The 72089-nt window shown below is 34.7% G+C and overlaps 3 protein-coding genes and 1 pseudogene across 4 annotated transcripts; 2 read left to right on the forward strand and 2 right to left on the reverse strand.

Moving 5' to 3' along the window:
* Nucleotides 1-14991: 14991 nt before the first annotated feature.
* LOC114313448 (uncharacterized) lies at nt 14992-22513 on the reverse strand (annotated as a pseudogene).
* A 15956-nt stretch (nt 22514-38469) lies between these two features.
* On the forward strand, nt 38470-45524 carry LOC114271978 (mitochondrial fission 1 protein A). The gene is made up of 5 exons (XM_028213653.2): nt 38470-38730; nt 42750-42888; nt 43814-43935; nt 44526-44589; nt 44675-45524. The coding sequence occupies exons 1-5, from the start codon at nt 38629-38631 to the stop codon at nt 44758-44760; spliced, it is 513 nt and encodes a 170-aa protein (XP_028069454.2). The 5' UTR covers nt 38470-38628; the 3' UTR covers nt 44761-45524.
* A 1167-nt stretch (nt 45525-46691) lies between these two features.
* Nucleotides 46692-48795, forward strand: LOC145789145 (mitochondrial fission 1 protein A-like). Its single transcript, XM_082890901.1, has 4 exons — nt 46692-47039; nt 47774-47892; nt 48318-48381; nt 48467-48795. The coding sequence occupies exons 1-4, from the start codon at nt 46967-46969 to the stop codon at nt 48550-48552; spliced, it is 342 nt and encodes a 113-aa protein (XP_082747027.1). The 5' UTR covers nt 46692-46966; the 3' UTR covers nt 48553-48795.
* A 792-nt stretch (nt 48796-49587) lies between these two features.
* Nucleotides 49588-54542, reverse strand: LOC114271958 (DNA-directed RNA polymerase V subunit 5A-like). 2 transcript variants are annotated; one of them, XM_082890902.1, is made up of 4 exons: nt 54076-54542; nt 51621-51797; nt 50783-50896; nt 49588-49911 (listed from the first exon to the last, which is right to left on the reverse strand). In XM_082890902.1, exons 1-4 carry the CDS (start codon nt 54340-54342, stop codon nt 49786-49788), a joined length of 684 nt encoding a protein of 227 aa, XP_082747028.1. In that variant the 5' UTR covers nt 54343-54542; the 3' UTR covers nt 49588-49785. The 2 variants fall into 2 exon arrangements, with proteins under 2 accessions (XP_082747028.1, XP_082747029.1); XM_082890903.1 differs by lacking the exon at nt 50783-50896 and having other exon boundaries at nt 54076-54530.
* Between the last annotated feature and the right edge of the window lie 17547 nt (nt 54543-72089).

Consider the following 72089-nt stretch of genomic DNA (forward strand, 5'->3'; position numbering starts at 1 on the left):
CGACTAAAACTTTAGTCGCTAAATGTATAATTTCGCATATGGAATTGACTATTGGCGACTAAAACTTTAGTCGCTGAAGACCTGTATATTGCTGACTAACTAATCTTTAGTCGCCAAAGGTATTGCCGACCGTGTATTGGCGATCACAGCGGCGACTAAAATATTTAGTCGGAAAAAGTGAAAATTCTACATTTGACGATTAAAAGAGGACTTTTGACGACTAAAAATTTAGTCGCTAAAAATATTTTTTCTTGTAGTGTGTATTCCATGGATTTACTTATAGAAAGATTTTTATGGGCTTTCATGTGTTTTGATATTGTGAAAATGACAATTCCTTTTGACGTTGATGTTGATACAACAATGATTCATCCCAGTAAAAACATCACCACTAATAGCACTAATGCATTAAAAAAGTAAAAAAAAAATATATATAACTCCAAGACCAAAACATCACATCATTAATGGCGAGACCCACTGCCACCTAATTAGTGGGAGCACTAATTAGTACTCCCAAACATTTTTCATGTTGATATTGCGAAAATGGGATTTCATGTTTTTTTTTCAACCAAATGCTTTAAGCCGTACAATTGCCTTTTAATTTGTGGCCCAATGTACGTCTTTTCTTTTCTTTAAACAATTCCAATGGTCATTCGTACTGTTTGGTAGGATTTATTTTAACTTTTAATTTAATTTAAATTATTTTAATATATTTGATTCAACTTAATAATACCGTTTATAATTTTTTTTAAGTCAAAAATTAACTTATTCTTTGAGTAGGAGAAGAGAAGCTTAATTTATAAATCAAAAATCAACTTATGTTCACAGTTATAAATTATAAGCTGTTAGACTATAAATTATAATTATTTTTTCACAGTTCTATCAAACGGGGCCATTATCTAGGTGGTTTTAATCTGGGGAAAATGACACCGCTGCTGAACAGTAAAAAATATTATACGCTAATGATAAAATTTATATATTTTAATAATTAAAATATTATATTTTTTATGATTTTATTTTATTTTTTAAACTATTAGCACGGTACAGTTATTTTTCCTTAGGTAAATTACACTGACACCCCTGATGTTTATGTTTATTACAGTTCTCCTCACATTTGAGAAATTACACTGACCCCCCTTGCCAGTGTAGTTATTTGACGGTGATAACTTTTAAGTTAAAATGACATATTTACCCTTAACCTTTATATACTTTAAAGGGTAAATTACATTGACACCCCTTGAGGTTTCAATTTAATACAGATGTTCCCTGACATTAACAAAAATAAATAAATAAATAATTTAATAAAAATAAATATGAAGAAAAATATTTAATTTGTAAAAAATTATTTCTAATCACTCGAAAGATAAAAGTTATATAAAAATGATAATTATTTTTTATTTTTTACTTCTTAACCATATTCATTTTTAATTTTGAAAAAAAAAATTCTAAAAATCAAATCATACATAGCCTAAGAATCTTTTGATAGGTCATTTCTTACGTTGGTAACTTATTTAATTATTTTTTAATTTTACGACATTTTTACCATCTAAGGCCTGTTTGGTAACCATTTCATTTTCAGTTTTCAATTTATATTTACAAAAAATTTTAAAACTGTCATAAAAACTTGTTTAATAATTTTTTTGGTTTATAAATGGTTGTCTTAGTTTATAAATTTGAAAAAAAAATATAAATTCAAAAAATGAATTTACATTGGTTTTTAAATAGAAATTTAAAAATTTGACTAACAATTTTTTTTCCAATTAATTTTTTTTTCAACTAATACTAACCGAATGGGCAATTGGTAATGCTACTTTAAACCTTGGGGAGAGGATTGTAATTTCTAAAATGTGAGGGGTGTCAATGTAATTTACCTAGTGAAGGCAAAATTGGTATTTAAAAAAATTAAATTACTAACATCAGCAAAATCTGTTAGTTGATGTTAGGGGGTCCAAGGTTAGAGATGGGATTAGAGAGGCAAAACCATGCTAATGGTCCACTAATGGTGGAAATAACTTGAGAATGAACAGCAGCAACTATCTGGGAATTGGAGAGTGTGTAGCTGGGTGAGGGTAAAGCAAGTGGCTTAAGAAGAAGTGTATGACAGTGCCAAATTGGGCAGCATCTCCCCCAAATCCTCAAATTCCTCCTCTTGAACCTTGGGAAATGAGTCCTATTTTTAGGCTTTTCTTTGGTGCCAAGAGGACACCAAGTAGCTAAATAGAAAGAAGACATGCATCCCAGAGGATCACATGAAATATTTTGTCTTAAGCCACCAAGCTGAAGGTGCCACGTGTCCTTCTGCATGTACTGTGTACTATCTGTTTGCCTCAGCAATTACCTTTTGAGTCTCAGCAAGTGTAGTTGCGACGGAAGTGTGTTTGGAGCTGCAACTCCCTTTTGAGCCTCAACAAGTGCAGTTACAGCGGGAGTGCTTGCATCTGCACTTGCCTTCTCAGTTTGAACCTCAGCAAATGCACTTGCAGCGGTAAACCTTGCCGCTGCACCTGCCTTCCCAGTTCTGTTTGACCAGTACATGTATTCTTAGGACTCCGTTAGTCTGCTATCGACTACATTCGCGTCCACCTCAGCGAAGCCTCCACCCTTAGCCACCTAACCACAAACTCTCCAGCTTTCCGGGGCGAAGGCCACAGCCAAGCCTGCTATCAGCCATATTGTGCCTTAATACCAAGCCCAATGGGGTTTCCTTAGCCCTGCCTGTGCGACTAAGATAGGTCCATGACCTGAGTAATGGAAAGGGAGTCCCTTATGTTCGGGCTACCCTACTCCCATTTTCGCGGGGTTGCTGCGGTAAATTGGTATTTCTGAGCTTGCTATCAGCTCTGACCAGTAAGTATTAAGGCCTGCCATCAGCGCCAAGTTAAATGAACTGTGAGGCCTGCTATCAGCCTCTGCTTACAGAGAGAAGCCTCTCTCAAAGACTGCTATCACCTTGGCAGGATATTCATTCTGCAACTTAGTTGCTGCGGTAGTAGTTGTTGTGGTAGTCGTTTCCCGCAACAAGTTCAGACAGCATGACCGAAGATATTGAAGATAACGGCGCCGACAAAATGTCTCTGCAGCTTTGGGCGCTGCAAGTATTGCCTCGGCAACTAAGTTGCCTCGGTCTTACCTTTCCTTTGGCAACTCCAGGTGGTCGTGACACCGACATTACTTGGAACAGCGGCGGCCCCGAAAATACTTAGAATGACGGCGCTGAGACAAAGTGCCTCAGCAACTCTACCGCTGCACATGTCCCATCGGCAACTTTTAATGGCGCGCGGAGCCGAAGTTAATAGGAATGGCGGCGCTGAAACAAAGTGTCTCAGCAACTCTGCCGCTGCACATGTTCCCTCGGCAGCTTCACCGCTGCAGATGTGGCCTCTGCAACTTGACTTGGGCATTTTTCCTCGCTGAGTCCATCTGGAGCCTTGGTGGGTCAGACCTGCCTCGGTCCACTTGTTAGCCCACTTCCCTTGGGCTTTAGCCCACGCTCCTCTCTTATCCCTGGTTGCCTTCTCAGAGCAATCTTAGTACTTGAGCCTATACTTAGTTTGGGGTTCAATTTCTGACCCTCTACAGTTGACTTAACAGTCAACTAACTGAGGGAGGAATCTGTAATGAAACTTTAAACTTCAGATAGAGGGATGTAATTTTCAAAAAGTGAAAGAAAAAGCTATAATAAAAATAAACACCAAAGATGTCAATGTAATTTATCCTTTTTCATTTAATCTAAGTGGTTGAATGACAGCAAAGTGTGTAGACTTTGCTATAAAAAAGAGTCTATCACACACGAAAGGTCGTGTTGAAAATAAAATAAAAAAATTGACCATAAATCTCTTATAATCGTGACTCTAAACAAAAAAATTTCAAAATTCTTTTCGAACTTTATAATTAAACACCCGATTCAAAATTCTTTTTAAAATTCTTTTCAAAACTCAAAATCAAATTTTTTCAAAATTCTATTTTAAAAAGAAATTCAAAAAAAAATATTTATTTTGTTTTTTAAAATCATGATTTGAGGGTGGAGTCGTGTTTTGAGTTATGAGTTTTCAGTTATGTTTTGAAAGAAAAAAAAAATTTTGTTTGGTTATAAGTTTTGAAAAAAAATTTGAGTTGTATTTTGTATTTTGAGTTGTATTTTGAAATTTTTGAAATTTATTTTTTTAAAATATTTAAAAATTTTCTTAGGGTAAATATTTTATATTTTAACTATTTATTTATTTATTTTAATGTGCACTGTATTTCATACATTTGTGTGTTGTATTTATTTTAAATATATTTTGTAAATATTTAAAAGTTTACATAAAAAATTTCTTTCAAATATATAATTTTTATTTTAAATCATTTATTTTATTTTATAAATATATTTTAAAATATTTTAATATTTTAAATTTTTTTAATTTTTTTAAATATTTAATTTTTTTAATTTAAAAAAAATTAGATCGCCATATATATCTAAATTATAATAAATTATTTGGCCAATACTTAAAAACAATTGTTCGAAAATAAAAATATATAAAATAAAAATAATTTTAAAGGACAAAATTAAAAATATTTTTTTGAAATTTTTTGATTGTAAGTTTTGAGTTATATATTTGATTATGAGTTTTGAAAAATACTTTTTGAATTGGTTTTGAGTTATGTGTTTGGTTATGAGTTTTAAAAATAGTTTTTGAATTTAGTTTTGAATTATGTATTTAATTACGATTTAAGTGTGGAGTTGTGTTTTGAGTTTAAAATATTTACAAAAGAAAGGATAAATTACAAATACACCCCTGACATTTGCTTAAAATACAGATTATTCCTGTGGTTTGAAAATTTACAAATATCCCCTTGTTAGAATTTTTTATTTAACAGAATTAACGAAAAAAATGAAATTTATAATTGTTCTCCTATACAATAATAAAATTACCTAAATTATTAATTAAATCATATTTTTAACATCATTAAAAATTGTTAATTGACTTGGTAATTTGTTAATAAAATTGATGATTTGTTATGAAATTAAAAACTTCATGGATGGAAAATTACATAGGGCGATTCGTATTTTAATTAAATCTCAAGGGGTGTATTTGTAATTTATCTCAAAATAAAATAAAGTATTTAAAATTAAAAATTGAAAAAATATTTAAATAGCAATTAATATTTAACAATAAAATAAAATTTTCTTAAACATTTTTAAATATTTTAAAAAAATAAATTCAAAAAATTTCATAATACAATTTAAAATTTAAAAACTCAAAACTCAAAATATAATTCAAAACTCTTTTCAAAATTTAAAATTTAAAAACTCTTCTCAAAACTCTTTTCAAAATTTATAGCCAAACAAATTTTCTCTTTTCAAAACTCAATTACTAATAATTTCACACTTAAACCACAACTTTATACTTAAATTATAATTCAAAAAGTAAACCAAATGGAGCTTAAGTTTTTAAATTTTTGATGCAATAATCCCCTTGATGTTTTTTGCCCAGGGCTAGTGCGTGATGAGAACGATGAAGTGCACCAGACGCCGGCGGCGAAAAGCCGATGGGCCAAGGACTTTGACGAAGAACGAGAAGGTCCTGAATATTGCAGACATAAAATTTTACGGGAAAGTTGTAATTAATGATATTTTTATAAAATATTTATAAATTTATAAAAAATAATTATAATTATAATTATTAAAATGATAATTATTTTTATTAATTTTATAATTTTTTTAATTGAAATTTGCCATTGTATATTTTTTAGATAAAATAGGAATCTCTTGGGAAGTTAAAAAAAAGGTCAGTTTTTAGTTTTTTATTCATTTTAAGTCACATCACATCTCAAATTTTTTGCTTACAAAAAAATAAAATAAATTAAAAAAGTCAAAAAATTAAATTTTTATCAATTTCTCAAAACACCACACAATAATAGATGGCCCCCCTCAATGGCGCCATATTTTGTGTGGAATGGATTCTTCCATGTTAGTTAAAACAAAAATGCCTTAGACCCCAGCTGGGGTTGCTGGGGGTTGGCTCCTGTTGGTCCAAAAAAAATTGTTTTTATTTATTTATTTTTTTCGACCAATCCCAATGCGTCACGTCACCGGGGTCTGAAGCATAACCCTACTTAAAATTGATGTAGAAGAGTTATGTTAAGGACATCAAATAAATTATAGGTGTGTTATGTGAAAAATTTGAATAAAAATTTTATAATTTATTTAAAATTTATGACATTTTCAGATATAGAGTAGCAGTCACATATAATACTTTTTCTGATTAAATCACCAAAAGACTGACCTGAAATACTGAATTGACAGCCAGCTAAGCAAGCATAACCCACCATTAAATGGGTTTGTTTGGGGCTTTTTTTCATATTAAGCTAAATTTCTATCTTAATTTTTAAATTAGGCTTAATTTGGACGGATTTTTTAAACTAGGTTAAAACGCTATTATAAATCGCGCTTTTACCGTTTGAAGTAGAAAATTTGATGAATAGTGAAAACGCTATTACAGAAAGCACTTTTAATTAAGAAAACGCTATTACAAAAAGCGTTTTCACTGTGCATATGAAAAAAACGCTATTACGAAAAGCACTTTCACTGTGCATATCTTCCCCCTTCAGAAAGCGTTTAAAATATATTAAAATATAATCAAAATTAATTTTGAGTTCTTTGCAGTTCAAATGGTAGTGCATTGATTTTGCCACACCTCTGCACAGGTTCAAACCACATGCACACCAATTCTAAACAATTGCTATCTAAAATGAAATTCAACTTTTTTTTTTTTCCTACCACTCACTCTATATTTTATATATTTATTATGTAATTTTTTTATCAAAAAAAAAATGTTTGTTTGGTTAAATATTTTAAAAAATTAAAAATAAACAATTTATTTATTTTTAAAAAATTATATAAAGTAGTATACTATTTATACTATCATCACATCACACGTATAAATAGTATACTACTTTATATAATTTTTTAAAAATAAATAAATTGTTTATTTAATTTTTTAAATAAATAAATTTTTTATTTTTAATTTTTTAAAATATTAAACCAAACAAACATTTTTTTTTTGATAAAAAAATTACATAATAAATATATAAAATATAGAGTGAGTGGAAAGAAAAAAAAAATTTGAATTTCATTTTAGACAGCAATTGTTTGGAGTTAGTGTGCATGTGGTTTGAACCTGTGTAGAGATGTGGCAAAACCAATTCACTACCATTTGAGCTGCAAAGAACTCAAGATTAATTTTGATTACATTTTAATATATTTTAAACGTTTTTTGAAGTAGTGAAAGTGCTTTTTGTAATAGCGTTTTTTTCATATGCACAATGAAAATACTTTTTGTAATAACATTTTTTTAATTAAAAACGCTTTTTATAATAGTGCTTTCACTATTTATCAAATTTTCTGCTTCAAACAGTGAAAGCGCGATTTGTAATAACGTTTTAGCCTAATTTAAAAAAAATCGTCCAAAGTAAGCCTAATTTGAGAATTAAGGTAGAAATTTGACTTCCTATGGCAAAAGCCCCGGGTTTGTTTCCTCCCACGTCATCCAACGATATGACTGACTTAAAATACTGAATTGACAGCCGGCTAAGCAGGCATGGCCCACCATTAAATGGGGTTGTTCCCTCCCACGTGATCAAACGAAATGATAGTGGTCCTAAAAAATTCGGCGGTCCTTTAATTGATATATTAATTCAATAAGAAAAATGCGTGCTCCCACTAATTAGTGCTCCCACTAATTAGGTGGTAGTGGGTCCCGTCATTAATGCTGTGATGTTTTAGTTTTGGAATTGTGTTTTTTTTTTTTTTTTTTTACTTTTTTAATGCATTAGTGCTATTAGTGGTGATATTTTTAATGGGATGAATCATTGTTGATTCAATAAATATCCGGACCCCTTTTTTTTTTTTTTCACCTCCTCTAAGGGGTTTTCTGTTTTTTTTTTTTTTCTCCAATCATCGGTCGCTGCGTGTGTAGGAGTAGGATGATGATTGGAAAAGATTGATATCAATGCTGATATTAATTAATATATTAATATAAATTATGATATTATTAGTTTAAAATTATAATTATATTTAAGATAAATTATAAATATATTTTTTTAAATTTAATTAAAATATAAATTATTTTTTGTAATTTTGAAAATTATATTTCACTCCATAAGATTTCTAATTCCATTACAAATCGCCCTTGTTATTAATAAATTATCAAGTCAATTAATAATTTTTAATGGTATTATAAATATGTTTCAATTAATGATTTATGTGATTTTATTATTGTATAGAAAAATAATTATGAATTTTATTTTTTTAGTTAATTCTATTAAATAAAAAATACTAACAATAATGTATTTGTAATTTTCTAAACCATATGGGATAATTTATATTTTAAGCAAATCTCGGAAGTTTATTTGTAATTTACTCTTATATCTATTATAGAAATTATAAATATTCAAAAATTTTAAAATTATGTTACATAATCTATTAATACATTAATCAATATTTCAATAAGTATATGTGTATGTCAATTTTCGATCACACTACCAACTTAGTACTCAACTGGAGAACACCGGCAGAATAGGTTAAGCCCGAACGACCTGCAATAGAAAGAAGAGTTTCCGGCGGTGGCTCGTCTACCCGGGGGCGGTTTGGGATGTCCTAAAAAAGTGCACTTTTTGACTTATTGGTGGGTTTGTGTTGGGTTTGATGTGATGTGTTAGAGAGGTGATGAGAACACCGACAGAATAGGTTAAGCCCGAACGACCTGCAATAGAAAGAAGAGTTTCCGGCGGTGGCTCGTCTACCCGGGGGCGGTTTGGGATGTCCTAAAAAAGTGCACTTTTTGACTTATTGGTGGGTTTGGGTTGGGTTTGATGTGATGTGTTAGAGAGGTGATGTGATTTAAATAAGATGATGTGAGTTAAATAAGATAGTGACTTTTTGACTTTTTGGCTTATTTAGTACATGCCAAACTAGCCCTTAATATCTCTCAAAGATAACCAATAGTGCTTAACTCACTAGACAGAATATCAAAAGCATAAAAGACATACCTTAAACCCATGAGGGTGCCTCTCTTTTTTAGCCAACAAAATCATAATCCCAATAGAAGCCTAGCTTCAATGGACTTAGGATTACTGCTAATCTTAGACTCCCAATAGGATTGGGATAAACTCTCTGAGAGTCTCATCTTTACCCAAACTGAAATCTTCTCTCATTCTAAGACTCTTGTCCCTTATCCGCTTATCTCTGATTCCGGTATCTTCGGAGATAACCTCGGCCTCGCCGAGATAACCTCGGCGTCATGACCAGGACATGTGGCACCTCGGTTGACACGTCGACGTCACCTTAGCCACGTGTTGGTACTCAGAAAATATATCCCCACAGTATATATAGCATTATTTTAAAAAAAATTGGCCGAGAGATTACTGTTGAATTCTCATTTGGCATGCAAAAAATTATGCTATTATTCTCAAGAGTGTTTTGAAAAGATAGTTAAAAGTTAATTTTTTGACTTTTTTTAATTCTTTAATTTTTTTTGTAAGAGATAAAATGAGTTAAAAGTTAAAAACTCACTTTAAAAATAAAAATAATAAAAATAAAAATTGAACGAGAGATTACTATCGAATTCTCATTTGGCATGCAAAAATTATGCTACGAATCAAAAAAATCACGTGGTTATATGTTTATTTAATAAAATTAAGTTATTTTTTAATTTATTTTTAACTTCGTGAAATTCTTACTTTTCTGTTATTAAGGGCTAGTTTGGGGTAGGGGTGAGTAACGGATATATCAATCTGTCAAAATCGATCGAATCGAACTGATCCGCCGCATTTTGGACGGATGCGTAATGACGAGCAAACGGGTGCGGATTGATTTTTTCCAATCTGCCAATCTGGTGGATGGATGACAGATTTGAGATTTCTTTGACCGCAACCGAACCGCCAAACGGCGAGCATCCTTAGTAATTTATAAGATTTTGTGTTTTCAGTTTGTTCAAATATTCTGTTTGTGTTTTCAATTAAAAAAGAATTTAAATATTCTATTGAAAAAAAGTTTTTAACTTGAATATCTTTTTTGAATTAAAAAAAATAAACGTATTATTTATCTATATTTTTTGATTTTTTATCTATCTCTAAAAATAATAAATAGAAAATATGATATATGCTGACTGATTTTGTTTTCAGAAACAGATATAGATGTAACAATACAAAGACATACAATCTCTACTACTAGTCTGTTCATGATTTTAGTGATTTGAATTGTTTTTATATTTTAAGAATTACAAATTGTAATACTTTTTGTGGATGAGGCATACTGTGATTGTAGTATGTGGATGAGACATACAGTGATTGTGACATTCTAAAGTTTCAAACTTTCTTGCTTTGGATGAGGCATGCAATGATTGTAACATTTTTTTAAGTCATTGACTGTAATACTTTCTTCTTCTTCTTTTTTTGAAGAAGTGCACAAGTTGAATTATGTTGAAAATTTTTAAAATTTTAAACCACAAAATCGATTCGCATTCATCCACCAAACCGCCAATCCACTCAATCCACATCCGCCGGATTGGTGGACGGATGTGGATTGATTTTCTCCAATCCGCCAATCTGGCGGACGGATGGTGGATTGGAGGTTCTGTGGCCGCAACCGACCCACGCCTACCCCTAGTTTGGGGTGTATAAAAAAAGTTAAAAAGTCATCACTATTCACAAATTAAAAATATTAAAAAATTAATATACATAATATTTTAATCAAATAAAATTTACACAATTTTCGAAGCTGAATTGACCCTGTACTACCGTGAGAGGGAAAAAAAAAAGAATTACATATATAAAATTACTAAGTTTGACGAAAATGTTGGGCCCGTGGGGGCCCACCACCAGTCCCGTGTTGATAATCCGAACCGTTCAATATGTAAAACTCGTCCAGAACTATATACCTGTAAAAAATCACGTTAATCAGAAATCGGTAATTACATGATCAAATCAGATTTGTATAAAAAATGTATGGTGTTATAATTAACAGTTGAGAAGAAAAATTAACACGATTAGATAGCTATTGATATTCAATTAACATGATTTTTTACAAGCATATAGTATTCGACGAGTTCTACACATTGAACGGTTCCGATTAGTAAAACGGGACCCGTGGTGGGCCCCCATGGGCTGAACAGCACCGTCCAATTTATGCCCAAAAATGAGAGAATCAATCTCCTACACTATACCCTCTATCGCGCTGCCCCTTACGCTTCCGACCGTACAGGCTATTCCATCTATAACTTCCTCTATACACTTATTTATATAATTTTTTAATACATATATTTTTCATAAAAAGTCAAAAAGTTAACCTAAACATTTATATTTTTTCCCTTAACTTTTTAGTCAAAAAAGACAAAAAAATACACTTATTTAGGACATCCCAAACAACCCCTAATTAAATGGTGTTTTAGAAAGTTGGTAAAAAATTAATTTTTTGACTTTCTTTAGTCTATTTTGTCTTTTTATAGGTAAAAAATGTGAGAAGTAATGTAACGCAAAATGAGTAAAAAACTAAAAGGAATTTTTTTTTTTTCTTTTCTTTCCAAAACATTCCTAAACACAAGCTAAAGTAAATTTTTCAAAAAGAAAAATGCTATAAGTCCCAAATTTTCTACTGAATGAATGATCAAATGTTTCACATGAGTGTGGAGTTCACAAAAAAAGTGGACTCCACACCTATATGAGACATTTGATTATTTATTTGGTAGAAAATTTTATAGCCTTATTTGGTTTGATTTTGGGAAAAAAAAATTTGGAAATATATTCTACAAATATTTTTTTAAGAGTAATCAAACCAAACGGATTTTCTCAAAAAAACTCTCAGAAATGTGTTTGGTTATCTAATTTTCAGGATTACTTTTGAAACATGTTTGTAAAAAAAGCAAACTAAATAAGTTTTTGTATTTTTTTTCTCAAAAATTACTCTACAAAAAGGCAAACCAAACAAATTTTTATACTTTTTATCTCAAAAAGTACTCTACAAAAAAAACCAAAGTTATTTTGGTGAGAATATTTGAAAAAGACAAACCAAACAAGTTTTTATATTTTTTATCTCAAAAACTACTCTAAAAAAATACCAAAGTTATTTTGAAAAGAATATTTAGAAAAAAAAAAGTAAGCTAAACAAATTTTTGTATTTTTTTATCTCAAAAATTACTCTACCAACACAAACCAAACAAGACGTATATATCTCTAGCGTTATTATTCAAAAAAATGACGTCTTCACGGTAGGACCCACACTATTTTAAATTCACGTGCTGTCTATGTTGCCGTTTGGCAGTTGGTTTGAACTAGGTTGGGATTGAAATATTTATAAAAATATAATGGCTTGGTTTGAAAAGTTGATTATTTTAGTAGATTATTTTAGTTTTTGACTATTTTAATAGATTATAATTTTTGGATGTGTTTGGTTTGTGTTTATAAAGTAATTTTTGAGATAAAAAGTACGAAAACTTGTTTGATTTGTCTTTTTTCAGAAATGATTTTGGAAAATTGTTTTGGAGAGAGAGTTTTAAAAAAAAATGATTGATTTGATGTGTATGAGTAAAAGATTGATTTTAGAAAGTAGGTAATCAAATAAAATTTTGAGATTTTTTTTGAAAAAATTTGTTTGGTTTGATTACTTTTGAAAATTTGTTTGTAGAGAATTTTTCCTAAAATTTTTTATGAAAAACAAACCAAACAATTTGAGAAAATGATTGAATTTTTTTATAGTTGAATGTTATATTTGTAAGAAAAAAATGAAATGATTATGAATTTTATGTGATATATTATCTTATTAACTATTTTAATCTATTTTATCTTTTTGTGAATTTTAGCCTAGAAAATTATATTTTAGCTTTTGCCAAACAAGGCCAAAATAATAATTTTTTATTTTTTTTTTAGTTTTCAAACTAAAAGTTATCACATCAATCTATAATCATTTCATTTTTGGATAATGTGAGGAATATCAAATGAATGATTAAATGTCTCACATGGGTGTGAGAATCGTATACCCATGTGAGACATTTAGTCATTCATTTTCCTTCATTTTTTCTCTCATAAAAGTAAAAAAAAAAAACTAAAAAATCTATTTCAAATGAGACTATTTTAAGCTAAAATAGTTAAAAAGTTAAACCGTCAAAAAACCAATTTACATCTCAAACAAAACCTATATTTAACTGCAAAAATTTATATTATATTCTTTATTTATTTTAATAACAAATTAAATTTGGAGAGCCATTTTAGATAAGTTAGGATTAATTATACTTTTAACTTTTAAAATATAAATTTTATGTCAATTTAGTCCTTAATATATAAAATATTTTAATTTAATCTCTAATATTTAAATTATATTAATTTAATCCCCGATATATAAAAAATATATTTCAATTTAGTCTTGTAATGTATAAAAAGTATTCTAATTGCGTCGATTAATTGAGTAATATTTGAAAAGTGTATAAAAATATTTGGATAAATTACACTCACATTTCTTTAGATTCAAAAAAATATATAATTAGTTTTATACTTTTAACATAATTACACTAATCTCACTTCTAATAAAACTAAAGTGAGCGGAACTAATGTAGATAATAGAAAAAAATTGAATAAACAAAAATAAAAATATATTTTATAAAAAAAGATATAACGACGTCAAACAACTAATAAATTATTAATGAAAATGGTCTCACTATTATGTGACTTAAAACCTTAAGAAAGGCCAATGTAATTATGTTAAGAATTGTGGAGCTAATTATATTTTTTCAAACTTTAAAGAAGGTGAGTGTAATTTGGCCAAAGTATTTCAAGTTTATTAACAGAGTAAGATTTGAGGGACGGACTGAATTAAAATATTTTTTTATATATATTATAGACTAAATTACCACAATTTAAACATTGAGAACAAAAATAACACAAGATTTATACTTTGAGAACCAAAAGTATAATTAATTGAATAAGTTATAAGGGTTAGGTTCTTTTATATTGGTCATCTCAATTTGAGAAGCGTTTCGATTTGGTAGGTTCATTTTGGGAACGACTTCGGTGATCCGACGCTTTTACTTTTTAGGACACTTTGAGTAGACTATTTGTGTAAAAAATTAAGATAGTTGGATATAAGTAGTTATAAGTTTGAATCAAATTTGTATTACAAAAAATGGATGGTTATTCTTAAAATTATATGGGGCATTTACATACAAGTCCTATTTTGTGAACTTACAATCCATTAGGTCCTAGATAAAATTATTTACTCCTTCAAGTCCCATTAATTTTTAATAGACCAATTTACCCTTCCAAACCTGAATTTGGGAATCAGATGGTCTTCTTCCATGATTTCAGATCCTCGTGCAAAAACAAATTGAAATTCAAAAAAAAAAATCCAAAGCAATTAAGGCACGGAAACCGAAGATTCATTCCAGAGAATAATAATGATTCATGAATCAACTTGAATTCTAATTCTGTGACTTCTCGAATACCTCCAAATCTACAATTTTCAAGCTCTCCTTCGCGAACTTGCATGATGCATTACTCGAGCAACAAGAAGCTAGAACACGATCGGAGACAGGGCTCGAGCAACAGCCATTTGAAACCGTCCGTCGTTCAGAACCTTCCATATCCGTCATCAGCGGCGGTCTGAGAAGCCATTACCTGACCGAGACGCTGGGGCGACGGCCTTGGCGGCGAAGTTCTGATTCCTTTTGATGGTGGAGAGGCCGGTGCCCGGAGAAGATGACCCCGTGCTGCTCCCACTCCACTGCCCAGTGTACACCAGACTCGCCGCTCGCCTGCGATCCATACAAGCAGGGGCGGCCCTGAGATTTGTGGGGCCTAAGGCGCACTATGAAAATGGGGCCCCTCTAATATATTTTTTTTTAATAAAAAATTTATGCATAAAATGATAAGTATTCACAAATTTTTTATTTAAGTATACTTGAATATATAATCATTAAAATTATAAACTAAACTTTACTTTCATATATAATAAGATAGGAAGAAATCAGTACAATGACTCAAAAATATTAAAAACTGGTTTTGTTGCTTTATAGTTTAGCAATATCCAGCTTACAATTAACCCAACGATCACTTAAATACTACTCTTCTTGCATTTTTAGCTGCAAAATCACTAATTAAGTTTGTATAATCTAATTTATCTACCAAATCCTTTTCAATAGACAATATAGTTAATCCATTCAATCTTTCTTGTGACATTGTTGATCGAAGGTAGGATTTGATCAATTTTAACTTTGAAAAACTTCTTTCTCCAGAGGCAACGGTAACTGGAATAGTCAATAATATTCTATACGCAATCCAGGCATTTGGAAAACAACCATCCATCAATTTCAAATAATTCATCACCTCAATTGGCCTATTGATTTCTTTTGGCAAAATTTCTTTGAAGACTTTCAACTCAAAAAATAAATCTCTCCCATCAACATCCATAAGCCCCTCATGTTTCAAAAAGTCTTCAAGATTAGCACAATAAGTCTTCAAGCACTCATCATTGGTAGAATTTAACTTCTTCAAATCAAACAAAAATCCAAAAGTTACATCATATATTTGAAATTGTTCAAATCTACTCTTAAGTGAAGAAAGAGCTTGATCTATTATATATATGAAATAATTAACTCTAAAGGATTCTTCAGCTGATTGCATAACCTCTTCACTAACATTCTCATCAAAATGTTTCTTTCTACGAATGACACGCCTTTCACGAAATGTAGGCTCAATCTCCATTTCAATTGCAACTTCTTTAGCTTCAATCATGGCCTCCAAAAATCTAGTTTCTCTATACTTTTCAAGAAATGTAATGAGTCCTTTTAATTGATGTATAGCAACATCAATATGCATGTCTTCAGCTTGAAATGTCTTGCTAACAGAATTAACAGCAAACAATAGATTGTGCCAAATAATCATGCCAAGCAAAAACTCAAAGTTCTCAATTTCAAATGTAACTAAGGATTCAGTTTCACACTTTGTATTGGGATCATCAGCTTCTTTTTCCAACTGAATTAAAGCATCTCTAATTTGTGGAGCTTGGTACCGTATAGCTTTAACACTTTCAATGCGACTTTCCCAACGAGTTTGTGATAATGGCTTAAGTGTGAGACCTTCCACATTGTCTTTGAAAAATTTCCACCTCTTTGTAGAAGATGAAAACAACACATATATGCGTTGTACCACTCTAAAGAAATAGATAGCTTTGGAACAAGAGGTAGCCATATCACAAAGGGCAAGATTAAGACTATGACACCCACATGGCGTGTAGAATGCTCTTGGATTTATTTCAAGTACTCTTTTTTGTACACCTTTGTGTCTCCCTTTCATATTAGAGCCATTATCATATCCTTGCCCTCTTATATCACCAATATCAAGCTGGAGTGTGTGCAATGCCTCTCTAAGTACATTAAAATGTCCCAACCCCGATGTATCATCCACTTTCAAAAATTCTAAAAAGAATTCTTTTACCTTTATCGGACTAGTTGAAACGTCTACACATCTTATCACAAGAGACATTTGTTCTTCATGACTAACATCTGGAGTACAATCAAGAATAATTGAAAAATATTTCGCTTCTTTGATTCTTGCCACAATCGTACTCTTGATCTCACTCGCTAACATCTGTATCAATTCATTTTGGATTTTGTGGCCAAGATAATGGTAATGAATTTCACTCCTTTGAATATGTTGAATGTGCTCTTGCATTACTAGATCAAATTTAGCAAGCATTTCAATTAAGCTTAAAAAGATTCCATTTCTTTCTTGATAAATCTTCTCATTGTCTCCACGAAAAGCTAAATTATTTTTAGCAAGAGTGATCACAATAGCAATTATCCTTAGTAACACTTGTCTCCAGTGTTCCCTCTCTTTGTTGATTCGTTCTTGAACACTTCTATCAATTGTTTCATTCTTCTTCAATCTACTTTCCAATTCAATCTATTTGCTCATGCAAATAAAGTGCTCATTACTAGTTTCATGACTTCTAAGCCTGTTGCCCATATTCTTCCAATCTTTCAATCCATCAGTAGCCAAATGAATATTGTTCCCATCTTGCTTAAACAACTTGCAACAAAAGCAAAACACTTTGTCTGAAGCATCTGAATATACTAGCCACTTCCTATCCTGCTTCTCTCCATTTTGTAACTGTCACATGCAAAATGTAGAAAAAAAATGCCTATCTTTGTCATCTAGGGGAAAATTCACACCATTACCTCTTATAGGACCTTTTTCAACTAGTAAATCCCTTAAATTTTGATCAATCTTGTCCCAATTACTAGGGTCATAAATGTTTAGAGGTCCACATTCAACATTGACATCTTCACTTTCACTAGATTCTACATTCCCCAAATCTTCATTCTCATTCTCATTCTCATTCATATGTTCACTAGGTTGTTCAATCACCAAATCATCATTCTCATTATTACTCACACAATGAGTAGGCTCTTTAATTACCAAATCTTCATCATCATTGTCATTTGAACCCAAAATATCTACTTGTTTCTTGGTACCAAAATATTTATCAAGTGCTCCCGATTAAGATTGAATTAATTGTTCTACTTTCATCCTCTTCTTTCTCTTTTCATTTCCAGAACTATACTTCCTAGGAAACATGGCTATAATCACAAACACTTCAAATCAATCCACAAATCACAAACACTTCAATCCACAAATCACAATCCACTGAAATCCATTATCAATAGCAAATAAATTATAAAAAAATAATTTAATGAAACAAAATTAGGGCAAACAAATTATTCAATTAAAACTGATAAATACCTAGGAAAAAAAATTAGGGCTAAATTATTTATTCCACTAAAATCTAATGGATAAGAAGGTAATAAAAAAATTAGGGCAAATTTATTATTCCACTAATTGATAGAGAAAGAATATAAAAAAAAAAATTATGGCAACTTTATTTAATAAAATCTGATACTGAGAAAGAGGACTTACATGAGAGAGTGTGTGTGTGAGAGATAGTGAAAGAGGGAGAGTGAGTCTATGCTATGCTATGCTCTTCCTTCGTCTGCTTGCCTTCAATTCAAGTATTTCATTTCATTTCATCACTTCACTTCGTTTCGTCAAAGAGATTGAAAACAGAAGCACTCACTCACTACACTAGTGCACTAGACATGTATGTATTGTATATTGTAATTTGTATTTGTATGTATGGTTTGGGTTGGGCCCAAACACATTTTGGGGCCCTTTAAATACATTTTCAGTTTTGGGGCTCTTTAAAGCCTCCAAAGTTGTTTTCAGTCTCACACCAGATAAACTTTCGGTTGGGCCCAAACACTTTTTAGTTTTTGTTTTTTTTTTTTATTTATATATTTTCATTTTAAAAAATATGGGCCAAACATATTTATAAATAAATATGGGCTAAATTATACATGGGCCCAATAAACATTTGGGGCCCTTTAAATTGATCTTAAAAACCAAAAAAAAAAAAAAGAAAAGATTGGGCCTATAACAATTTTTCAAATTTGGCGGCCCTATTTTTGGGCTAAAATTTGGTGCCTAAGCCACAAGCCTAACCTGCCTTATGGCAGGGCCGGCCCTGCATACAAGTGTATATATATATATATATGTATAGATATAGTTTGTGTTCTCGTAAAATGCTGAATTTTCAGAGATGCCGAGTCTCTTTTTTAAAATTGAGAATATTCTCAGTTTATAATATTTTCAATTTTAATCATGAAAAAAAATTCAATTCAGCAATCTAATGTGTCAGGTTCGCAGAATTATCTTTTTTTTCAATCCCATACTTTTCTCAGAAGCCAAACATAAATTTTTTAATTTTGATAATTATAGACTGAAATCATTCTCTGTTTGAAAATTAAGAATATTCTCAATTTTGAAATTGAGAACATTCTCAGTTTGGGGATTAAAGGGCAAAACGTCTTTTTACCTATAAATGGGACTTATTGGTTCAAAAACTTTTTGACGGGACCTAAGCTACCACCAAATATGTAAACATGACTTTTTGGTAATTAACTCAAATTATATTTATCGACTATTTTTTTTAAACAAATATAATTGAAACACATAGTTACCAATATCAAATTATCTTTATTTTTTACATGAATATTGTATTCAACGAGTCCTAAAAAGTGAACAATTCGAATTATTGAAATTAGTTTCAAAATGAGTCTACTAAATCCAAACACTTTTATAAGTTGAAATGATTAGTTGAGAGAAGCAATCCCCAAATTGTAATATTAAATTTTAATCCAACACTATTAGTAACTTTTTCCTTCTTTTTTTTTTTTTTTTTTAATTTAAGAAACATACAAAACTAGTAAATTTATAAGTGTTACCGAATATCAAAAAAGTTAAGAGACGAAAAATAATTTCAAAATGATACAGATATAAGTAATTTATGTATTAAATTATGTAATTAAATTTTGTACTTCCATCATTTAAAAATTAATTTTTTTGCTTTCACTTTTTGAAATTCTTCCAATATTTTATTTTATATAATTGTATTATTATAAATAAATAAAAATCAACAAATAAGGAATGACACTTTACAATTTTGTGTTTAGAGACTGTAAAAATAGAAAAAATTGTCCGTAGCTCGAATATATCGGGCTTGAATGGCTCGAAAAGTTTCTCTCTCTAGTTCTCTCTCACTCCCGCCTCATCCCTCTCACCTCTCTTGCCTCATCCCTCTCGTTCACTCTCGCATCTCTCTCCTCTCTATCTTTTCGCTTAGCAGTTCAATCTGTTTTTTTTTTTTTTTCCTCTTTTATCTGTGAAACGAAACAGAGTGAGGAAGAGAGAAAGAGAGAGAAGAGAGAAGAGAGAAAGAGAGAAGAAAAAGAGAGGAAAAGAGAAAGGGAGCCGATCTTCCTCTTCTACTCCGTCGCCACCGTGTGTGTGTGTGTGTTTCATCGATTTGGCTTCCAGATCTGTTTTTGATTTTCCAGATCTGCGTGCGTGTGTGTGTGTGTGTGGGTTTGATGATGATTTGTTGGTTATTGATGATGATGACGCTGTGTTGATGTCTTCTTATTTCTTTTTCTTCTTCTTCTTCTTCTTCTTCTTTCTTCTTTCTTCTCTTCTGTCTTTTTCTCTTCTGTGAGTCGGAAAGGATGAAGAAAAGAAAAGAAAAAAAAAGCCAAAACGACATCATTTTAGGATTTCGGGGCACTCGAGCCACGAAAAATTCGAGCTACCAAACGAGATTGGTAAAAATATATGCAGAATTATGGTTTCACGTGATGCTTAAAATTGATTGAGTAGTTTTTAAGTGGTTGGCTGGCATAGCATACGGCCAATTTTAAAAATCTCGTTAAAAGTTAATTTTTTAAATTTATATTATTTTTTTATATATTTTTTTAAAAAGTCAAAAATTAATTTTTAATTTACTTTCTAAAAAATGTGTACATGGGCGTTCAATAGTATTCTTGGTAAGGGTGTAAATTTATAGGAAAATGTTTGGTAACTCAAAATTTTGTAGCTCAAATGGCTTAAATTTGTCAAAACGACGTCGTTTTACACTCAAAATCTGTTAAAACGACATCGTTTTGAGTGATTTGAGCCATTTGAGCCACAAAATTTGAGCTACCTAGCATTGTTGAAATTTATAACACACAACATAATAATACAATTCGAATCGTACCTGAAGTTAACAAGTTAATATTGATTATTTCTTGATACGAACACAAACACATATATGATACGACTCGATAACGAATATTAAACAGGTTGGGTTGGTGTCAAATCTATATAACACGAAATTAATACGAATAACCCGTATAATGAAAACTTAATTACACATTTTAATATTATTTCTACTAAAAAATATCAGCACATTTTTTTTATCTCTTACATAATCACATCCAATTTATTAAAAAGTATGTAAAATACGATTTTAAATTTAATATAGATTTTTTTTTTTTTGCTTTTAATTGAACTTAATGTATTTTTTATTTATTATTTGAATCAATCTAGTAAAAAATATAATAATAAAATATAATTTTTGTAAATTAAGAAAATTAAATTAAATTGAAATCAAATATTTTATAATTAATTTTATTTAATACAGATTAGTTTCATTAAATTTAACTTGTGAAGAAAATTTCAAATTTTTTTCATACATTTGATATTTTTAATTAATAGTAAAATTTTTTGACATAATACGTTAATACGACACGAACCGAATACGGACTGAAAATGACATGACACGATAATACGAAATAATAAATGGGTCGGGTTAGTGTTGAGATAAATCTAACACAAACCTGAGATGACACGACATAAACACAACACGACGCCCACCCTTAATTCTCGGTCATTTACTACGATCTGTAGCAAATCTGTTAAATTACCAACAGAATAAAAAATTATTTGGTGCTCTTGTGTGGTGGTACTTTTGATCAATTACATCACATCTCTTAAGCCATGTTTGTTTTCCAGCTTCAGAGGTCAGATTGGATTAGGTTGGTTGTGGGTCCTATTCACAACGTGTTTGGTAGTGATAGGAGAGGCATGATTGATGCTCCATGCAATTTAGTAATCCCCTTCAGTAGGCGAATTAGCTTGGCTGGGTAGGGGATGGGATTGAAAAAATAGTCCAGGATTAGAGTGTATCCGATTGTCTGCCTGAACTTTGGGCCGGTCATCCAGCCAGTTGATCGGAACAATGGGTTTTTTTTTTTTTAAAAAAAAAAACTAAAAAAAAAAACTATCTGTGGCCTGTTATTTCTGAATTTTTTTAATATTTATTTAGATTTTTTTTACATAAAAATATATATATTTTTATTTTATATAAAAATAATTTAACAATCCTCTCACTAAAACTATCATCAAAACAAACACACGTTTACTTAATCTTCTCATTAACAATCCCTACATTGACCATTCCCTCCCTAACAATCACATCCAACCTAATCCGCTAAACAAAAATGATCTTGCTGTTTTCTAATTATTCAATACAAAATTATGAACTTCACATCTTTCATCGAGGGTATGGCTTCCACTACAAGAAAAGTGGGCTTAAAAGACGGAATTTTTTGCGACGACACATTTGCCGTTGCAAAAAGTGACTTTTTGAGATGGCACGACTTGCCGTCTCAAAAAGTCACATTTTTCGCGATGGCACGACTTGCCGTTGTGAAAAATGTAAGTTTTTGTGACAGTACAACTTGCTATCGCGAAAAATAGAGTATTTGCGTCGGCAAAAAATGCTGTCACGAAAAATGAGATTATTTGCAACGGCAGAAATTGCTGTCATAAAAAAAAAAGAGTATTTGCGATGGCAGAGATTGCTGTCGTAAAAAAATAGAGTTTTTGCGATGGCACCAGCGCAGTCGCAAAAAAAAAAAAAAAAAAAAAAGAAGTTTTTTGCGATTGTAATAGGTACCATTGCAAAAAAAAAAAAAAAGTTAAAAAAAAATATTGTGGCTTTGAGACAGCTTCATATATAAATAGTCACAAAATGGTTTAAATAAATGCAACGGTATTTTTCTATCACAAAAAAAAAAAAAAAAAACGACGTCGTTTTACTCTTTTAATATAACATTTCTCCTTTTACCCATTTTTTCATCTTCCTATCTCTCTGTCTCTCTTCTCTTTCTCTCTCTCACTCATCACTCTTCTCTATCTGTCTGTCTGTCTTTCTCTTTCTCTCTGTCTTTATCTCTGTCTCTCTTCTCTTTCTCTCTCTCACTCATCACTCTTCTCTATCTGTCTATTTGTCTGTCTGTCTTTCTCTTTCTCTTTGTGTCTCTCGATCATCTCTCTTCTCTGTATCTCTTTCATCTCCCTGTCTCTCTGTCTCTCTCTGTCTGTCTCGCTCATCTCTTTTCTCTTTATCTCTCTCGCTCATCTCTCTTTGTCTCTCTCTCGTTTATCTCTTTTCACTCTTTCTCTCTCTCTCTCTCTTTGTCTATCTCTCGCTCATCTTTTGTTTCTCTCTTTCTCTCTCTCTATCTCTTTCTATCTTTGTCTCTCTCATTCATCACCCTTTTATCTCTCTTTCTCTCTCTGTCTACTTCTCTGTCTGTCTGTCTGTCTGTCCATTTGTTTCTCTTCCCCACTATGTTCTCTTTGCTCACTTTCTCACCCCTCTTCTTTATTTACCGAGTTCTCTTTCGATTTATCGTTCCACTACAAGAAAATGCACTTTTAGCGACCACTTTGTCTCTCTCTCGCTCATCACTTTGTCTCTCTATCTCTCTTTTCTATTTGTCTCTCACTCATCTCTCTCTCTCACCACCCATCTTCTCTACCACATTTACTACTACTACAAATGTCATTCCACTACCACCACTGCTACCACTGTTGTCACTCCACATCTATAACTCACATTACTACCACCACCGCCACTACTCTACTACCACCACCATTACTACTGTCACTACTACTACCATTACCTCTTCTCCACCACCGCCACTCCATCTCCTCTATCATCACCACAACTTCACCACTAATCTCCTTCGCCATCACTACCACCACCACCACCACCATCAATATCAACTAATAAAAATTAAATTTGGTAACACAACAAATAAAATAAAATCAACTAGAGTAAAGTCCCAATTTCACTCATTTTTTTATCTTCCTGTCTCTCTTTCTCTCGCTAATCTCTCTTCTCTTTCTTTTTTTCTCTCTCTCTCACTCATCACTCTTTGTTTTTCTGTCTGTGTTTATCTTTCTCTCTCTCTCCCACACTGTGCTCGCGTTGCTCACTCTCTCCCTCTTCTCTTCTCGATTTAACGATCTCCCTCTCGATTTATCAATCTCTTTTTTTTTTCTCTCTCTCTGTTTCTTTCTCTTTCACATTTCAATCGCTTATCTCTCATTTCTCTTAATCACTTGACGAAAGAGAAAAAAGTCAAAAAAATGAAATGGGCCTCTCTCTATCTGTTTCTCGCTCATTTCTCTTCTCTCTCCCTCTTTATCTCTCGTCTTTCTCTCTCTCTCTCTCTCTCACTCATCACTCTTCTCTCTGGCTCTCTTATCTCTCTCCGCTCTCTATCTCTTGCTCATCTTTCTTCTCTCTCTCTCTATGTCTCTCTATCTCTTGTTCATCTCTTTTTGTTGTCTCTCTCTCTGTGTGTCTATCTCTCCCTCATCTTGTTTCTCTTTTTTTTCCCTCTTTCTCTCTCTCTGTCTCTCTCTGTCTCTGTCTCTCTCACTCATCACTCTTCTCTCTGGTTCTCTCATTTCTCTTGCTTATCTTTATTCTCCCTATCATTCTCTCTATATCTCTTGTTCATCTCTTTTTGCTGTCTCTCTCTCTATCTTTCTTTCGCTCATCTTGTTTCTCTCTCTCTCTCTCTTTTCTTTCTCTCTGTCTCTCTCTCTCTCACTCATCTCTCTTCTCTCTCAATCGTTTATTTCTCTCAATCACACTCATCTCTTTCTCTGAGCCCATTATTGTTAAAAGAGGAAAAAGTCAAAAAATAAAATGGGTCTCTCTCTTTCTCTGTCTCTCGCTCATCTCTTTTCTCTCTCTCTTTCACTCATCTCTCTTCTCTATCTCTCTCACTCATCTCTCTTCTCTATCTCTCTCATCTCTTTTCAAGTATTTTTTTTCAATTTTTTTTTCAATTATAATGTGTATGATCCCATCGTCATAAATAATAAAAAAATAAATATAAATATTTTAAGCCTAGACAAACATGTTTTTTAGTTTATTTTTTTAAATTTTTTTAAACATTTTGTTCAAACCAAACGCGTTTGTAATTTATGTTTTTCTAAAAATAAACAAAAACCAATTTATAAAATTTTTGTAAACATAAACCAAAAACGTAAACATTACTAAACGCTACCTTAAACTTTCATTTGTGATGGTTATACTTGATGTCGTAAAAAAAAAAAAAAAACTCAAAATTTGATTGGCGCTTATTTTTCCCCACTCAACCAAAAATCCCCAAATCTCAAATCCCTAATCTTTTGAAGCACAAAAATCCCTATCTCTCTCTCTCTTGCGACTGTGAGCAAGGTAGACGACGGCGTCGAGCGATATCATCGATCAATCCTTCTTGTATCTCTCTTTCTTTTTCTCTCTCTCTCTTTCTCTCTCTTCTTCCCTGTATCTCTCTCGACGATATCATCGATCAATCCTTTGCGGTAAGCGCTCATCATCGCTTCACCTCTGTTTGATTCATTTTATTATATTTCTAGATCTTTCATAGTAAGAGTTCATTGATCGATTCACCCTACGGATGTCAATCTCCACATGCAGGCCATTAATCCTAACCCTAAGAATGTTCATCCTTCAAATCCACTCCATCGACACGTGTCGCCCCTTTTCCTCCTCCGCCACCAGCAGCAGCTCCGCCGCAAAGCCTAGCAACCACCTCTTCAGCAGCCAATCCCCCTCCTCCACCACATCTCTCACGAGCCCTAGTGTAACAACCCTCATTTTGACTTAGTCATACTTGCATACAGTTATGGATGATCTTGTTTTAATATGTGCATTTGCAAATCTTGTCTTGTTTTGCTGGAATGATTGCTTGCACGCTTTGTTCTTGTCTGGTGTGTTGCCGAGGTCATCTTAAGCCTAGACACCTTTGAAACCTTTGTCACTTAGAACTATCTTAGAACCCCGTTGGTTGACATCCATCTTCACCCTGGCGTATTGGCCGAGATGTCACCATCTAGGCCGAGGTGCGCATCGCCTAGGCCGAGATGTGCATCATCTAGGCCGAGATGTTAATATCTAGGCGTTCTAGATCCTTGATCCTTGCATGAGTGATTTTGTTCCTAGCATGGTATGACCTAGACCGAGGTGTGGCACATCTAGGCCAAGGTGCGGCACAACTTAGTCAAGTGTTGTCCTTCCAAGTCGATGTCATTGTTACCCTGCTTGCCGAAGCTTTGCCTTAGCTGAGATCATCACTTATCGGAGTGTTGTTGTTAGCCGATGTTGTTACTTGCCGGTGTGTTCTTGCCGCCTAGCTTGTCGAGTACACTTTGTCTTGGTCTTGTCTTGTCATGTCAGTCACCTTTTTGGATAGTGCCAATCAGCCGATGCCACGTGTCCCGACATAGGGATTAAGTCAGTGATTGTCGTGAGAAACATATCATTTTGTATCAAGTCTTGCCTGTTAGAGAGAGAAACTCAAGGAAGAAGAAGGAGAAGTTTAAGCTAGAGAGAGTGAACTTCCAAACTTGATCGTTGGAGCTTGAACCGTTAGATTCGAGTTTTGAGGTTAGAATCGTAACCTATTCTTGTTGTTCTCATTGATCATCTAGCTGCATTGCACGATCAAACCTGTTCCGTACGCCATTCATCGATTTAAAGTTGGTTTTAGAAAGAGAAAACGATTTTCATGTGTCTTTGAAAAAAAGCCTCGTTTGATCCGAAAGTTTGCATTAAAGCTCATGTTTTTGTGTTTGTTTTGATAAGATCCTTGAGTGTGGGTACCCAGGTCCATGTTTTTGAATTCATAGCATGAAGTCTCAGCTGTTGTAATAGCAAGTTTTGATCTTTGCATTCGTCTTCCTCATGTTCATGTTCTTCAAGTTCTTCATGTTCATGTTCTTCATGTTTATCAAGAGGGAAACCCAGATTTTTCCCGACTTCACTTTTGAATGTGGCCATCGAGGCTACACCTCGGCAAGGAGGTGTGGGACCTCGGCCTAGACCTGGTAGTTGCCCAACGTGTTTTTCCAAGGATAAGAAACTGTGTTTCAATTTGATTGACTTAGTTTTTGAAGAATGCCGAGGTCATTTGCATGTAAGCTAGACTTGTTTTGAGTAGTGCATTCAATAGACTTTGCCATGTGTTGCAGGACTTGGACTTGCCTTGACCCCGACGTTTGAATAACTAGGTGAGTGGTATTTTTGATAAAACTATGTTATCAATGTTTTGATGAGCTTTGCTTTGCTTTGTTTTTGAAAGATATTTGTTAAGCATGAATGATTGTCCTTAGTTTTGTATCTCGTATTATACTTGCTTGAATGACCTTCTCGGAAAGTCCCTTGTGCTGGAGGACTCTAAACTTTCGCAGCACATCTTGGTTGAAAAGTCCCTTGTGCTGGAGGACTCTAAACTTTCGTAGCACATCTCGTTCGAAAGTCCCTTGTGCTGGAGGACTCTAAACTTTCGCAGCACCTCTCGTTTTGGAAGTCCCTTGTACTGGAGGACTCTAAACTTTCGCAGCACATCTTGTCTTGAAAGTCCCTTGTGCTGGAGGACTCTAAACTTTCGCAGCACTCTCGTGTTAAAAGGCTACGAGCCTTTGTAACATAGGTCGCTTGTGCTAGAGGACTCTAAACTTTTGTAGCACCCTTGTTTGAGATGCCCTCTTGCTTTGTCTTGTTTTGCCACGGACGGTTTACCGCGTGGATACGTTTGCCGGAATGTTATTATTCGTAATATGTGATGCTAGTAAGTATCCCTTGAAGCTTTGAAGATCTGTTAGATGGACGAGGTCCATTCCTTGTTATATATAAAGTTTTGTTTTGTATTGTTTTGAAAGGACTTCGGCTATTATTCATGCAAACCCCTTTATTATTTATACCATTCACTGAGTATCCAAGCTCACCCTCTCTATATATATGTAGGTGATGAACAAGAGGGCGGTGACGCCTAGATGTGATTCTGGAGCTTATTTTGGGTTTTTGATTATGTCGACTTAACCTGTAATTACGTCGGCAGTCTTGAAAATTATGCTTCTCGATTTGTAATACTTGTATGTTGCATACGTCGGCTTGAGAAGCCTTCTGATCAAGATGTGTGTTTTGTATACATGTTATGTCGACAGTGAGGGTGTCGGCAATCCTGAAGATTTTGCTTCTAGCAGTATTTCATGTATTTTGTTCATGTCGGCTTGTGAAGCCCTTTTGTTAATATGAAGGATGTAATTTGTACTTTGCTGCGTTTGTAATTGAGTTGTAACCCATATGATGATGATTGCTATTTCATTTAACTTATGCATCGCTCCTATGGACTAATTTGTTTGTATAAATCGCTTCCGTACTTGTTAGCCCCATATAATTATACTCTGATGGTGTGTGAATTTTGGAAGTTGGCCTTGGTAATCTCGGATTACTGGCCATCACGGCACTAAACTACTAGGGGCGGTTTGGGGTCGTGACACCTAGTCATCTCTCTCTCTCTCTCTCTCTATGTATATATATGTATATACTAGTAATGGTAGCAGTTATTTTTTAAAGCAGTTAACAATATTGAGCATTTTTTGGGAGAAAAAATAAGTTGCAAACCTTCAAACCCTTATGAGTTGTACGTATTATATAGTAGTATATATATTAGTTAGATTAAAAAGGTTTAATGCTATCTTTTACTAGTATTTTTAATTTGAGATTTTTATGCTTGATTTGTTTGGCTGAGGTTTGTCATATATATTTTGCTCACTCATTGGAGAGCTATGAGTTGGCAGAAGAAGCCTGTTCACCTCTGACTGGATTCGTTGAATTGCCTACTTGCCATGTTTGTCTTGGTTAGTATATATAAATTTATAATTGCTAGTTTGTTTAGTAGTGATTTGTGCATTCTTGATGGTGCATTTGGGGTTTACTTTGATTTTGGGGGTTAAAAAACTGGTGAGTTGTAGTTTTTGATGTGTCCCCGGAGTGAGGATTACTTGTATTCAGTATGTCCTTAAAATTTTCAATGGCATTCTATTCTAGCATTTGGACACTTTCCATTAATTTTGTTAAAATCTGGTAGGTTCTTAAATTTTTCAATGACATTCTTTAGTGACATTTGGCCACTGCCCACAAATTTTGGTCTATTTTTCAAGGTATTCCAGAAGCAGCAGAAGTTGCAGTGCCAGTGGCTCGTTTACTTGCGAATCAGGCAACTTCGGAGGGGGTTGAAACACGTGCAGCAGCAGCTGCACCCATCTTTGGAGCGCCTAATTCATCTCCATTGAATTTGTTTCCTCAGGTCCAGCATTCTTATAATTGAGTTTAACCTGCATTTCTTTTCCTTCTATATCTTTCTTATATTGTTTAAACTGAAATATCAAGAAACAATTTCTGGTGGTGATGGTAGTGGTGGACTTGGTCCCCTTGATTTCCTTAGAAATAGCCAACAGGTTCGGTTCGGTTCCTATTTTATTATTTGATGCCATTCCTAGAGTTAAGAATCTTGTAATGATAGGAGTCTGGTCTTAAATTTTTGTTTTGTGAATAGTTAAGTAGTTTTGTAGTGAATTACTATGAGATGAGATGAAACTAGATCATATAGATTTGTATTATTGCTATTATTGGTATGAGCCTGTTGAAGGTTCTGAAGAGTGAGTATTTGTGGGCATCGTTGTACTAAATTATTATTTTTTCTTTTCATATTTCTCAGTCATTTTCTCTTCATTCCATAAATACCTCTCTAAATTCAAAAGCTTAACAGATCATTAGTGAATTGCACTTGCTACTTGGAATCCAATTATTTTCAAATATTTCATAGTAGCGTCTCTTGAAGAACATTAGGTCATGTGAATTTTAAATTGAATTTGCTTAGTTCAAGTGGTTGTACTCTTAGGTTTTTATGGAGAAATTTGGAGGTTGAGTACTAACTTGTTAACATTCTACCAGAAGACAAACAAAAAAAAGAAGAAAACATTAGATTCTTGCAGTGTTTTCATACAATCAAGTACTTTGGTTTCTAATAATTTTTCCACCTAGGTGAGGGTTCAAAGCATGAGAATCAAATCAAGAGAGTTTGGGGGTCAGAACAACAGTGGAGTGGAATGGATTGAATCAATTCTAAAACATGACAAAAGGTTGACATATATGCTCACATTAGAATTATCAAAAAGTTAGGTGGATGCTCTCTGGTGAAAACCAACCATGAATAAATTGCTCTGCAAGTTTGAAATCATTTTAGGTTTATTGAAAACAACAAAATATGGAAATGGTTGTGAAGTGTTGATGACACTGGAAATAAATAATAATAATAATAATAATAATAATAATAATAATAAAAGACATCTTTAAGGTTTTGCTGGGAAGTGGGAACCATTCAATTGACTCTAATAGAGCCTCATGGAAAGTGGATGGAAGCATCACTTTTAGTGGGTGTTTTGCTACTTTTTTTGTTTGTTTTGAGCATCAATGTTTTATTACTTTTGGTAGGCAACAGGTCCCTCTTGTGCATTAGTTTATTATTTTTCTATTTGAGGTTTGCTATATGGAGAATATTCTTGTCAAGGTTACATGCGCGCGCGCACACATATATATATATATATATATAATATTAATATAGGATTTGGTTAAGAAATGTTATGGTGGTATGGATAAAATTGGGTATTGAAGTGTTTGTTAATTGACAAAAAATCATAAAAGTATGATTTAATTTCGTTTCTAAAAATATTTGTTGATTTAGAAAGTTATTGGATGTTCAAATGATGTAGTTAAAATGTGTGTTAAGTATGAAAATAAGATCCAATTATGTCTATTCCTTTCCTTCTCTCTCTTGTCAAGGGCTTTGCTGCAATTGCCTATTTAGGAGTGTTTCAAACTGCACAATTCCGCTGTAATAGCTAACACTAGTGCACTCTTAGCTTTTATTGAAGGTGCTCTTAAGATGTAAGAAGAAAGAAGAAAAAAAAAAATTAGAAATGAATTTTGCTAGTAATAAATGCTCTTAGTGAATAAGTAAAAGATAAAAAAAAATTAAAAATCACAAAACATTTTTATTAAAAATAATATTTTTAAAAATATTTTTAAATATTTTAAAGACATTTTTATATAATTTTTAATGTTAAACAATATATAAGAATCACTTCTAGCATTTGCTATAAAGTTTTATTATTATGGTGTTGGGAAATGTGTACAAGTTCTTTGAAGTTAATCATGATGGCCCATTTAGGTGCTTAAAGTATGCCATGATATCATTGTGATAATGTTAGAAAGTTACATATTTAATTTATAAATTTATTTATAATAATGTGTTAAGTAAATTGAGTCCCCCTATAACAAATCAAAAGTTCTATTTAGATATTTGTTGATAACCAATTGGTAACTTAGAATTCGAGGCGTTGAAGCCTCAAAATTACCAAACGGCGTCGGAGTAGCATGAAACTTGGCACACACGACCGCCTAGGCATGAGAGACTTGTGGGAGAAGACAAGACTCGAATCAGATTCCCGATTTGGGAGTTAGAGCCGGATTTCATTCTACACAAATTAGTTTATTAAGAAACTTAGAATTCGAGGTGTTGATGTCCCATAATCACCAAACGACATCAGAGTAGCACGAAACTTGGCACACACAACCGCCTAGGCATGAGAGACTTGTGGGAGAAGACGAGACTTGAATCGGGTTCTCGGTTTGAGAATTAGAGTCGGATTTCACGCTAGGCAAACTAGTTCTTTAAGAAATTTAGAATTCAAGGTGTTGATGTCCCAAAATCACCAAACGGCGTCAGAGTAGCACAAAACTTGGCACACACTACCGCCTAAGCATGAGAGACTTGTGGGAGAAAATAAGACTCGAATCGGGTTCTTGGTTTGGGAGTTAGAGCCCGATTTCACTATAAACAAACTAGTTGAAACCTAGAATTTGAGGTGTTGACGTCCAAAAATCACCAAACGGCGTCGGAGTAGCATGAAACTTGGCACACACGACTGCCTAGGCACGAGAGACTTGTGGGAGAAGATAAGACTTGAATCGGGTTCCCGGTTTGGGAGTTAGAGCCGGATTTCACTTTAGACAAACTAATTTTTTGAGAAGCTTCGAATTCGAGGTGTTAACGCTCCAAAATCACCAAACGGCGTCAGAGCAGCACGAAATTTGGCACACATGACCGCCTAGGCACGAGAGACTTATGGGAGAAGACAGGACTCGAATCGGATTCCCGATTTGGGAGTTAGAGCCGGATTTTACTCTAGACAAACTAGTTTCTTAAAAAAACTTAGAATTCGAGGTGTTGACACCCAAAAATCACCAAACGGCGTCGGAATAGCACGAAAATTGGCACACACGACGCCCTAGGCACGAGAGAGTTGTGGGAGAAGACGGAAATCGAATCGGGTTCCCGGTTTGGGAGTTAGAGCTCGATTTCACTCTAGACAAACTAGTTTCTTAAGAAATTTAGAATTCGAGGTGTTAACGCCCCCAAAATCACCAAACGACGTTGGAGTAGAACGAAACTTGGCACACATAACCGCCTAGGCACAAGAGACTTGTGAGAGAAGACGGGACTTGAATCAGATTCCCAATTTAGAAGTTAGAGCCGGGTTTCACTATAGGCAAACCAGTTCTTTAAAAAACTTAGAATTCGAGGTGTTAGCGCCTCAAAATCACCAAATGGCGTTAGATTAGCACGAAACTTTGCACACACGACCGCCTTGGCATGAGAGACTTATGGGAGAAGATGGGACTCGAATCGAGTTCTCGGTTTGAGAGTTAGAGCCGGATTTCACTATAAGCAAACTAGTTCTTTAAAAAACTTAGAATTCGAGATGTTAACGCCCCAAAATCACCAAACGGCGTCGAATTAGCACAAAACTTGGCACACACGACCGCCTTGGCACGAGAGACTTGTGGGAGAAGACGGGACTCGAATCGGGTTCCCGGTTTGGGAGTTAGAGGCGGATTTCATTCTAGGCAAACTAGTTCTTTAAAAAACTTAAAATTTGAGGTGTTGACACCCCAAAATCACCAAACGGTGTCGAATTAGCACGAACCTTGGCACACACGACCGCTTTGGCACGTGAGACTTGTGTGAGAATACAGGACTCGAATCGGGTTCCCAGTTTGTGTGTTAGAGCCGGATTTCACTATAGGCAAACTAGTTCTTTAAAAAACTTAGAATTCGAGGTGTTAATGCCCCAAAATCACCAAACGGCATCAGATTAACACGAAACATGGCACACACGACCGCCTTGGCACGAGAGACTTGTAGGAGAAGACGGGACTCGAATCAGGTTCTTGGTTTGGGAGTTAGAGCCGGATTTCACTCTTAAGAAACAAACTAGTTTCTTAAGAAATTTAGAATTTGAGGTGTTAATGCCACAAAATCACCAAATGCAATCGGATTAGCACGAAACTTGGCATACACGACCGCCTTGGCACGAGAGACTTATGGGAGAAGACGGGACTCGAATCGAGTTCCCGGTTTGGGAGTCAGAGCAGGATTTCACTTTAGGTAAACTAGTTCTTTAAAAAACTTAGAATTCGAGGTGTTAACGCCCCAAAATCACCAAATGGCATCGGATTAGCATGAAACTTGGCACACACGACCGCCTTGGCACGAGAGACTTGTAGGAGAAGACGGGACTCGAATTAGGTTCTTGGTTTGGGAGTTAGAGCCGGATTTCACTCTTAAGAAACAAACTAGTTTCTTAAGAAATTTAGAATTTGAGGTGTTAATGCCACAAAATCACCAAATGGCATCGGATTAGCACGAAACTTGGCATACACGACCGCCTTGGCACAAGAGACTTGTGGGAGAAGACGGGACTCAAATCGAGTTCTCGGTTTGGGAGTTAGAGTTAGATTTCACTATAGACAAACTAGTTCTTTAAAAAACTTAGAATTCAAGGTGTTGACGCCCCAAAATCACCAAATGGCGCCGGATTAGCACGAAACTTGGCACACACGACCGCCTTGACATGAGAGACTTGTGGGAGAAGACATGACTTGAATCGGGTTCCCGATTTGGGAGTTAGAACCAGATTTCACTATAGGCAAACTAGTTTTTTAAAAAACTTAGAATTTGAGGTGTTGACACTCCAAAATCACCAAACAGCGTCGGATTAGCACGAAACTTGGCACACACGACCGCTTTGGTGCGTGAGACTTGTGGGAGAATACGAGACTCGAATCGGGTTCCCGGTTTGGGAGTTAGAGCCGGATTTCACTTTAGGCAAACTAGTTCTTTAAAAAACTTAGAATTCAAGGTGTTAACGCTCCAAAATCACCGAACGGCGTCGGATTAGTACAAAACTTGGCACACACGACCGCCTTGGCACGAGAGACTTGTGGGAGAAGACGAGACTCAAATCGGGTTCCCGGTTTGGGAGTTAGAGTCAGATTTCAGTCTTGGCACAATTATTTACTTAATTATCCTTCTAATTGTTTAGTAGTTAAATGTTTATGTTTTTTTTTTTTTTTTTTTGTAATTAATATATTAACACATAATTATATTGTCATTAATTATTTTTATTTTTTTTCCAGATATTTCTGGAGTAGGAGTTTGCTTCTTGTGGATTTCATGCCTGTGAAGAATGTTACTAATTTTTGTTTTTGTACCACGAAGGATGTTGAGAAAAACTTTTAATTTTGATTTTTGTTATTTTGAATTATGAATAACATTATGTATTTAAATATTATATATGTATTATGGAACATTATGTACTGGGTTAATTTTGCTAATGTATAGTTATGAATGCAAGAATATGTTTATTATGGAGAAATTATTATTTCTCTACAGGAATTTTTATATTATTATGCAATTATTGATTTTTTTTAAAAAAATTGTTTTTCATTCAATACAGGTAATTTTAATATTTTTAATTAATTTACAGCAGTTTTTTTTTTTTTTTTTTTTTTTTTTTGTGATGGCACCAAACCGTCTAAAAAAATAGGTATTTTATATTTTTTAATAAATATTGCATTTTTTGCGACGGCACCACACCGTCGCAAAAAATCAGAAACCTTTTTTGCGGCAAAATCAATGTCGTCGCAAAAAGAAATATGCCGTCTCAAAAAAAGAACAATTTGCAACGGCAATTTCTACCGTCTCAAATAATACTTTTGGCGATTGTAAAACAGTGTTGTCGCAAAAATGTCTCTATTTTTACACATTATTGGCGATAGTAAAATACCGTCGCAAATAGTAACATATGCCGTCGCAAAAAAAAAGGCGACAACATGATTGTCGTCGCTAAAATGTTTTTGCAACGCCCTCTATTGTGACCCCCCGTTTGTCGTCGCTAAAAGTCATTTGTTGTCGTTAAAAGTTTTTTGAGACGACATAATGAGCATTTGCGATGGCATTTTGCCGTCGCAAAAAGTCGAAATTTTTGTAGTGTTCCCTCAATTTCTTCATCGAACTGAAGGCTATTATTGGGCCCGTGGGGGCCCATAACGAGTCTCATTTCGATTATCCGAACAGTATATGTGTAGAACTCGTTGAGTACTATATGTTATACAAAATCACATTGATCGGATATTGATAGCTATGTAATCAAATCAGTTTTGTATAATAAAAAAGGACGATGAAAAATAAACGGCTAACAAAAATTTGATTTGATCACATATAGCTATCGATATCCAATCAACGTGATTTTTAATAGGCATATAGTACTCGACGAGTTCTACACATGGTTCAAATTATTGAAGCAAGACCCGTGATAGGCCTGTACGGGCCCAACAGTACCCTCCAGTTCGCTGAAGGACTGGAGGGAAGCCATTTCCTTTCATCAATCATGACACTCTTGGAGCAATGGTGCAGGACCAACTAATAACTTCTCGAAAGAATGACTTAAGGTAGGGCTGTAAACGAGCTGAGTTTTGTTGAGGTTGAGCTTAGCTTGTTTACTTATCGAGCTCGTTTACTTATCGAGCTCGTTTATTGAGCTCAAGCTTGGCTGAATAAATAACTTGGCTCGAGTTCGGCTCGGCTCGGCTCGGCTCGTTAATATTAATGAAACTCGAGTTTGGCTCGGCTTGATAAGATTTTTTTTAATATTATTTATATTATTTAAATAAAAAATATTATTTTTTATAATTTAAATAAAAATAAACGAGTCGAGTTTATTCGAACTCGAGTTCGGTTCATTTACTAAATGAGTCTATTATTCAAGTTCGAGCTCGGCTCGCTTACTAAACAAGTCGAACTAAGTTTGTTCGTGAACAGTTCGACTCATTTGCAATCCTAATTTTAGAAAATCAATTTTAGACTTTTTTTTGACCAAAATTTACAGAAAAAAATAAAATAGGCTAAAATAATTAATAAAACAAAATGTCACATTAAACAGATAATCATTTCATTTTTTCTATTACAAATATTGCATCTAACTATAAAAAAAATTGAATCCACTTTTCAAATATAAATATTTCAACCTATTAAAATAATCCAAAATTAAAATAAAACTTCCCCTAACGAGGCCACAGAATTGACAGCGAATGGGGCTGTTCTCTCCCACCTGATCCAACCATATAATTATAAGGCCTCGTTTGGGATCAAGCTAACTTAGTAACTTTTTGGCTATTTGGCTAAAATATGAGTTAAAAAAAACTAATATATTTAGGATGACTTTTTGGCTTTTTACGAAAAAATGTACAAAAAGTAGAGAGAAAAGAGAATCTTTGACTTTTTGGTATGGGTTGTTGGCTTTTTGATTTTTTTAGTGACTTTTTGACTTTTTGACTAAAAAAGTCACTTGCCAAACGAGGCCTAAGTGTTTGGGAAGAGCCTTTTTAGGATTTTTAAATTCTCATTTTGGGAAGCTAGTAAAAAGTCAATTTTTAGTTTTTTTAATAAAAAAAGTTAGTTTTTTTACACAAGTCACTATCCAAAAAGCTCGTTTTTTTTTGACTAAAAAAGTCAAAAGTTAACTTTTTACCAACTTCACAAAACACTAAAAGATAAAATATATTAAAATAATTAATAAAATAAAATATTAATCAAATTTATAATTAGTTTTTTTTTTTTTTAACAAACATCACATTCAAATATAAAAAAATTTAACTAACTTTTCAAACATAACTATTTTTAACCTATTAAAATAGTCAAAAATTAAAATAACTTACTAAAATACTCAACTTCCCAAACACCCCCATCTATCTAGGAATTTATTTCAGTGATGTTTTAAAAATTTAAATACAAAATTAAAAAATATATATCTAATTTTATATATTGATGTTTAAAAAGAATATCACTGATTTGAAAATATTTTTTTAGCTATGCACTGAGAAGTAATTTCCTCATCTAAGTAATACCACTAAACATCCAACAGCTACTTCGAGCCTGAAATCAATGTTCTTGTGCTCTACATTAATAATTATTCGTCTAAATTATAAAAATTAATTATTTTTATTTTAAAATGTTGAAAGATATTATAAAATAAACAAATGTTAACAAGTATCCCTTACGCATTGTTTAATATTCAGTTTAGTGTAAAAAATATTTTGAAACTGATAAAAAAAAAAAAAGTTCAAAATGTATTTTAAAATGATTTAAAAGTGTTATAAAATTAATGAAAAGTGTATTGAGTTATATACTTATTTTGTCTTTTTCTTGTGACCCTAAGACACTTATTAGTAAGATACGGTCGTATTACATGTATTAATTAGTATATTAATTAGTGTACCAATATATGTTATGACATTATTTCTGACCCCACTCATTATACAAATTACAAATATTCAAAGCCTATAAAATTATGCCACATTATTTGTTAATATACTAATTGATTTACCAATTGGTGCATATAGCATTATTTTATAAAATATGTTAATTAATAAATAGTATTACTTCAAAAGTATAAAATAATTTTACCATTTTGAGACAATTTAATCTTGTATCAACCTGAGTGAAACTTGTTCTATGTGAATGCCATTTTTTTTTTAAAGTTACAAATTAGCAAAATTTTTTTTTTCTAAATATAATATTTCATAAATTTTAATTAAATTATTTATATGTTTAACTATGAGTATATTTACAATTATATTTTTATAAAAAAATATTGTGATACATATAACACAAAAAGATATTCTAGTACGTTATACTATAAAAATGGAACTTAAATATTTTTGTATGGTTCTTTGTAATTTTATTTTAAAAAAGTATGTTGCAATGTATAAAATGTTGAAAAATAATACTCACACAATTATGCTGAAAATGTAATTTAGATAAATATATGTGATAATTTTATTTATATAATTTAAACATTAATGGTCATTAATTGATAAATTTTTAACCATTTACTATGTTATAATATACTATGATATTTCAATATTTAAAAAAAAAAAAATCTAATGTCATATAAATTTAGCATATATTATTTAAATTATACTTTTATAACACATACTTTTATTTCAAACTATACATATATCCAATATAATTTCTATTCGACTTCTTAAAGTAATATTGTATTTATATACATATAGGCATACATATAAATAATTAATTAAAATTTATAAACTATCTCCAAAAAAAATTAAAATTAAAATTTATGAATTTATTCTCGATTGAGAATTGATTATCTATCTATCTATCTATACTATTATAAAGTGAACACATAATATGGTGTCCTGAAGCTTGCTTTACTCTCCTCATGCCATGTGGCAGTGTTTTTTATTTTTTTAAAAAAAAGTTAAACAAAGAGATGGACAAGGCTTGAACCCATGACCATGGGTTTAAGTATGAAGACTCATACCACTTAAGCTAAGTACACATTATAATATTAATTTCATTATTATTTTCTTTTATTCCTATTTATTTAATTTGCACACACATCGTGTGTGCCCAACCGCTAGTTTTAATAAATTTTTATAAAAAAATATGTAGAAACCTAGAGAGGAAATTGTGACCATTTATAATCACTTTCTAAATTTTGACTAAAATATGTAGAGCATAAACCACATTCCACGCTACGATAACATCATCCAAGTAATCATCTCCAATTCTCCAAAAACCTATCTTCCGATCCATTCCCTTGTGATTTTCTTGGAAATAATTGAACTCTGTTTTGGTTTTCCTCAAGAAAATGTGGGTAGTGAAAAGGAGTATCAGAAACTTGTGCGACTCAGTCACAGGTTTCTTTAGCAGCGGAGACCACATGCCTTGGTGCGATCCCAACACCATTGCCGTAAGCATCTATCTATCTATCTCCCTATTCATTTTAATTGCCTCCTGTTTGGTCCCTGAGAAAAATGCGGCATGTAAGAAAGTGTATATTATTACAACAATGATTCATCCTCCCTTTTCCCCCCACCCCAATGACCCCCTCTCTCTCTCTCATTGGTTACATTTTCTTTTTCTTTTTCTTTTTTTTCCTGCTCCTCCAATCACCACCCGTCACGTGGCAAAGGGGTGAGGGGTCACCCAAAAGGGGGTCCCAAGCATTATTCATATTATTATATACTGCTTTGAGGTTTTTGGGTTTCTTGACTTTTTAATTTTTCTTCAAATCAGGAACTGTTTTGTGACTAGTTTTGATGGACACGATTCATGTGCATATGTTATTACTAGTGGTGAGTGCAAACGCATGTGTTTGCAATTTTAAATATACTAGGAGGGTAAGCCCCACTCATTGGGTGTGCTATTAAATTTGTAAAAATAATTTTCATTTTCATTTAGAAATATATGTAGTATTTATTGATCAAGTAGTAAGGGTGTCGTTTTTCAAACCCTTAATATAAAGTTTAACTCTTATGCACTTCACTTTATAATTTCTTTTCCTTTTTTGATATAAAAAAATCCACTTGGCAAAAGGAGAGAATATGGTGCCAGACTAAAGTGAGTTGTTCACATATATAATTGTATATATAATTTTGGATGGTTAGATGATTGGGGGGCAATTTGATGAATGAGAAAATTGTTCGGAAATTATTACATATGCAAATTAAAGGGTATTCTTGGAAAAGAACAAAAAACGTGACAGCATTTACAACAAATGCAATAAAATAACTTACTTTTGTACAGTTTAATGGGAATGGTATCAACTGGCAAGTGCTGCTTATTATTTATGGATGAATTGTTTCTATTTCCCTGTGCTTTGTAACTTTGTGGGGTCACTATTGGAGAAAAATTATTTAAATTTTGGGTATGTGTAGATCTGTTAACTTGTTTGTAGTTGTTGGGTTACATTTGCCACTTGATGAATAGGGCCAGAAGATTTTTTTAGAATCAAAAAGAAAAATGGAAAGTGTTCGATTGGAATATGAAAACATGACTAGATTGGCGCTAGTTAATCTTCGGGGCAGAGGGAAAGAAAGGAGATTCTTTTAATTTTTTGAATTTTTGTATTTTAAGAATTATAAGTTGTTTTGTGCCTGTTGAATATGATATATTAAGTAATATGATCTTGGGGTGGATGATGGTAAATTTAAATTTGTTATCTTCTGTAAAATTCACTGGGGTTGTGATTGGAATTTCTGTCCCAAAATTATGAAGTTTTTTCTTTATTTTCTTTTATTTCTCTTCTCAATGCAAACTTAGTGGCAATCAAGCAATGAAAATGTGTTATGTCTACGATATTTGGTTTTCCATCTTTTGAGCAACATTCCCTGCAGTCCTTGGTTGAATTGTTCTGCCTATGTCAAGCCTTGTCATGATTTTCTATTTGTAGCTATTATGTTATTTCATTTGGAGGCTAACCACTATACAGGGGAATATACGCTCAATAAGTTTTCTTGTTGATTGAAGTGCAACAGCATATTACTGGAAGATATTGTTGATCTCATCCGTGCTTGGAGATATTTTGTTATCCTTATTGCTGATACAAACAAACAAACAAACAAACAAACAAACAAAAAAAGATGATTGGAATAAGCACTGAAAATGAGTCTAAGTCAATATGAATGTTTTTCCAAGTAGTTTTTTAAATCTTTAGAACCATATCAGATTCTATTGCTAGCATTAACTCTTGTTTGTGATTGAACTATGTTTTTTCCTGCTTCAGAAAAGATGTGTGGATATACCAAAAATAAAACTAGGTAGAAATCCACAACACTTTACTATTATTAATATTTTATTTCATGATAATAAAGACATAACCCCCAAGGCATCAAATGCTGCTGTGGCAGTGGCACTAGCCATGTTGTTAATTTCAATGTACAGTGAAAGAGAGAGAAAATATATTGCGTATATATCTTGATGTATTGAATGTATTATTGATGTATTGAATGTATATTTACAATGTTCAGAGAAGACTCTCCTTTATAGGGGAGAGTGTGTACAGAAGGGCCAAAAGTGGCCGAAAGAAGCAATGCACTAAGGAACAAACATTATGAAAGCTGGTTGGTAGACAACTCATATACAGCTAGCTAATATACTACTAATATATTCTAACATCCCCCCTTAAACTCAAGGAGGATAGGTACAAACCAACTTGAGTTTGGAAAGAGTAACAAAACGGGAAAATAAAATAAAATAGGATAGGAGACATTATATGGTCGTGTCAGACCGTTGTAGAAGACACTGTATGGTGTGTCAGACCGGTGTTGAAGATACTGTATAGTTGGGGCAGACCGTTGTAGAAGATACTATATGGTCATATCGGACCGTTGTAGAAGACACTGTATGGTCGTGTCAGACCGTTGTAGAAAACACTGTGTGGTCGTATAGGACCGTTATAGCAGACACTATGTGGTCATGACCGTTGTAGAAGACACTGTGTGGTCGTGTCAAACCGCTGCAGAGGACACTGTGTGGTTATGTCGGACCGCTAAAGAAGACACTCTGTGGTCGTGTTAGACTGGTGTAGAAGACACTGTGTGGTCGTGTCAGATCGTTGTAGAAGACACTATGTGGTCGTGTCGAATCGCTGTAGAAGACACTGTGAGGTTGTGTCGGACCATTGTAGAATACACGGTATGGTCGTGTATATAGGCTGCTCAAAGATATATATATATATATATATGTCTCGCCTTTGTAGAAAGTCACGCCCAAGCCTTCAAAAGTTGCGCCGGATATTGTGGCGTCGAGCGTCGTGTCTGGCGTGGTTTACGTGACCGACAGAGCGTTGTGTCTGCCTTGGGTCTCGCGCCCTCTCTGTCTTCTTCATCTCTTCGTTCTTTTTAAATCGAGGCTGAGGCTGGATAGAGAGGCTGAGCAAAACAAAACGACGAACCAATCTGAAATCACTCTGCAATCCCTTTCTTCCACGTTGTTACCCCTTACTTGTGCATCCTCTAATATGGCCTCGTCTTCCCGTGGTTCGCTCGCCCTCTTTCTAGACCTGAATGAACCGATATGCGCCCCTGGACAGAGTGCCCCTGTCCCTGCTTTTACTCTTCTAAACTTTCCTATGCTGTTAGTTGAGCAAATAATGGCAGCTCAATTTGACATTGAGGCCAATCATTATACGCTGAAGTCATGTGTGGAGACCATGACTGCCGTCACTAACTTGTCTCACCGGCTACAGAATAGGACAAGTGAGGTACAACAGTTGAATGCCCAACTCTCTCTACTGCAGTGCATGTACAAGGATGCGCGAGCAGATATTTGCGCGCTGAAGGTGGAGAACAAAGAGCTGAAACGGAAGGCCACCGTCATGGTGCGATTCGGAGTGCCGCCGTACTCTGCGCTTGAGGAGCATCGGGGAGGCATCGTGCTCAGCGGGCTTGGAAGCACGGAAGTAGGGCTCTCAAGGGTCGCCCAAGATGAAGGCAAAAGGAAGAGATCGGCGGCAGAGTAGAAGAAAGAAAAAAAATCCCGTCTGTGGGTGTGGTTGTTTGTGTTTTTTTTTTTTTTGGTTGTAAAACTGTGCTCGGGATTGCTCCCCGATATGAATAAAAATGAGTTTGTTGTGCAAATCCGTATGGCATGTATGGCACAAGACTGAGCAGAAAATCAGTTGGTGGGTAAAGCGTCGCTGCCGGGTTGGTGTTGGAGGAAAATTGAAAAATGCTGTGTGGTGGTTGTGGGTTGTGGGTGGTGTTGTTGGCTTTTTTTTTTTTTTTTTTTTTTTTTGGGGGGGGGAATATAAATTATATGTATTGAATGTTCTTTGAATCAATTACATGGCGTCCTTTATATAGGAGATTTGCATACACACTAATCTATATATATATATATATTAAAATTATATTCTAACACATGTATATGAAATTTTCTCTGGTTCTTCCACACTTTTGTCTATGCTCTGAAGTCTTTCGTGTGTAGGGCTGTGAGAGAGAAGTTGCAGAGGCTGCAAATGGTGTCTCAGATGAACTAAAGAGTGAGAGAATTATGCGGTTTTCATGGGCTCTTGTTCATTCCAAACAACCAGAAGACGTGCAGCGTGGGATTGCTATGCTTGAAGGTCAGAACCAATAAATTCAATACTAAATAATTTTTCTTTACAGCAAGGAGTTTATAGTTCTCATACGATTGTGATTTCAATCTTGTTTAATTTTTCCACTCATTCTGTTTAACATCCTCCTGTTGTTTACACTGTTATTTTACTCTCTTTGCCACCAATCGTCACTGTAACTATCACCTCACCCTGATCTTGTGCGTGCATGCATGTGCATGTTTGTGTCTCTTTTTGTGTTTTTTAACTTGATTTGTTTCTTTTCTTTACAGCAAGGAGTTTATAGTTCTCATACGATTGTGATTTCAATCTTGTTTAATTTTTCCACTCATTCTGTTTAACATCCTCCTGTTGTTTACACTGTTATTTTACTCTCTTTGCCACCAATCGTCACTGTAACTATCACCTCACCCTGATCTTGTGCGTGCATGCATGTGCATGTTTGTGTCTCTTTTTGTGTTTTTTAACTTGATTTGTTTCTTTATTCATGGAAAAATGGAGAAAAAAAGCAACTTAACAGCCAGTACACTTACTAAAAGTTGCATGTTGTATACACATTTTTGGATGATTAGTTTAGGGGCCATCAAAAGTTTACTGCATTTTGTGCTCCATACTTGTTTATGCTTGAGAAATTCAAATTATTAGCTCTACGTAGCAAACCTCAAAGTCGTGGACTTGGTGCTGACCCCTTCTGTAAAGAGTTTGTAAACGATAACTTTTGTATCTGAATTAGCTTTGTTTATGCTATTGCCGCTTTTCTATTATTTTTCACTGCACCTTTGTGTTTTAAGTTTCTATTGATGTCGGAAGCTGCACAGAACAGATGCAGTTGACTTGCCGTATTTGTATTGTTTTGAAATTCTGAGTGTTTACTTGTGTTTTTGTATATGAAATTTCAGCCCTTGTCAGAAACTGAACAACTCTTCCTTGGCAGACTCATTAGCCAATAGTGGCAGCCCATTGCAAAAGTGGGAAAAGCTTTATCTTCTTGCTGTTGGGTATTACAGAAGTGGTGAATATCGAAGGAGCAGGCAGCTTGCAGAACAATGTTTAGAGGTATGTTTTCCCTTTCCTGTATTGGTAAATTTCCTGTATTTTATCAGAGTTTGTACCTAGTATTTCAATTTTCTTTTTAGGTTCTTTTTCATACCTACATGATTTTACTTTGTGCGATGTGTGATTGATTATCTTTCAGATTATAATTTCAAAGGAATGATACTCAAACAAAAGTAATAATAATAATATAATAATTTGAAAGAAATGACATGACTTGCATTTCCTGTTACTAGTTTTGATAATTTGATGTTTTTCACAATGACTTTTTATCGTGGGCAGTAATTCTATCTGAAGGGCAATTCATCATTGAAATGCTATGACAGAATTATATTTTGATCTGTCTAATCTCCGGCTCATTTTAAATTCCTTCATCTACTCAAATAATCTTCAAATCACCCAATTATTGACTACTACCATAACATAGACAATGTACATCTAAATGAGCTCTATTTTTTTTTAAGTAATATATATATATATATATTTTCTGGCTTATTAAGTTCTTTTTATATTTTGACTTTAATTTGACAGAGTCTATAATTATAGAAATGTCACATGCAAGGGAAATCACATACGTATTTCATGTGTTGCAGATTGCACCTGATTGGATGCAAGCTTTGACCCTCAAGAAGACTGTTGATGATCAAATCACTAAAGGTGATGACTTATCTTTATCAATTTTTCAGATCTTAAAGAAACTGAAAATACACTTCTTTTTTTGGTTGTTGGTGGTGGTGTGCAGATGGTGTTATTGGAATTGGCATCACTGCAACAGTTGTAGGACTTGTGGCTGGTGGGATTGCTACATCTTTAGCTCGAAAAAATTGATTAATTCAATATTGACTGCAGAATAACATACTACCAAAATTGTCTTGGGTCAATTTCCTTTTCTTTTTTTCTTTTTTATTTTGTATATTGACAAGAGTAATTGTAGAAAGTAGGAATGGACACTACTCCTTGAATGCAACCTGTTGGGAGCTTCTTATTGTTTTGGTGAAGTAGATTGATAATTTCAAATAGATGAGAATTACCGTTGTTGATTGAAATTTACTTAATTCATTGATCTTATTATAAATAAATTTTAGTACGACTACAGCAATGTAGAATATATTTTGTGGCTGTCATAATTTTTATTTATTTTTACTGAAATCAAGGAGGGATAGTTTTCTCATTGTTGTTTTGGAGGATGCTTTGGAAATTCACGTTGCTGGTTCGGTTTTTGCAAAAGATCAAGTTAGTTTGACATCGTTTTTTTGGGCTGGTTTCCTTCTTTTTTTGTTCATTTTTTTTTCTTCCTTTGAAGAGAATGCTTTGGCTTCTTTTGGGAACATGAAAATAATTCAATTTATTAGCTTCTTAACTTATTTGCATCACATCACTTCTTTACTTTTTTTTTTTTTTGTATATTTAAAAAAAAAATCAATAAACTATTTTTTTTTCCTACTTCTCAAAACAAGCCAAAATAGGCAATTCCTACAATTCCATGGGTTTATAATTGTGCTCCAATTACTGCTGTTAAATTAATCATGGATACATTATCCTAGAATAAAGATTTTGGCAGCTTATCCCGGTTGCTTTGCCTACATATATTTGGATAAATTGAGACTCGGAACTCATGACCTTATAGTAAAAAACACAAGTTTTGGTCACTGAGCAGTCCTTTAAAAAAAAAAAAATTAAAAGTCATATTTTATAATTAAAAAAAACACAAAAGTGAACTTATTTTTGAATTTACAAAAGTGAAATTATTTAGATTTTGGGTAAGTGTTGATTTGTTAACTTGTTTGTAGTTGTTGGGTTACATTTGCCACTTGATGTATAGGGCCAGAAGATTTTTTAGAATCAAAAAGAAAAATGGAAAGTGTTCGATTGGAACATGAAAACATGACTAGATTGGCGCTAGTTACTTTTTGGGGCAAAGGGGAAGAAAGGAGATTGTCTTAATTTGTATTTTGAGAATTATAAGTTGTTTTGTGCCTGTTGAATCTGATATGTTGAGTAATATGATCTTGGGGTGGATGATGGTAAATTTAAATTTGTTATCTTCTTTAAAATTCACTAGGGTTGTGGTTGGAATTTCTGTCCCAAAATTAGTTTTTTCTTTATTTTCTTTTATTTCTCTTCTCAATGCAAACTTAGTGGCAACTAGTAATGAAAGTGTGTTATGTCTACGATATTTGGTTTTCCATCTTTTGAGCAACATTCCCTGCAGTCCTTGGTTGAATCGTTCTGCCTATGTCAAGCCTTGTCATGATTTTCTATTTGTAGCTATTATGTTATTTCATTTGGAGCCTGACCACTATACAGGGGAATATATGCTCAACAAGTTTTCTTGTTGATTGGAGTGCAACAGTTTGATCTCATCCATGCTTAGAGATATTTTGTTATCCTTATTGCTGATACAAAAAAATAAATAAAAATAATGATTGGAATAAGCACTGAAAATGAGTCTAAGGCTTCGTTTGGGATGCTACCTTTTTAGTCAATTAGCCAAAAAGTTACTAAATTAGTCAATTAGCCAATTAGTCATACCAAAAAGTCAACAATTACGGTTTCTCTCTACTTTTTGCACAGCTTTTCGTAATTAGTCAAAAAGTCATCCCAAACATACAAGTTTTTTTTACTTACCTTTTTAGCTAATTAGCCAAAAAGTTACTAAATTAGCCTGTTCCCAAACGAGACCAAAGTCGATGTGATTGTTTTGTCAACTAGTTTTTTAAATCTTCAGAACCATATCAGATTCTATTGCCAGCATTAACTCTTGTTTGTGATTGAACTATGTTTTTTCCTGCTTCAGAAAAGATGTAGAAATCCACACTTTGCTATTATTAATATTTTATTTCATGACAATAAAGACATAACCCCCAAGGCATCAAATGCTGCTGTGGCAGTGGCATAATCCATGTATATGAAATTTTCTCTGGTTCTTTCACACTTTTGTCTATGCTCTGAAGTCTTTCGTGTGTAGGGCTGTGAGAGAGAAGTTGCAAAGGCTGCAAATGGTGTCTCAGATGAACTAAAGAGTGAGAGAATTATGCGGTTATCATGGGCTCTTGTTCATTCCAAACAACCAGAAGACATGCAGCGTGGGATAGCTATGCTTGAAGGTTAGAACCAATAAATTTAGTACTAAATAATTTTTCTGTACAGCAAGGAGTTTATAGTTCTCATACGATTGTGATTTCAATCTTGTTTAATTTTTCCACTTATTCTGTTTAACATCCTCCTGTTGTTTACACTTTTATTTTACGCTCGTTGCCACCAATCTTCACTGTAACTATCACCTCACCCTGATCTTGTATGTGCATGCATGTGCATTTTTGTCTCTTTTTGTATTTTTTAACTTGATTTGTTTCTTTATTCATGGAAAAATGGAGAAAAAAAGCAACTTAACAGTCAGTGCACTTACTAAAAGTTGCATGTTGTATACACATTTTTGGATGATTAGTTTAGGGGCCATCAAAAGTTTACTGCATTTTGTGCTCCATACTAGTTTATGCTTGAGAAATTCAAATTATTAGCTCAACATAGCAAACCTCAAAGTTGTGGACTAGGTGCTGACCCCTTCTGTAAAGAGTTTGTAAACGATAACTTTTGTATCTGAGGTAATCACCATCATTCCCTTTGGAGTCATGATTAGCTTTGTTTATGCTATTGCTGCTTTTCTATAATTTTTCATTGCACCATTGTGTTTTAAGTTTCTATTGATGTTGGAAGCTGCACAGAACAGATGCAGTTGACTTATCATATTTGTATTGCTTTGAAATTCTGAGCGTTTACTTGTGATTTTGTTTATGAAATTTCAGCCCTTGTCAGAAACTGAACGATTCTTCTTTGGCAGCCTCATTAGCCAATAGTGGCAGCCCATTGCAAAAGAGGGAAAAGCTTTATCTTCTTGCTGTTGGGTATTACAGAAGTGAATATCGAAGGAGCAGGCAGCTTGCAGAACAATGTTTAGAGGTTTGTTTTCCCTTTCCTGTATTTTATCAGAGTTTGTACCTAGTATTTCAATTTCCTTTTCAGGTTCTTTTTCATACCTACATGATTTAATTTGATGTTTTTCACAATGACTTTTTATCGTGGATCTGAAGCGCAATTCATCATTTGAAATGCTATGACAGAGTTATATTTTGATCTGTCTAATCTCCAGCTCATTTTAAATTCCTCCGTCTACTCAAATAATCTTCAAATCACCCAATTATTGATTACTACCATCACATAGACAATGTACATCTAAATGAACTCTTTTTCTTTCTTTTTTTTAAGTAATTTTTCTTTCTGGCTTATTAAGTTCTTTTTACATATTGACTTTAATTTAACAGAGTCTATAATTATAGAAAATTTCATGTGCATGGGAAATCACATACGTATTTCATGTGTTGCAGATTGCACCTGATTGGATGCAAGCTTTGACCCTCAAGAAGACTGTTGATGATCAAATCACTAAAGGTGATGACGTATCTTTATCAAATTTTCAGATCTTAAAGAAACTGAAAATACACTTCTTTTTTTGGTTGTTGGTGGTGGTGTGCAGATGGTGTTATTGGAATTGGCATCACTGCAACAGTTGTGGGACTTGTGGCTGGTGGGATTGCTGCATCTTTAGCTCGAAAAAATTGATTAATTCAATATTGACTGCAGAATAACATGCTACCAAAATTGTCTTGGGTCAAATTTTTTTTTTTTTAATATTGACAAGCGTAATTGTAGAAAATAGGAATGGACACTACTGCTGCAATCCGACCTGTTGGCAGCTTGTTATTGCTTTGGTGAAGTAGATTGATAATTTCATATAGATGAGAATTACCGTTGTTGATTGAAATTTACTTAATTCATTGATCTTATTATAAATAAATTTTAGTACGACTGCAGCAATGTAGAATGCATTTTGTGGCTGTCATAATTTTTATTTATTTTTACTGAAATCAAGGAGAGATAGTTTTCTCATTGTTGTTTTGGAGGATGCTTTGGAAATTCATGTTGCTGGTTCGAAGCTCGGTTTCTGCCAAAGATCAAGTTAGTTTGACATTGTTTTTTTGGGCTGTTTTCCTTCTTTTTTTGTTCATTTTTTTTTTTTTCCCCTTCCTTTGAAAAGAATGCTTTGCCTTCTTTTGGAAACATGAAAATAAGTCAATTTATCAGTTTCTAAACTTATTTGCATCACATCACTTCTTTACTTTTTTTTTTATTTTTTTTTTTACAAAAATAAAAAAAATCAATAAACTAATTTTTTTCCTACTTCTCAAAACAAGCCAAAATAAACAATTCCTACAATTCCATGGGTTTATAATTGTGCTCCAATTACTGCTGTTAAATTCATCATGGACACAATATCCTAGAATAAAGACTTTGGCAGCTTATCCCGGTTGCTTTGCCTACATATATTTGGATATATTGAGAGTCGAACTTATGACCTTCTCGTAAAAAACACAAGTTTTGGCCACTGAGCAGTCCTTTAAAAAAAAAAAATTAAGTCATATTTTATAATAAAAAAAATACAAAAGTGAACTTATTTTGAATTTAAATAACTTCTGTTAAAATTTTTCTATTTTTCAAAAAGTTTTAGGATTGTCTAATCTAGATAGACCTAAAAAGTAAATATCTTTTGACTCAAAATTGAAAAAGTTCACAAAAGGCAAATATAAGCCTAAAAAATAACACAATTCACAAGCTGCAATATACATTAACAAGCACACACATACTAGAAATTCCCACCAACAGCATCAATGTCGACATAATAAAAGAACATGAAGATCACAGACCTTTTAACTTCTACCAACCAAAGTTTTAGCATGAGTTAACACAGATGATATATAGTCAGACAGAAAATCCTGAAAATGGACAATACACGCATCACCAAACACAGCGATAAGTGACATGAGACTCTGTAATTTCATCACTGTAACTAACTTTCACCACTTGCCCCTTCTCCCATCCGTAATACCGTGCAATTGCATCTTTTTGTAGCATCCGAGGAATCTACCGAAAAACACAAGATGAGATCAGTCAAATTCATTGGAAGGATTACACAACATCACTATATGTTGAACACTATGAACATCACTATGTTCTAGCTTCACATATGTAATATGTGTGTGTGCACAGGTGCGTGCGTGCATGCATGCGTGCAAAGTACAGAAGATGTATGCTGAACACTAAAATATGGACAAGATGTCTTTGCTCAACCAGAGACAATATTTGTCACAAGCTGTGCCCCAGATATACCAGATGAGCCTCAAACCATATAACCTAGGTGATCCTCATCCTTGATTTCACTATTGCTGAGTAGGATATGATGACTCCATTCGGGATCAAGTCAAACATTGACATTTGGTTTGAGGGTAGTACAAGGGTCATGGCCACATCCCAGTGTATACAAACAACTCTCTTATATTATGACATCTGGATTGAGTAATTTTCAGACTAATTACTCATATCCTCCAACCAAGGTTATCTTCCCAACATCCAACTTCACATGGTTAACATATTCAAGAGATTTACATTTGATGTTAAATACATCTTATGTTATGTATGTGTAAATAAATTGAAGAATTCCTACGACATTAATGAGGAATAGCTACTTCTAAGCAGCACTAAATATATATTTGAGACACCAGTATGTTAAGAATCAAAGATCAACTACAAAACACCAATGTATTTATGCCCATTTTCCATGTTAAGAAAATGCAGTTTTATAAAAATAAATGTGATAATAGAACCCACAACAAGAATATGAGTTCTCAACAGCTAAGCAATAAAAACAAAAACAAAAAACTTTCTCAGATAGCAACATCCTTTTTTAGCATTTTCAAGTTTAAAATAGCAAAACTATCACAAATTAATAACTAACCTGTTTTTCTTCCAAACTAAACTTCTTCAAGAGGTTCTGCTTCTCCTTATCATTAAGTACTCGATGTGTTGGCTTTAACACATGCTTTGTAATGTTAACAAGCAAGTCGGTAATCTAAATACAGAACGGTATGACATTAAAGGCATGAAATAGAATTTAATCACAAAAATAAGCCAAATGATTTAAAAATGGGCAGCTTTATAGAAGGATTATTTGAAAAATAATCAAAACTAAAATACTAATTTGACAGAGTGCTCTCTCTTTCTCTTGCTTCCTCCTCCAACTCTCCTCTTGTAAGCCAAATATACTCCGAAAAGACAACTCGACATCCTCCTTGAGGATGAATTTGTTTTCTTTTCTATACTCCCACATCCCACTAAAATTACTCAAAAAACTTTCTTTAATCATTGCAACACATTCCTAAGGATCCAGTCAAACCTCACATAAATTTGTTTTGGCAAACAAGGATTCCACTCAAATTAATCATCACCAACAACAATTCCCTTATTACTCATCCATGATGAAAATTTTAAAACTATTTCTGAATGGCTTGAGGGTCTCAATGCCTGTAGTATTGAACCAAACAGTTTTCCCCCACAGAAAATGCATGACATATACATCCCTTCTAAAGGAAATCCTTCAAGTCAAGTGTGCTTGTAGCTAATATTCATCGATATTTGCTTAATTGTTGGTAGGTCAGTTATACTTAATGGTCACAAATCAAGCATTAAAACACGAAACGATACTCTGGAATGCCAAAATTCGCAGCTCAACAAAGTAACAGTAATGTAAAGAATGGGGGGAAAAATGCAATACTTCGATAATACCAGAAACTTACTTGGAATATTTCAACTTTGAAGGAGAAAAGATCCACAGCTTTCTGAGCTTGATTTGTCATTTGATTTTGCACCACTAATATCAGCCGAGTCAAACTTTCTCTGTTCATTATCTGAGATGCAATGCTGCGAATGGTATTAACTTTTACCGCAGTTGGTTCACAGAAAATGACGAGAACCTGCAACCAGGATGATGAAATATTTCATTACGTTCAATCAAAAAGTATTCTTTCAATTGATAATACATAACAGCACACATAAAAATATAAAGCTACAGGATAGATGACAGGATAAAAAGCTACTGTTCCTGCTGTTTTAACTCACTACTCATTAATGGCTTTCATAAGTTGTTGGGCATTTAAACCCCAAAGTTTTATCTTTAGATTCACAAAATTGGACTTTGCTTTGGTTTCACCAATGAACAACAGGAAACACCATATCATACCGTGCTCCATCCCCCATATGTTTTGTGATTGAATTTGGGAATTACAAGATAGATTGTGCTGAGATTTCAACAAAAATGATAAATAATTCATCTGTGAACATTCTATCAAGCTCAAACATCAAATGATCATTCTCAGTGGCAAACATAGTTCACAAAATAAGCGTAGAAGATTATTATGACCTAATATTCCTTTCATAACCTCAAATAAGTTGAAGTTCTCATCTGAGTTGCATGAAAACTGTATTTCACTCATTGTACCCCCCTCTCCTAGCCCTTTCTTCTCATTCCAATTTCCAACTCATAATATGTTCCCTTTGAACACAACCTAAGAATGATGCTACAGTTAACACAATGCTTTCACACAACCTGTAACAGCCCGTTTGGATCGAGTGATTTGATAAGAAATGATTCAAAAGAAAACTTTTTTACAATGTTGGGTTTACAAATTAGGTAATAAATGGTATAAAAAAATGTGAGAAATAAAGAGAAAGAGCTCTCTTATCATCATGCCACCTTCATTTCCCCTTTTTTGGTGAAATTTAGTGAGAAAGCAAATTGATTGGAGCAAGCCTCTATTTCCACACACCATTCTCCCTCTGTTCACACATTTTGTCAATCTTTTTTAAGGGCAAACTTTACTTTACCCCCCTATAGTTTGGGCCATGTGCGGATTACCCCATTGACATTCGAATATCACCACATAACCCCCTTGTGGTTGGTCGACTAAAGCGCACCGTTCACTTTTCCATCCAAGTTAACGGACTGTGTAGTTCAAACACCCATACAGAGAGTAAGTTATATTTAAGAACAAAATACCCCTATAACATCTTTAAATTTGCAAAGACTTGTCATGGGTCTTCCGCCTTCTCTCTCTTAAAACAAAAACTTAAATTAATTTAAATAACATAATTTCTATCAAAAATTAATGTATATATGTATAAATATATATAATCTGTAGCTATATATATGTACATATTCAAAGTACACAACATAGGTTGATGAGCAAGATCTCACCTTCAAAATTATCGGAATAGAAAAGAGTTGAAAACTGTTTTAATTTCAACAAAAAGTGCTTGGATTTTTCTTTATCTTTTTCTTTTTCTTCTGTTTTATCTGCCTTACTACATTTGCTAGCAGCACCCATGATCAATTCAATTATATAAAAACCAACTCAAACGAGAAATAAAAGCATTCATCAAGAAAAGCCAGCCAGCCAGCCAACCAACCTTCCATTATAGCCACCCACTCGTTCTTAAACAAAAACCCAGAGGACCGCAAAACCCGCCTGCAGGACTCGAAAATGGCCTCCCTTGCAACCAATTCCACCCCCTCCAACTCACTACTACCCATCAATTGCACCTTAGTATTCCTCCACTCACTTTTAGGAACCCTTTTCTTGGCAAACTCAATCAACTCCACAACCGACCTTCCAGCCCCTTCTGGGTATGGAGGAGGAGGAAGAAGAAGAAGAGAGAGAGAGAGAGAAAAAAAAGGTATAACACTTCTGGGTATATGAAGAAGAGAAGGAAGAGAGAGAGAAGGTATAATAGTCAATTTATAATTTCTATTAATAGTAGTTAATGTGCGTTTTAGTTCACCAACCACAAAAAATATGCGGTGATTTCGAATGTAAAGCTAATCTGCACCCAGCCCAAGCCAAAAAGGGTAAAGTGAATTACAATTATCGTACATTAAAACTACCATATTACCCTAATCTTCTCCATTCAAAACCCTAATCTCGAAACCCTAACAACCGCCCGCCACCACTCCAACCACATCCACAGCCGCCGGCCACCTGCCCCATCGATTGGTTGCATAATTTTTATAATACCAAATTACCCATCAAAATACAAATTACAAAAAGAAAAAGAAAAAAGAAGCACCCATATTCCTATTTCACGTTCTTTTACTTTTTCTACTCATTCATTTAGAAACAATGCATTCAAAATATTTCATATCTATTTATTTTCTGGGAAACCAAACAGAAAGGGGGGGTTTGGAAATTCGCGGACCTTGTTGGCGGGGTCGGAGCGGAGACAGGCGGAGATCCGAAGGCGATCGGTGTCGGGGTTTTGGCCGTGAATGGAGCGAAAGTCCTGAAGAGAGAGCTCGATATCGGAGGAGGACACAGCGTAGCCTCGGTCTCTGAGCATCTCGAGCAGAGTTCTTCGTGCGAGGTAGTATCTGTGACTCTCTTTGCTACCTTCGTCTACGAAGCTACTCAGACATCGTCCGTAAGCTTCTCCATTCAAATCCATGTCCATTGCATCTCCATCCATCTCTCCCTCTCTCTCTCTCTCTCTCTCTCTAGAATTCAAACTAAGAAGAGAGTGCAAGCAACTTTCTGAGACTGATCAATGTGATAAAAGGACTCTGGTTTTTAATTTAGGGTAAATTACACTTTCAAGTATGAAGTTTGGGTTTTTTCAAGTATGAAGTTTGGGTTTTATTTTTTATTTTTAATGTCATTTTGTCCTTCAAAAATGATAATCTCATCTTATCCCCAAAATAGTTCTTAATTATTTTTAATATTTTAATTTGTATCAATTGTATTCCTAAATTTTACATATAATTTTGTCTCATACTCTAGGCCTCGTTTCGTAGTATCACTTTTTAATCTAAAAATCAAAAGTCATTAAAAAAATCAAAAAGCTAATTACTTATACTAAAAAATCAAAGATTTCCTTTTCTCTTTACTTTTTGTACATCTTTTCATAAAAAATCAAAAAGACATTCCAAACATACTAGTTTTGTTTACATCACATTTTAGCAAAAAAGTTAAAAAAATTACTAAAAAAAACCTATTTCCAAACGAGGCCTAATTATCGTTTAAAAAATATACCAAAAATACTTATAATTAGCCTTCGTTTGGGATATGAGTTAACTTTTTCAGCTGGAGAGAGCACCGGAAGAATAGATTAAGCCCAACAACCTACACAAGAAGATGAGAATCCGACAGTGGTTCGTCCACGCGGGGGCACTCCGATGATCAAGTTAGTAATCAAAATCTCTCAAAGATAGTAAATTGTGCTTAAACTGTCATAACCCAAACTCGGAACCCAAAGGGTCGGCATCGCAACAAGATAAAAATAAAATAATTCTAACAATTTTGTAGTCGTATCGCAAGCGAATAAATTAAATAAATTAAAATAAAATAATTGAGTACCAAATGTTTATTAAAAAGAAACAAACATAGTCATTTGGGCTTTTATTTTATTCCAAGTGTCCAATTAGAAATACAGATAGTACAAAAAAAAAAGAAAGAAAGAAAGAAAGAAAACACTGTGGTTTATCCCCCATCTTGATCCTGCTAAATCTCGTCACCTAAAAGAGGTAATAGCTATAAGTACATAGCTGAGTGAGAAATATTGTACTATGAGTATAGGGGCACAAAATAGCAATGGATAGTTATTTAAACTAAAATATTAACATAATTTAAGTTGAATAAACCAGTTAATCAAGTGACAGAAACTGAAATACAGAAATTACGTAAATAACCATAGCCACGGTACAGGACAGAACAGAACAGGAGTCACTGGAGTGACAATCAGAATAGGGGTCAATGGATCTATGACAAACAGAGGACCATAAGGTGGCCAAACCCAATGGTTTATTAAAATCCCCCAAGGCGTGGGACTCTTGTGATGGTACTTATAGAACATAATTGTTTATAAAATCTTTGTCAAACAATTTCTAAAATTTAAACAAACATATCCATGGGTTTCAATTTAAGCAAATAAAGTTCAGAAAATAATCCACATAATTGAAACATTAACATAACCATAAAATATAAATTATATAAAATAAATTGTGGTAACTCAAAACATTCGTAAAATATATTATGATAGCTCAAGGTATAATATAACTCACCTTAAGATTGATCCTTAACTTTGAGTTTTCTACTACAACTCCCAGCTATACTCTCTCACTTCTTGAAGCTAACTGGTACGTCACTATGAATGGGTTCTAATTTCTCATCCTTACTTTTTCGAAGCTTACTGATACTTCACTATTCATAGGCCCATTCTCTTGCTTACTACACAAGTCCTAAGCTCTATGATTGCCACATTGCTCATTTTCTTGACCACGTTTTTACTCTGCTGGTTAGGAGAAGTGTTGCCACCTGTATTATTACCCCATGAATTTGTCCAAGAGCCACTAACCCCTTGTCCTCTTTACTAGCCGCTAAATCCTTGACCTTTTTACCATTCTAAGAGTTATTACTCTTCGGTAAAGTTGTGTTATTTATTTATTTATTATTATTTTATTTTATTATTATTATTTTTTATGATTATTAACTAGGTTCACGTCCAAAAATCTCACCACCAAATTATACAACATCACTTACCGCTTACTCAAATATTTTATTTTATTTTATTTTTTATTGTTTTTAAACTACAAGCTTCCACTAATGCACTTCTGCTTCTTCTTCTTTTTTGTTATAATAAGGAATTATATTTATTAATTACTCATTATTTATTTATTAATTATATATATATAGATATATATTGCCTACTTATGAGTGATTGATATCATCACAATATTGAATTAAATTAAAAGTTCGGATGTCACATTTCTTCCTTTCTTAAAAGAAGTTCGTCCTCAAACTTGTTATACCTTGTTTTTCGAAGAGGTGTGGGTACTTGGTTCACATTTGGCTTTCAGCTTCCCATGTTGCTTCTTCAACACGATGGTTTCTCCATAAGACTTTTACAAGAGGTATGGTTTTATTTCGAAGGACCTAATCACAATGATCGAGAATTTGTACATGTTGTTTTTCATAAGAGATGTCTTCTTGAACTTCCAGGTTCTCATAATCGACAACATGCTCTAGATTCCGAAGATATCAACGAAGCATCGAAACGTAAAACACATTGTGGACATTGGACAGCTTAGGTGGAAATGCAAGGCGATATGCCATAGGGCCAATCCTTTCTAGCATCTCGAATGGCCCGATGTAACGTGGGTTTAACTTTCATCGTTTTCCAAATCGGATAACCCCTCTTGTTAGTGAAATCTTTAGAAACACATGATCTCATATTTAAAATTCTAAGTCCTGTCTCTGTGTATCTGCATAGCTTTTCTGGCGACTCTGGGCAGTGTGAATTCGTTGTTGGATGAGTTGAATTTTATCGCTCGTTATGTGTACAATCTCGAAGCCTAACAGTTTTCTGTCTCCAACTTCCATCCAACATAGAGGTGATCGACATTTTCTTCCGTATAGTGCCTCATATGGTGCCATTCCAATGCTTGCATGATAGCTATTATTATAGACGAACTCCACCAAAGGTAAGTGATCATCCCAATTACCTTTGAGGTCTAGCACATATGCACGTAACATATCTTCCAAAGTCTGGATTGTTCTTTCAGATTGCCTATCGGTTTGCAGGTGATAAGCTGTGCTAAACTTCAGAGTGGTTCCCAAAGCTTCTTGCAATTTGTTCTAGAAATGAGACACGAAGCGGGGGTCTCTATCGGATACAATTGAAACTGGGGTGTCATGCAAACGAATGATTTCCTTAATGTATAGAGTGGCGAACTTAGAAAGGGAGTACATGATTCTGATTGGTAGAAAATGCGCCGACTTCGTCAATCGATCTACGATAACCCATATTGCATAATTCTTCAAAACTGATTGCGGTAGCCCGACCACAAAATCCATAGTAATGTGCTCCTATTTCCATTTAGGAATAGGGAGTGGTTGCAACATTTCTGTAGGTCTCTGATGTTCTGTTTTAACTCGTTGACAATGCAGGCACTTGGAGACATGACTTGCTATGTCTTTCTTCATTCATGTCTACGAAAAGCGTTCCTTCAGATCGTGATACATTTTCGTATTGCCAGGGTGGATCGCAAACTTCGAGCTATGAGCTTCTACCAATATATTTTTCTTGAGTTCTGGAAGGTTGGGTACGCAAATTCGATTCCGAAATTTTAGCATCCCATTGCTTATTGTGAAGTCAAGATCAGGCGTGGCTGCTTGTTTCTCGTACTTTTTCTTTAAAAGTTTATCTTCACATTGGTGGACTCTAATTTCTTCAATCAACTCGGGTTCCATAATTATGTTGGCAAGAAATCCATTGATCTTCCGAGGAACGAGGGTACATACCAAACTTTTGGTCGTCTTTCGACTCATTGTGTCTGCTACTACGTTAGCTTTGCCGATATGGTAATGGATCTCTATATCGTAGTCCTTTATAAATTCTAGCCATCATCGTGCCCTCATATTCAGTTCCTTTTGTATAACAGATATTTGAGACTCTTGTGATCTGTGTAAATTTCGCAGGATACTTCGTAGAGATAATGACACCAGATTTTGAGGGCAAAGATTACTGCGACTAATTCCAGATGTGGATCGGGTAGTTTTTCTCGTGGGTCTTTAGTTGACGTAAGGTGTGATAACCCTGTTCCGTATTATGCTAATTGCTCTTTATTATGAATGTGATTATGTGTCTGATATGATTTTGTGTACCATTTATGTGAAAATATGTGATTTTGAATTTTTATTTGTTTATCGTAAGAATATCTGTTTGATTATCTGCTTTGGAATTTAAATTGAAGGCCTTATCGGCCACGAAACCCGAAATCGATTACGCCATTGTGATTAGCGGAATTTTTAGAGCCCACGGTGAAATTTAATTGAAAATTAATTCGGATCAGATTAAATAGATTAAATTAATGAATTAAGTGCTCAATTATTTTATATTAAAATAATGTGATTTAGAGGAGCTATATAAGGGCCATTACATGTTCAATATTTCTCTTTTATTCACTTTGGCTGATAAGAAAAGAGAGAGGGTCGGCTAGAGAGGGAGAAAGAAGAGAATTGTGTGTTTGGGCTCAAGTTTGGGAAATTTGAAGGTTGAACTCAAGATTTAACTAGAATTTGAGAAGATTAAAGCCTCTAGGTAAGTAATTCATGGATTTTAAATTGTAATTTTGTGAGCTCAAGGTTGAGTAATGATCAAGAACATGAATTGAATTGATTATGATGAGATTGAGTTGGTTTTGTTGAATTGGAAGTCAATATGCATATGCATGTGAGAAATTGCTTTGAATTTGCATGTTTGAACACAAAATGTATGATCCATGTGAGATTTTAGTTAAAGTTCATATTTTTGACCATCACTTCATCATCTAAGTTGAGAATGAAGGTTAAACATCATATGCATGTACAATTCATGAGAGTAGGAGTTTTGAATGCATGAATTTGTTATGTTGGAAATGAGTTTGGTGTAAATGGGGACATGCATACGATTGATTTATGAAATGAAGTTTCATAATGTAATAAATTTGGTGTTGGACCATGTTGATACATGTATATGTGGAATTTGAGCCAAAATCATGTGTTTAGAGCTTTTGAATAGCAAGTTTGGGCTCAAGAACATGTTCTGGAAAATCCAGAAATTTTGACGTCCGCTCGAGCGAGGAAATGGCTGCTTGAGTGTGAAATGCGAGCTCCCAGTATATTTTGCAGACATGGTGCCCGCTCGAGCGGGGAAGTTCACGCTCGAGCGGGGAGCTATGTAGGATGACCTTCCGCTCGAGTGTCCAAGTTCACGCTCGAGCGTGGAAATGACATAACAAGTACTTTTGCAGACCTATTGGGTCCGCTCGAGCAGGGGAGTCCACGCTCGAGCGGGGACCCCTGTTTCTGAAATTTTGAAAATGCGTTCTATGTTTCGTTTTTTGTTCTCTTTCACTTTTAAGTACTTTTAGGCATACATTGAGCATTGTAAATGAGTTAAAGGGATAAGAATAAAGCCTAAAGAGGAATATGTGAATTAAGAATGGATTGAATTGTTTGTGACCCATTGTGTTCATGGAATGTGTAGGGGTCGAGCTCCAGGGCAAATCATCCAGCCGATCACTGTGAGTAATATCTTAACAAAGATATCTGAATTATGTTGTTTGTCCAATTGTTTACTTCTATGTAAGTCTTTCAAGTCCGTTAATTTGAATGGTGGACAATGTTTGCTACACTGAAATAAATGAGCCAGAGGCCAGTATGATCTGAATGATAGATGAAAGGGCCATAGACCAGTATGATCTGAATGATAGATGAATGGGCCAGAGGTCAGTATGATCTGAATGATAAATGAATGGGCCAGATGCCAGTATGATCTGAATGATAAATGAATGGGCCAGAGGCCAGTACGATCTGAATGATAGAATGAATGGGCCAGAGGCCAATATGATCTGAATGATAGAATGAATGGGCCAAAGGCCAGTTTGACCTGATTGAAAGAATGGTTGGGCCAAAGGCCAGTCCGACATGAATGAAAGACAAATGGGCCAAAGGCCGTTTGACATGAATGGTTAGGCCCAAGGCCGTCTGATGTGTTTGGAACCGCAGTTACTTGATATATATATACACTAGATAGAAATATGAATTGGGCCTAAGGCCGTCTGATGTACGTTGTTCTAATGCATCTTCTTTATTGATATTATTCACTAGACTTTCGCTCACGCTCATTTATGTATTTGTAGGTGAGCCAAGAGAGGTTCAAACCCAGCCTCAATGAAGTTGTGTGAACAACCAAGGTTTTTGAAGAGTCAACCCTTGCGTCTCATGCACGAGACACGTCTTCGCCCTTTTGTTATCCAATGTTACTATGTCATATCGGCGAGGACTTTGGTTTATGTTTGTATATAGTTATGATTGGCTAACCTAGACTGAATGATCCTTTCTGTACAGAACTTTATATTACTGTATTTCTGTTGTGAGTTATTAATATGCATATGTATGGTTTGTTATGATGTGTCACGTAAGCACAACTCTATGGACAAAGTTTTAAATTTTGCTTCCGTTTGGCCCTTCTACTCTGATGAGTTATGTCTGGTTTGGTTTGAGGCCGTAAGTGATCTCAGGATTACTAGCCGGTTATGTCCTTAACCTATAGGGGCGGGTTCCGGTCGTGACAGAGTGGTATCAGAGCACGAGTTAATAACTCACACACTTGTCCAAATGAGCAATAAGCGTCTAGAAAAGATCTAGGATGCATTTATGTGATAAGTATAAATCTGAAGGCATCAAAAGTACGCTTAAATGTTTAATGTGAACGATTATGTGTTATAAGTTTGTGAATTGCTTATATTGTGAATTATTTGAATATGTATGCTCTTTGGTATATGCATACTTGTGTATCTTTTGTATAAAGTATAATGCAAGTTTAATCAGATGGTGAGAACAAGAGGTGACGAGATAGAGGAGTCTTCTACTGTCAGAATGGATAGAATGGAAAGACTGATTCAGGAAATGACAGAGACATTGAGGCAACAACAAGAGTGGCAACAATAATGGCAGCAGCCACACCCTCCACCTCCACCTCCGGCACCACCCCGTGCCAGATAGTCAGAATGATGACCAAATCATAGCTCTCACCAAAGAGTTCAAGAAAATGAAACCGCCACAGTTCCATGAGGGACTAGATCCGTTGAAAGCCGAAACATGGGTTCTCGGCATTGAGAAGCTGTTTAAAGTGTTTCTTTATTCGGAGACACAGAAGGTGCTTCTAGCTACCTTTATGCTAGAAGACGAAGCAAGAAGATGGTGGATGTTAATGCGTGAAAATCATAAAGATGCTGACTGGGCGAAATTCTTGGAAATTTTCTATGATAAGTACTTCCCGCAATGTGTCCGGGACAGGAAGGTGTCAGAGTTCATGGAACGGAGGGAAGACAGTACGACTGTAGCTGAGTATGAGGCTAAATTCACTGAATTGGCCAGGTTTGCACCACATGTGATTGATACGGATTACAAGAAAGCAAGGCATTTTGAAGGTGGGCTTCGAAGTGACATTTTAGAAAGGGTGAATGTCTTGAAGCTAGAAACCTACATCGGGGTACTAGACAGGGCCATAATATCAGAGGCTAACATCGCCAGACAAACTAAGCCAACAACTGACTGGAAAGGCAACAAAAGGCAAGGCTTTTTTTCAAAGAAGAAATTTTCGAAAAAGCAAAACACGGGCTCCTCAAATACTTTGAATTCTTCCCGAGATACATCTCCTATGTGCAACATTTGTAGTAAAAAGCACCATGGGGTTTGTTGCCATGTGTCGGGAGCCTGTTTTAAATGTGGAAACCAAGGGCATATGGCCCGAGATTGTAATCAGAACAATGGGAAGATAGCTGCTAGTTCCACTGCATCGATCCCAAAACCAGGAAATACTATGAGATCTACTGCCGTCGGAGATACTGTGAGGCAAGGGAGAGTTTTTGCGCTTGTTCCGGGCGATACACGGAATGACAACGCAGTTGTCTCAGGTACTATTTCTATATGTAGCCAGGATACTTTTGTGTTAATTGACTCCGGATCAACACACTCTTTTTGTGACATGTGCATTTGCATCTAGACTGAGTAGACCTCTAGAATTATTGCCATATCTACTATGTGTATCTGCTCCATCCGGGGAATCTGTATTGTGTGAATCTGTATATCGTTTTTGTGACATGCGTGTTGGGAATGCCATTCTATATGTGGATTTGTTACCCTTGAACTTTACGCATTTTGATATAATTCTGGGCATGGACTGGTTAACTAAATATTATGCCACCATTGATTGTGTGACAAAACGGGTTGTGTTTAGACCACCAGAACAGGAAGAAATTGTGTTTGTGGGTAACGAGGTAGTGCCTTCACCTTATTTGATATCTGCAATGAAAGCATGCAAACTGATCAGGAAAGGGTGTCAGGGTTATTTGTGTTATATGTTGTCTGAACAATTTGTAAATGTTGAATTGAATAGTATCTCTATTGTTAGAGAATTTCCAAATATGTTTCCAAATGAACTACCAAGGGAATTGGTAGACAAGGAGATAGAGTTTACAATTGAGACTATGCCAGGCACCCAACCTATTTCTAAAGCTCCCTACAGAATGGCTACTACTGAAATGAAAGAACTGAAAGAACAGTTGCAAGACCTGCTTGACAAGGGGTTTATCCGACCTAGTACTTCACCGTGGGGTGCACCGGTGTTATTTGTGAAAAAGAAAGATGGAACCTTATGCTTGTGTATCGATTATCGATAATTGAACAAGGTAACAATAAAGAATAAATATCCCTTACCCCGTATTGATGACCTATTTGACCAGTTGCAGGGATCACAGGTGTTCTCCAAAATTGATTTGAGATCTGGGTACCATCAGTTGAAAGTAAAAGCAGAAGATGTTGAGAAAATCGCATTTAGAACGAGGTATGGTCATTTTGAGTTTCTTGTTATGCCATTTGGAGTGACTAATGCTCCGGCAGTATTTATGGACTTAATGAATCGAATTTTCAAAACCAACCTTGACGAATTTGTTGTGGTTTTTATTGATGACATTTTGATATACTCCAAGAATAGACTTAAACATGAACATCATTTGAGAACTGTCCTGCAAATACTAAGAGAAAAGAAATTATTTGCTAAACTAAAGAAATGTGAGTTTTGGTTGGATGAAGTTATCTTTTTAAGGCATATGATCAACAAGGAAGGAATTTCAGTGGACCCCCAGAAAATAGAGACAATTGTGAATTGGCCTACACCGACAAATGTAATAGAGGTCCGCAGTTTCATGGGTTTGGCTGGGTGCTACAGGAGATTTGTGAAAGAGTTTTAAAAAATAACAGTGCCCTTCACCCAGTTGACCCGCAAGGGGCAATCATTTGAATGGAATGATGAAAGAGGATGTGCCTTTCATGAACTAAAAACGAGGCTGACCGCTGCACCAGTATTGACATTGCCCTCAGGTACAGAAAATTTTATAATTTTCAGTGATGCATCTTATAGAGGTTTGGGTTGTGTATTAATGTAGAATGGAAAGGTTATTGCCTACACCTCCCGATAGTTGAGACCACACGAGAAGAACTACCAAACACATGATTTAGAATTGGTCGCAGTTGTTTTTGCTTTGAAAATCTGGCGGCATTATTTGTATGGGGCAAAATGTGAAGTCTACACGGATCACAAAAGTCTAAAATACTTCTTTACACAGAAGGAGTTGATCATGCGACAGAGGAGATAGCTTGAACTGATAAAAGATTATGATCTTGACATTCAGTATCACCCCGGGAAAGCCAACACAGTTGCTGACGCCTTGAGCAGAAAATCAACGGGGAGTATGGCTTGTTTGCTTACCGAACAGAAAGAGATCTTGCAAGACTTTGAGAAGTCTGAAATTGAAGTGGTATTGTGTGAACATGGCGAATTGATAGCCGCTATTTTAGCCGAATCGGCAATCATTAATGAGATTAAGCAGAAACAGAAAGATGATGAATTCCTCAAGAAGGTGATTAATGAATTTGAGCCAAGTCCGAAAGCAGAATTCAGCCTTGAAGGCGAAGTGTTGAGATTTCGGAACCGAATGTGTGTCCCAGATAATCCGGAACTAAAGAAAAGGGTTTTAGATGAAGCCACAAATCAATGTTTGCTATGCATCCGGGTAACAATAAAATGTATCGGGATCTGAAACAAAGCTATTGGTGGCCTAAGATGAAGAAAGAAATTACAGAATATGTGTCCAAGTGTCTTCAATGTCAGCAAGTTAAGGCTGAACATCAGAAACCGGGCGGTCTACTTCAACCCCTCCCTATTCCTGAATGGAAGTGGGAATATGTGACTATGGATTTTGTTGTCAGTCTACCTCGGACTTCTCGAGGTATGGATTCTATTTGGGTTGTAGTTGATAGACTGACTAAGTCTGCACATTTTCTACTTGTTAGAACTACATTTAATGCTTATAGACTAGCTACAATATATGTTGATGAGATTGTCCGTTTACATGGAGTTCCGGTATCTATTGTGTCGAATAGAGATCCGAAATTTGTATCTAGATTGTGGAAGAGTTTACAGGAAGCTATGGGCACGGAACTGAAATTTACTACTGCATTCCATCCACAAACAGATGGACAATCAGAACAGACCATACAGACATTAGAAGATATGTTGAGAATGTGTGCCTTGGATTTCCAGGGGAGTTGGAAAGACTATTTGCCACTTGCAGAGTTTGCGTACAATAACAGCTTCCACTCCAGCATCGGTATGGCACCATACGAGGCTTTGTATGGTACAAGGTGTAGATCACCAATTTGTTGGACAGAAGTCGGGGATAGAGCTCTACTTGGGCCTGAAATTGTGCAAGACACGTCTGAGAAGATCAAAACCATTCAACAGAGGCTCAAAACAGCTCAGGACCGACAAAGGAATTATGCAGATGTTCGGAGAAGACCTCTTGAGTATGAGGTTGGTGACCATGTGTTCATCCGTGTGTCTCCGATGAAGGGCCAAGTCAGGTTTCGAAAGAAGGGCAAGTTGTCGCCCCGTTACATTGGGCCGTTTCAAATTTTGGAAAGACTTGGTCCAGTTGCTTATAGAGTTGCTTTACCACCAGGATTCGAGCAAATCCATAATGTATTTCATGTGTCGATGTTAAGGGGTTATCTTCGAGACCCGTCCCATGTGATCGATTATCACCGGGTAGTTCTTGATGAAAATATGGAATACGCCGAATAGCCGGAACGAATTGTTGACCGGCAAGTCAAACAATTGAGAAGCAAGTCCATCTCAATGGTGAAAGTGGAATCGAAAGAACACTACAGGACGGATGCTACATGGGAAAAAGAGGAGGAAATGCAACTACGCTATCCACATTTATTTCCCGACGAAGGTAAAATAAGTTTGGAGGACCAAACTTCCTAAAGGGAGGAAGACTGTGATAACCCGGTTTCGTATTATGCTAATTGGTCCTTATTATGAATGTGATTATGTGTCTGATATGATTTTGTGTACCATTTATGTGAAAATATGTAGTTTTGAATTTCTATCTGTTTACCGTAGGAATATCTGTTTGATTATTTGCTTTGGAATTTAAATTGAAGGCCTTATCAGCCACGAAACCTGAAATTGATTATGCCATTGTGATTAGCAGAATTTTTAGAGCCCATGGTGAAGTTTAATTGAAAATTGATTCGGATCAGATTAAATAGATTAAATTAATGAATTAAGTGCTCAATTATTTTATATTAAAATAATGTGATTTAGAGGGGCTATATAAGGGCCATTACATGTTCAATATTTCTCTTTTATTCAATTTGGCTGATAAGAAAAGAGAAAGGGTTGGCTAGAGAGGAAGAAATAAGAGAATTGTGTGTTTGGGCTCAAGTTTGGGAAATTGGAAGGTTGAACTCAAGATTCAACTAGAATTTGAGAGGATTAAAGCCTCTAGGTAAGTAATTCATGGATTTTAAATTGTAATTTTGTGAGCTCAAGGTTGAGTAATGATCAATAACATGAATTGAATTGATTATGATGAGATTGAGTTGGTTTTGTTGAATTGGAAGTCAATATGCACATGCATGTGAGAAATTGCTTTGAATTTGCATGTTTGAACACAAAATGTATGATCTATGTGAGATTTTAGTTAAAGTTCATATTTTTTACCATCTCTTCATCATCTAAGTTGAGAATGAAGGTTAAACATCACATGCATGTACAATTCATGAGAGTAGGAGTTTTGAATGCATGAATTTGTTATGTTGGAAATGAGTTTGGTGTAAATGGGGACATGCATGTGATTGATTTGTGAAATGGAGCTTCATAATGTAATAAATTTGGTGTTGGACCATGTTGATACATCCATATATGGAATTTGAGCCAAAATCATGTGTTTAGAGCTTTTGAATAGCAAGTTTGGGCTCAAGAACAAGTTCTGGAAAATCCAGAAATTTTGACGTCCGCTTGAGCAGGGAAACGGCCGCTCGAGCGTGAAATGCGAGCTCCCAGTGTATTTTGCAGACATGGTGCCCGCTCGAGCGGGGAAGTTCACGCTCGAGGGGGGAGCTATGTAGGATGACCTTCCGCTCAAGCGTCCGAGTTCGCGCTCAAGCATGGAAATGACATAACTAGTACTTTTGCAGACCTATTGGGTCTGCTCGAGCGGGGAAATCCACGCTCGAGCGGGGACCCCTGTTTCTGAAATTTTGAAAATGCGTTCTGTTTTTCGTTTTCCGTTCTCTTTCACTTTTAAGTACTCTTAGGCATACATTGAACATTGTAAATGAGTTAAAGGGATAAGAATGAAGCGTAAAGAGGAATATGTGAATTAAGAATGGATTGAATTGTTTGTAACCCATTGTGTTCATGGAATGTGTAGGGTTGAGCTCCAGGGCAAATCATCCAGCCGATCACTGTGAGTAATATCTTAACAAAGATATCTGAAATATGTTGTTTGTCAAATTGCTTACTTCTATGTAAGTCTTTTAAGTCCGTTAATTTGAGTGGTAGACAATATTTGCTACGTTGAAATGAATGGGCCAGAGGCCAATATGATCTAAATGATAGATGAATGGGCCAGAGGCCAGTATGATCTGAATGATAAATGAATGGGCCAGAGGCCGGTACAATCTGAATGATAAAATGAATGGGCCAGAGGCCAGTAGGATCTGAATAATAGAATGAAAGGGCCAGAGGCCAGTACGATCTGAATGATAGAATGAATGGGCCAGAGGCCAGTACGATCTGAATGATAGAATGAATGGGCCAAAGGCCAGTTTGACCTGATTGAAAGAATGGTTGGGCCAAAGACCAGTCCGACATGAATGGAAGACAAATGGGCGAAAGGCCGTTTGACATGAATGGTTGGGCCTCAGGCCGTCTGATGTGTTTGGAACTGCAGTTACTTGATATATATATATACTAGATAGAAATATGAATTGGGCCTAAGGCCGTCTGATGTACGTTGTTCTAATGCATTTTCTTTATTGATATTATTCACTGGGATTTCTCTTACGCTCATTCATTGTGATAACCCTCACTGCTGTTTACTGATAACACCACTGATTACTGCTAAACTGAGACTAATCATGATAAGTAATTGAATTGACTGAAAATCTGAACTGATTGACTGAGTGTGTTAGTTAAATGCATTTATATCTGTTTGACTGTTAAATTATCTGTTCATGTATTATGTTTAAACTGCAAATTGAAGGCCTTATTGGCAGACGAACCAGAAATTGATTAGTGTTTTATGCTAGTTAGGATTTATGTGATTTTATGGTGTATTTAATTGAAATGTGATTGGGTATGATTAAATTAGATTTAATAATGGTAAATTACAAGAGTTGGCCTTAATCACCAAATTGCCATCTAGTGGATTTATCTAGGCAACCCCTCTCTACTTCATACATGTTGGTACAACATTTCTTCAGCTCATTTCCTAGAGCAAAACCGATTAGAGAGAGAGGGAATTGGGAGAAAATAGAATTCATCAAAGATTGCTTGGAGAATTTGAAGGAGAATTGCATATTGAGCTTCTATATCTTGAACTTAAGACATAAGGTAGAGAATTTCCCTTCTTGATCATGAAATTTAGTAGATTCTTGCATGGTACATGGTAATTGAGTGAGTTGAGTCAAGAATTGGATTAAATTGTTGAATTGGAGCTTGATTCATGCATGCATGTGCATATCTTGAAATTTAGAGTTGTTTTCATGGAAATTATTGCATGCATGTTCATATTTTTGGCCTTGATCCATGGATTCACCATGTTTTTGCAAGAATTGGCTCTTTGGAGCATGTTTTAGAAGCTTTGAATTCATTAGAACTCATGCATGTATGAGTGTTTGCATCAATCTTCATGTTATTAGGTTTTGGGTTGGAATTGTGTTATAATTAAACTACTTTTGGGCTTTGATTCCTCAAATTGATCTTCAAAGCATGTTATACTATGAGTTTACAAGTGTTTTCCGGAAAATTAGCCCAAAAGGATCGAATTTGATGCATTGGAATTGAGTTTTGAGCTTAAGGTTCAAATCTAGAGATTCTAGATTTTAGACTCATGCTCGAGCGAGGAGTTCTATGCTCGAGCGTAAGCCTTGTGTACATGCAGTTCGCTCGAGCAAGGAAAGTGGCACTCGAGCGTGAAATATGTGTATCCAGTACTTTGCATGTGTTTACAGTTCACTCGAGCGAGAGAGTTCACGCTCGAGCGAGGACATGTGTCTCACGCTCGAGCGAGAGTACTTTTATTGTAGCTTATAGTCCGCTCGAGCGACGGAAGTCACGCTCGAGCGAAGCTCATTTGTCTGCATGTCCGTTCGAGTGTAGAAAGCCACGCTCGAGCGAGACCCCTGTTTTTTGAAAATTCTGAAAATGTTTTTAAAGTGCATCTTTGCATCCTCATTTCATTCTAGGCATTCTTAGGCCTACTTTAAGGCATTTTAATGAGGATATTAATGTAGAACCACACCGAGGCAAATTAGGGATTAAGTTATTATTTTTCCAATTGTGTAGCTTAGTGTGTGTTGACTTTGTAACTGTGTAGGGTGGGCATCCGGAGACGCTCTAGCTTATCTGTAGCCCAGAACTCTGTGAGTAACAATGTTGTAAAGATATGTTCAATAATGATTATCTTCTGAACAATTGAACTGTACTGTTTTCTGAAATGATACTGCTACTGAATGAATGATGTTCTATTTGTGAACTGTATTCGTGGCATCCATAGCAACCTACTGTTACTGTACTATACTGCTACTGTCACAGAGATTTCTATCGGTTCCCATGTTAGAACCACTACTGTTTACTGATATGATGGCCATCAACTGACTGTTCGGTCTGATAAGACCGACTGTACTGTTTTGCTATTGGATGTACCTCATATGACTATTATAGTTTCTAAATGACTGTTATGGCATGAAATATGAGCCACAAACTAAACGACTGTTATACTGATAACTGACTATTTTCAATATTGAAAGGACATTCATTCTTAACCTCTTTATGCATATGTTATTCACTGGGCTTTAGCTCACTGCTCATATATATATGTACGTGCACAGGCACTGGACCGTTACTAGAAGCATCAGGGTAAACTTCAGTTTTGTCGAGCCAACCACTGTGCCTCACTGAGAGGTTCCAAGTCCTTCAAGCTAGGACTTTTGGGGTGTTTTAGTTTTTCCCCCTTTTTGTATCTATTTTGTAATTACTGTATAGACTGAATGATATCGTACTATACTGTTATGGTAGGGATCCGGTCCCTAACCTGAATATCTGTATATGATGTATGTATGTACTGTTTTGTTCTAAATGTGTATATGATTTGAAAAGTCTTTTTGCATACAGACTGTCACAGCTCATTGGACATCTTTTATTACTGTTTTGGCTTTCGCTAGCCCCTGTACTCTGTATTACTGTCTTACTGTTAAGCAAGCCTTCGGTAATCTCAGATTACTGGTCGGTTACGGTGCTAAACCCATAGGGGCGGGTTTGGATCGTGACATTCATGTATTTGTAGGTGAGCCAAGAGAGGTCCAAACCCAGCCTTAGTGAAGTTGTGTGGAACAACCAAGGTTTTTGAAGAGTCAGCCTTTGCGTTTCATGCACGAGACACGTCTTTGCCCTTTTGCTATCCAATGTTATTATGTCATATCGGCGAGGACTTTGGTTTATGTTTGTACATAGTTATGATTGGCTAACCTAGACTAAATGATCCTGTCTGTACAGAACTTTATATTACTGTATTTCTGTTGTGAGTTATTAATATGCATATGTATGGTTTGTTATGATGTGCCACGCAAGCACAACTCTATGGACAAATTTTTAAATTTTGCTTCCGTTTGGCCCCTCTACTCTGATGAGTTATGTCTGGTTTGGTTTGAGGCCGTAAGTGATCTCAGGATTAATGACCGGTTATGTCCTTAACCCATAGGGGTGGGTTCGGGTCGTGACATAAGGCATATGCAATGACCTTCCCATTTTGCATAAGAACGCAACCCAAACCATTGTATGAGGCATCACTATAAATTACCAACCCTTCTGTTTCTACGGGGAGTGCTAGTATAGGAGCCGTCACAAGTCTGTTCTTCAATTCTTGGCAACAACGTTCCTGCTTGTCGGTCCATTTAAAGGGTGTGTTCTTCTAAGTTAGCTGGGTCAAGGGTGATGCTATCTTCGAGAAATCTTACACAAAGAGCCGGTAATAGCCGACTAGACCCAAGAAACTTCGAATCTCGGACACGTTAGTAGGTCATGGACAATCCACGATTGCTGTAACCTTTTGGGGGTTAACTGAGATGCCATCTTTGTTAATGATGTGACCGAGGAAGTGTACACTAGTGATCTAGAAGTCACATTTCTTCAACTTAGCATAAAGCTTGTGATCACGTAGTGTCTGTAGAACTCTTCGCAAGTGGTGCTCATGATTTTCTGGCAATTTGGAGTATATGAGAATGTCGTCAATGAAGACAATGACGAACTCGTCAAAATAGGGTTTGAACACTCGATTCATGAGGTCTATGAAGGCTGCTGGAGCATTTGTGATGCCAAATGGCATGACGAGAAACTCGTAGTGCCCGTAATGAGTTCTGAAGGCAATCTTTTCGATGCTTTTCATTTTAAATTTTAGTTGATGGTAGCTAGAACGCAAGTCAATTTTCGTGAATACTTGAGCGCCTTGCAGTTTATCGAACAAGTCGTCAATTCATGGCAGAGGGTACCGATTTTTTATGGTGACTTTGTTTAGTTCACAGTAATTGATGCATAACCTCATTGTGCCATCATTTCTCTTTACGAATAGTACTAGAGCTCTCCATGATAAGGTACTTGATCGAATGAAACCTTTGTCCAAAAGTTCCTGGAGTTGAGTTTTCAGCTCTTTTAATTCTGTCATGGACATGCGGTAAGGGGCTTTTGAGATTGGTTGTGTACCAGGTTGGGTTTCAATGGTGAATTCGATTTCTCGGTCAACCGGAATACCAGGTAGGTCTTCAGGAAATACATCCGAAAATTCTCATACCACAGGGATTTCATCAAGTATGGGGGCCTCTTGTTGAGTACTGATCACATAACAGATACAACTACAACAACCCTTTCTTAGAAGTTGTTGGGCTGCCATAAAGGATATAACACATGGAGGGAGAGAGACTCCAGTTCCATCAAAGACAAGCACAAGTTGATTTGGTGACCGGAGGAAAACCTTTTTGGCTTCACAATCAACAGAGACATGGTTGGCAGCTAACCAATCCATTCTTAAGATCACATTAAAAGTA

The sequence above is a fragment of the Camellia sinensis genome, chromosome 10 (assembly GCF_055761805.1).
Source record: "Camellia sinensis isolate YWXY chromosome 10, ASM5576180v1, whole genome shotgun sequence".
In the NCBI taxonomy this organism is placed as follows: domain Eukaryota; kingdom Viridiplantae; phylum Streptophyta; class Magnoliopsida; order Ericales; family Theaceae; genus Camellia; species Camellia sinensis.

Excerpts from the sequence above, each read along its gene's own strand:
- LOC114271978 (XM_028213653.2), top strand. The coding sequence starts at position 38,629 with ATGTGGGTAGTGAAAAGGAGTATCAGAAACTTGTGCGACTCAGTCACA. Across the intron at positions 43,936-44,525 it reads TTGCAGAACAATGTTTAGAG|ATTGCACCTGATTGGATGCA; the intron begins GTATGTTTTCCC and ends CATGTGTTGCAG. Across the intron at positions 44,590-44,674 it reads TGATGATCAAATCACTAAAG|ATGGTGTTATTGGAATTGGC; the intron begins GTGATGACTTAT and ends GGTGGTGTGCAG.
- LOC145789145 (XM_082890901.1), top strand. The coding sequence starts at position 46,967 with ATGCGGTTATCATGGGCTCTTGTTCATTCCAAACAACCAGAAGACATG. Across the intron at positions 47,893-48,317 it reads TTGCAGAACAATGTTTAGAG|ATTGCACCTGATTGGATGCA; the intron begins GTTTGTTTTCCC and ends CATGTGTTGCAG. Across the intron at positions 48,382-48,466 it reads TGATGATCAAATCACTAAAG|ATGGTGTTATTGGAATTGGC; the intron begins GTGATGACGTAT and ends GGTGGTGTGCAG.
- LOC114271958 (XM_082890902.1), bottom strand. The coding sequence starts at position 54,342 with ATGGATGGAGATGCAATGGACATGGATTTGAATGGAGAAGCTTACGGA. Across the intron at positions 51,798-54,075 it reads GCTCCGACCCCGCCAACAAG|GTTCTCGTCATTTTCTGTGA; the intron begins GTCCGCGAATTT and ends TCCTGGTTGCAG. Across the intron at positions 50,897-51,620 it reads TCAAAGTTGAAATATTCCAA|ATTACCGACTTGCTTGTTAA; the intron begins GTAAGTTTCTGG and ends TTCTGTATTTAG.